Source organism: Arvicanthis niloticus, unplaced genomic scaffold, assembly GCF_011762505.2.
Source record: "Arvicanthis niloticus isolate mArvNil1 unplaced genomic scaffold, mArvNil1.pat.X pat_scaffold_653_arrow_ctg1, whole genome shotgun sequence".
In the NCBI taxonomy this organism is placed as follows: Eukaryota; Metazoa; Chordata; class Mammalia; order Rodentia; family Muridae; genus Arvicanthis; species Arvicanthis niloticus.
This window is the reverse complement of record NW_023046267.1, coordinates 1-62,966: the sequence shown is the minus strand read 5'-3', so window position 1 is coordinate 62,966 and position 62,966 is coordinate 1. Positions and strand designations below refer to the sequence as shown.

Genomic DNA, 62,966 nt, shown 5'->3' with positions numbered 1-62,966 from the left:
ATCACATGCCCCTTTCCAGGCAGCTTCCAGAAAAAACCAAATGTTCTGCTTCAGCAAACATCCTCTATAAGACAGTTTTCAGAAAAACATCACATAACACAACTGAGTCTCCAAAGAAACCAGAAATTTCCACTTCGACCTGGTTCTTCTAGATTAGGTCATCAGATCATCTGGCTGCATTGCCAAAGTGCTTCTTGTATGCCCCCCATGTCTGTTTTTAACATAGAGTCTGTAATTCCATCTGTATCCCAAATCTTTATTTAATATGAGCCTTTGAAATAACAGAAAGCCGTTTTCTCCTGACTGGTTTTCAAACATTGGGAATGTGACACACTGACTAGAGTTCTTATATACCACATGCCACAGGTTTGATTTCTCAATACCTCCAAAAACAGGGTGGTGGCACCCAGTCTGGGACAGTGAGGTGACTCAGGTAGAGGTGCTTGCCACTAAGTCTGACCACCTGAGTTCAGGCCCCCAGAACCCACAGGGAAAGAGAGAACTGCCCCCCCCCCCCAAGGTTGTCTTCTGACTCCTCTGCCTCCAACACACACACCACTGCTGGGAAGTGCCCTCATTTGCACAACATACACATAAAGCAATAGTATGAACACATAGCATGTAAAACAGTTTAAAATTCCTGTGATTATCCTTGCATGGGTTGTCCTTTAATCTGCCTGGCAGCTTCTCACCACAATGTGGGTTTTAGACACAGGAAAATTCTCCCACTAGAAAGTCTGGAGGCAAACTGGACACAACTTATACTTACGTGTCCTTATACAGATTTACATCTTCAACATGAAACGGTCATGGTTCCTTTTTCATTTTTATTGCACTGATTTAATAATTATGTGTTGGGATGTGCATGTCATGATGCCCATGTGAAGCTCAGAGGGTAACTTACAGGAGTCAGGTCTCTCCATTCACCATTTGGCTTCAGTGGATCAAACTCAGGGAGCCAAGCTTGATGGCAAGAACCTTTACACTCTGAGCCATCTCGATGGCCTCTTGGAGACCACTGGGTTCGAATGTTTCCTTTCAAAAGTTTCTTCATTCCTGGACTTGGCACATGCAAGAGGTGCCCACCATGACATTAGAAAAGGTATTTCCTGACAGATAGTTAACATTATTGCCTTAGGTGACTCTGGAGAACCAGGCCTTCTTGTCCAGGTCCACTTGTGGCAGTGTCAGCCAGCTGCCATCTGTGAGAGGCCAAATCTTTTAAATTCAGGCTCCATTTTACAGAACTTGAACTCAGACAAACTAACAGGCTGGCACCCACCATTAGTTTCCAAGGTACCTTCTAACAAAACCTGAGCCTAGCTCCAGTCTCTAGGCTAACCCCCAACAAGAACAGCATCTCCTGGTTACTACCCCAACAAGACCTGTGTCTCCAGGTTATTCCCACAATAATCCTGCACCCCCAGGTTACAAGCCAAGGTGACCCTGACTAATGGTCACCAATGAAGAGGGAAGCAGAAATTAACTTTATGATATGACTCCAGCACCAGCCAATTATGTTAAGTTTTGAGGCCCACACTGCCTGGCTTGGGGGCCACTGTGTCCAATCCAATCTGCTGCTGTAGTCTGCGGGTCAGGATCTAGCAAGAGAGAGAGTGGGGATGGAGGGGAAGAGAGAAAAAGAATGGAGACAAGACATGAGTGTGTGACCAGATCCCCTCTTGAGTAAAGAGTGTCCTTTGTTGAAAGGAAATCCTGTGTATTTATAAGCACAAGCAGGGGAACACAGCTGAAGACACTTTACCATGTGCACCTTGCAGCTGGGGTCACTAAACAACAAAACAAGATATGTGGGATAAACAAGATGTTTATCAGAGTGTGCTCAGCTGTTGTGGGCTGTTGAAAAACAAGTCTCTTGTCAGGGTATATGGCCTGAGATGGCTGCAAAGATGATAGCTGCTTTCTGCTAGGAGTCGGCCCCCAACAGTTAAGGCCATAGTAACTTCCCAATTAGATGCTTGCACACTCACCCCTCCCTTGCTGCTTACCATAAAGCCTTGCCCTGATAGATATTCGGGGCTCCTCAATACCAAAACTGTCCTGCAGGACCCGGTGCACTGGCCTGAGCTAGCTCAAATAAAAAGGCCCTACTGTGATTACATCAGATTTACTCCTGTATGGTTTTTGGGGATCACTAACATTTCCCTGGTACCACACCTGGAAGATCCCATATTTGCATTGAGAGCTTGGGTGTCACTGTCTGTGTTAGTTACTGTGGTTCTTCGAATAAGATGACCCCCATATTCTTGGTCATTTGAATACTTGGTTCCCAGTTGGTGCTGTTTGGGGAAGCTTAGGAGGTGTGGCCTTGCTGGAGGAAGTATGTCACTGGGAGGCATGGTTGGAGGTGTGAGCTCTCAGCTGTTCCTGCTGCCATGCCTGGTGTTTGCTGTCATGATGTTGATGGACTCTAAACTCTTTGGGACTCTAATCCCCAGATAAACCTTCTATAAGTTTCCTTGGACATGATGTTTTATCACAGCAACAGAAAAGTAACCAACACAGTTCCCTTTTCCATCACTGTGGCTTAATATCTGACAAGACACAGTTGAGGGAGAAAGGGTTTATTCTGGCTTATTGTAGTCCCTAACACTAAACCTGTCAAAGTAGCGGCAGGACCTTCCTTTCTGCTCCAGCCTGCAAATCACCTCAGTAAAATGTCCCACAGGAGCTGTCCAACATGGGGGCTCCTGTTAAAATGGCGGCTCCACTACATCTCCTCAGCCTGCAGCTGTCACAGGAGCTGTCCACGGTGGTAAAACCGTCTTTCCTGCTTCAGTCTTCTTCAGTCTTGATGAAACAACACAGGAGCTGTCCACAGTGGCAACACCTCTCCAGTCCCCTCCTGTCCCCAGCAGCCCCACAGAAATGACAGCTCAACAAAAGCCAGCTGTATCTGAGAAGGACTTCCCACGCTAACCCATGAGCCCAATGCCAGGGAAAGGGGGTGAAAAAAAAAGCTAGCAATCCCTGAGTAGGAAAATCCCAGACCAGTAAAGTGTTTCAGCCGCCAAAGTGTATTGAAGGAGCTATACTTATTTTATAAGCAACTGTATCGTTGACAGAGCTCTTCTCTCTCTCTCTCTCTCTCTTCTCTCTCTCTCTCTCTTCTCTCTCTCTCTCTCTCTCTCTCTCTCTCTCTCTCTCTTTCTCTCTCTCTCTCTCCCCCTCTCTCTCTTTCTCTCTCTCTCTCTCTTTCTCTCTCTCTCTCTCCTCTCTCTCTCTCTTTCTCTCTCTCAGGGGGCGGTCCCAAGTTACAGAGAGAGAAGCATCCTTGTTGTTGAAGTGGACACTTAGTTTCCTCAGGAAGTCAGTTATGTCAAATGATGTTTTGCTGAAGTAGACACATGAAAGAACACATGACGTTTAGAAGAAATATAAATAAAACACAACAGACAGTAGACGAGGCTGCATGGTATTGGTAAACCTTACCATTGTTTATTGGTCATCATTTCTTGTGACTCTGTTAGTGAGAAACGCACCAAAAAACTTCTGGTGATGTTCTGGCTGTTTCTTGCTGCTTCTGCAGACTTGGGATGATTGGCAAAGTGAAGTGGAAGTTTCTGGATGTGTCAGCTGATACAGACTCAAGTGGAATTTTGAGACAGACTCACATGGTGCTTTGCTGAAGCAAGACTCATGTGAGGACATGTGATGTTTGGAGGGAGTATAACAGGACACAGTGGACAGTGATGGCGGGCTTGCATAGCTGGCTTTGCAATGTTTCATTGGTCTCATGTCTTCATCTCTGCGGATCTTGCTTCCTTGAGAGACTCACAGCAAAGAACTTCTGGTGTCCCTGCTGCTCCTGGTCATTCCTGCTGACTCATGACTGTTTGGTGGAGGCCTGACAGTTTCTGCTGTGCCACAGCTGTGCCATAGTGATGATTCACAGCTACTGACCTGGTCTGCTGGTGTCCTGACAATTCAAGATTGAAATCACCCCAAGGCACTACTTCTAAACAGCAAACAGCTGAACCTCCTGGCTTCCTCTGTATCGAGCTGCCCTTGCTGATTCTTGTGACCTGAACTCCTGATATCCTGACAACAGAGATGGATTTGCTCCAAAGAACCATTTCTAAACAGGTCCCCTTCCCCATCCTAATAACCTCGCTTTCCCACTACTTCCGGTAGCTGGTGAACTAGAAGCGAGGTTAAGCATTTAAGAAGCCTTATTAAAAATGGTTTTGAAAAATGTAAGACAATTATCTCAGCTGTGGATATGCTCCTGAGAGTCAAACAGAAAATCACATCCTATACCTGAGAACCCTTGAAAAGACACTAGAAAGAAGAAGCAGAAACCACAAGAATAGCTTGGCACAGGGAGCGCCCAGGGCAGCTTCAAGACTGCATTATTAGTAGCTTAAACAAATGGGGGTGGGGAGAAGAAATGTAGTGTGACTTATCTTGTGCACCCGGCACATTGAAGGATCCCCATCTGAGTCTTTGATCCTTAGCCCTGGAGACTCAGAATCCTGGGGACAGGACAAGGCTCTGGCCATCTCTCTATCCTTGTGATCACAGACTCTCAGCATGTCCTTCATAGTGATGGAGACAGACAGCAGAGCCCAGAGATGACACAGCTGAGGAATGACCCCTTCAGAGATAATAACACACTGACCCCACCTGGGCACAGCCCTGTTCAAACTCGGTTCCCACAGCCTCATCCTGTCCAAAGAGATACACACAGCATAGTGACACAGATTCTGGAAGATTCTCCATCTGCCAATTTTTTCATCAACAAAACTTTAAGCATTCTTGATCCATTAAATTAGCAAGCAATCAACCCTCAGGTCAAGATGTTAACAATCAAGTTCACATTCAGATTCTTATTCTCAGTGTAGAAGGGAGGAGCTGCAGCTCAGGGCAGCATGGAGCTGACAGGATGCAGATGTCCCCAGTGTTTGGCTGGACCAGGAAGGTTGGCTGTGGAAGGGAACAAAGAGAGTGCAGGGACAGGGTCCTGGTGTGCAGGAAAGACTGGCCTTCACAGTTCTTCACATGAGCCCATAGGATCACAGGGAGCCTCAGACACTGGTGTCAAAAAAAAAAAAAAAAAAAAACAAACCCTGAGGGCCCTGGATATCACAGGAGAGACTGAACACACTCTCTGTCACTCAGTCCACTCCAGGCTGCTGTCTTCAGGCTAGAGAATGAGAGTCATGAACCATCACTATGAAGACAACATCCCAACACCCCACCACTCACAGGGGATTCTGGGAGTCCCTGAACCCAATCATGTTCACATTGCCCCTCCCCAAGCAGGCCCCCAGAGTGTCACCTTTACAATCTGGGAGAGACATATCAGAGCTCTGGGAGCTGTCCCTGCCTAGTGTAAAACAGAACATATGTATATGTACATGTATATGTTTGTATTCATATCAAGGTACAAATGAGACCTACAGAAGGTTTCTCTGGAGGAGCTATTATGGATTCCCAGAGCTCCCACCAGTCACAGTGACATAGAAACACACAGATACTCACAGACCAACACAAACAGACACACAGAGACAGACACACAGACAGACAGACAGACAGACAGACAGACACACACACACACACACACACACACACACACACACACACACTGAAGAGGTCACCTCAGGACATTTGGAAAATTCCACCAGGCTGCCTCCTTACCTAGAAGAGAGAGGTCATGAAGCATGCAGGCACCTCTCCCCTCTGGAAGGGAGAGGCTAATTACATTCCTCAGGAAGAGCACAGGAGGGGACTGACCGTTGCCACCCTAGCCCCCTGCAGATAAGAGAAGCCCTTGCTACCTCATTTCCCAAGGACCAATCAGTTTATAGTCATACTCTTCTGCTAATCACGCTGTGCCTAATGGCTGTTCCTCTACTCTACCCCTGAAAACTGTAATAAAAGTGTCCGAACTGGCTGCCCGGAGTCGTCGCCTCTCCTTTGGATGCAGGAAGACCCCAGTGCATTGGAACAATAAACTCCTCTTGCTTTTGCATTGATGTCCATCTCCATGTGATTCACTTGGGGTGGAGGTGGGGTCTCCGGTATCGAAGGCTCATCAGTCTTACATTTGGTGCATTGGGTGGAAATTGACCCCCTGTGGGGACACACCTGAGAGAGGAGAATTGGAGGGCAGGCTGGAGCAGGTACCTCGGGTTTTGTCTGACTCCCTGTGTGTTGTAGTCTCTGTAAGCCTGTCCTGAACTTTCAGTTTGTTTGCAAGCATCTGGGCATCAGACTGGCAGGAAGACATGCCTAACTTCACAACCACGGGGAGCCTGGAGGACGCTCCAGGTCCCCTGTAGAGAGTCAGGAAGACTCCCCTCCATTAGACCCAGCCCTGGCCATAGCCAGCCGGTCACCTGGTTACTGGAAACAGCAAGACAGAATTGACAAGAGCTGAGTCTTGCTATAACCTGGTTTCTGTACCCGTGGAAGGGGCTAACTGTGTGTTGATGTCTTTCTCTGTGTTATTGGACTTGGACTGTCTATGCCAGTGGCAGGGGCAAACTGTTCCTTTGTTGATTGTCTTTCTCCGTGTTTGTGGTGTTGGTTATCTTGTTCTGTGTTCTTGGACTGATGACACTTTTGGACATTGGAAAGACTGAATCTAAGAAGGGCAGGTTAGTTACTGTTTGCTTCCCCAAATGGCCCACCTTCAGAGCAGGGTTGCCACCCGTAGGGACCTTCGACTTGAAGGTGGTCAAAGCAGTAGAGGAAAGAGTCTTCAGGCCAGGATCCCTCAGGCACCCAGACTATGGGCCCTATATAGTTACCTGGAAGAATCTAGTGAAGGAAACCCCTGCCTTCCCAGGAATAAAAGCCTTTCTTTCCCCAAGACCCACCTCACAGGTTCTGGCCTTCAGGAAAAAGGAAGCACAGGATCTGGACCTGAGAAGAAGTTGATCCTCCAAGACCCTTCAACAGCAGACCTGTTGCTCCAAGACCCTCCTCCTGCACATTCCCCTACCCTTGCCTTCATGGCCTTGCCAGTGCCAGCACCGACCCCCGGGGTCCTCAGGCCATATTGGGAACTGGGCCATTGTACCCCCCTTTATTGGAGGGAAGAGTAGGAGGAGACCCCCCAAGTTTCCAGTCCCTCCATGGGGACCCAAAGTCTGAGAGCCACCTCCCCTGATACCACGATGCTCTTTTGCTGAGGGCATGTGGGCCTCTGGATAAGGGCAATCAGGCCATGCAAAAACTAGTCCTTCTCTTCAGCCAACTTGTACAAGTAGAAGGTGTAGAAGGCCCACCCCACCCCCCTTTCCGATAAGGACAAGGGGCTGATTGATCTCTTTGAGACTGTTTATTTACTCATCAGCCCACCTGGGATGATATCCAACAACTTGTGAGAGTGTTCTTCATGACTGAAGAGCGAGAAAGGATAACACAGGAAGCCAGAAAGGATGCGCCCTCAGACATGGGGGGGGGGCCCGCACCATCAATTGACCAGGCAGCCGTCAACAGTGGGTTTCCCCCTCACTAGACCTGACTGGGACTTTAATACAGCAGAAGGTAAGGGGCATCTGAAAGTCTACAGTCAGGCTCCATTGGAAGGTCTCAAGGGGGCTGCACGATGACCCATCAATTTGACCAGGGTACAGGTGGTTAAGCAGTGACCAGACAAGTTGCCCGAAGCCTTTCCAGAGAGACTCATGGAGTCATTCCACCAATATATACACCCTATAACCGCAGCAGCCAGGGGCACAACGCTACTGTGACTGTGGCTTTTATAGACCAGGCTAGTAGAGATATCAGGAAAAAGCTTCAGAGGCCAGAGGGACCACAGGATGAGTTGTTAAGGGATTTAGTGCAGGTTGCTGAGGAAGTCTGCCATAACAGGGAGACAGAGGAGGAGGAGGGGCAGAGAAAGAGAAAGGAAGAAGATGAAAGGGAGATGAAAAAGAAAGGCTGCAGGAAAGGAATTTACAGAGAATTCTTTGGCTACAGTAGTTAGGGAAAGCAGAGAAGAGAGACTCCAATCAAACAGAGACAGAAAACCCCTTGAGAAGGACCAGTGTGCACATTGCAAGGAGAGGGACCATTGTACCTAAGAGTGCCCTAACAAACAGAAGCTGGGGGGTGGGAAATCGCAGGCCTTGGGAAAAACAACCCCAAATGGAGAAGGTATTAGCCTGTGTGAAGACAGTGATTGGGGTAGACGGGGCTCAGACCCTCTCCCTGAGCCCAGGGTAACTCAGAATGTAGGGTAACCCACTCAATCCTTGGTGGACACAGGGGTTCAACACTTGGTCCTCCTCCAAGCAGATGGTCCCATTTCCAAGAAAAAATCTTGTGGCCAAGGAGCCACTGGCACAAAATGTATTCATGGACTACCCAAAGAGCAGTGGACCTAGGGATGGGCCAGCTATCCCATTCATTTATGGTCATTCCAGACTGTCCTTACCCTCTGTTGGGGCCAGACGCTCCAAGTGGGGGCCCAGATACACTTCCTGCCAGACAAGTCACAACTAACTGGCTCAAAGGAGAGCCTGTGGGTAGAAGAAAGACTTCTCCTACTGACACCTGCTGAGAGCTGAGGTTACCTTACAGCTTTACACATAGGAGCAGTTTTCTTCATGAAGGTCAGAGAGGAACAGGTGCTGCGTTGGCGGGCAGCACAAATGTCAAGAGAGAGGACTGCTCACATCAGAGGAAATCTTGGATCTTTAGGATGCCCTGATGAAGCTGGCAACCGTGAGTACTATTCATTGCCCAGGACACCAGAGGGAGGAGACTCAATGGCCTGGGGCAATAACCAGGCAGATCAAGTGGCTGGAGAAGTGGCAATGCAGGAGCCTATCCTGGTTGTGGGCCTGCAAGAGTCACCTGCTGGGGAATGGGACTGGACTAAGGGATGGCCTCACTTCAAATATATGGAAGAAGAAAGAACTCAGATTGCTAGCCACCCTACCAACTATTACCTAGAGAAGGAAGGGCAATGGCACACACAAGAAGGAAACATTCCACTCCACAGAAACAAGCTGAGGACTCACTTGACCAAAGGCATAGATGGACTCACTTAGGGGATGAGAAGCTCATCCAGGCAGTCAAGAAAATTTTTTTGATGTTTGGAGTGCCCAAGGTAATTAGATCAGACAATGGCCCTGCTTTTGTCTCTAAGGTAAGTCGTGGGACTGATTGGAAGCTCCATTGTGCGTACTGTCCCCAGAGATGAGGGCAGGTAGAGAGAAAGAGATCTGAACTAAATTATTCTGGAGACTGGCACTGACTGGGTGGGGCTCTTTCCCCTGACCCTGTAGCAGGCCCAGAACACCCCCTACCATATTAACCTGACACCTTTTGAGATCCTGTTTGGTACCCCAACTCTCTTGGTGTCCACTGCTTGGCCCTCCCTGGAGGTATCCCAACTCACTGATAGGAACATTTTTTTGAGGCTCCAAGCCCTCCAGTCAATACAACATGAGATTTGGCCCAAGCTGTCTGCCTTAAATGCTCCAGAGATGCCAGAGACCCCTCACCGCTTCCAGACTGGTGACTGGGTCTATGTATGTAAGGAGGCATCGGGCACAGTCACTAGAACCCTGGGGGGAGGGACCCTTCCTGGTACTGCTGACCACTCCCACAGTCCTCAAGGTGGATGGTATTGCGGCCTGGGTGCACACTTCCCATGTGAAACCTGCAGACACCCTGCTCCCCAGGGACCCCCGCTGGACAGTACAGAAGATGGACAATCCACTCAAGCTCATGGTCACTGGACCTTGATCATGACTGCCTGGTGGCACCTTTGGATTCTGGTTCCCTCCCCCGTCCTATGTGCCCGGGGCTGTTTTTCTTCCGGAGTGTCGTCATGTCGTCCCTCTCCTTAGGAAGGTGTAGGCTGGGTTCAGAAGGCTTGGAGCTGTCCTGCTACGGGTGATGGTGACCAAGCCTTCATAGGAACCAAAGTGGCAGAAACCCAAGTCCCAGGGACAGTGTCAGCTTCCTGTTCACGTTTTTAGTAGAAATAAGAACATAGTGTAAAAGATTAACAAAGTGGCCTCTGAAACCTGATTGCCTGAGGCCCACTTCCAGCCCCACCTCTTGCTGTGTTTTCGGTGCCAACGCTTCTCACACCTATAAAGTGGAGACGCTGTTAGGACCTTCCTTGTAGGTGGTCGTTAGGATTAGCCAAATGAGTATGTTTGAGGTGCACCTGACACATGGGTAAACACTGTGTAAGCTGACAACTTTAGCCTCTGGAACTCCCTCAGGTAGATCACCTGGGATAGCAGGAGACTGAGGTCCTAAACTCAAAGGCAAGTTTGACTAATCCTAGTTTTTTCTCATTTGAACAACTCTAGCAACTCCATTCTGATATTCATCCTGATATTCTCAGTAGCCCAAAACTGTAGATTTGATGTGCACGAGAATCATTTACCCACTCACTACGGCAACCTCCCAAACGCACCACTGGCACACTTGCAGGATTAGAGATATGCTGTTGTATTTTGTTTCCAACGTCTCTTTTTGTATCCCACATTCATTAACCTGTCCCTCTCCAGGGGGGTGTTTCTGGACTCCAAGAGCCCCTACAACTTGGGGAGCTGGATATCACCTCTGATGAATTCATCTTGGATGAAGTGGATGGTAAGTGGTGACATGGGGTGTGGGCACAGCAGACCCTTTATTCTTTAGGAATATATACATGACCCCAGTAGATGACCCGCTATGTTTTTTTAATGTACCTATAAAGTGTAATCTATGAAATGAGAAGGTTTAACTTCTAATTTAGGCTTAGTAAGACATGAATAGTAAGAATCGAATAGTTATAACAATACACTATAATAAAATTGCTGCATCACTTTTTGCTCTTTGGGACTATTATTATGTAAAAATGAAGCTGTTTGAACGTAAATGTGCAGACAGCTAAGACCCAATAACTGAGAGGCAGGCACTGCACACACCATAGATTAACGGAGCAAAGAATGTTTTCATATCCAAGGCCAGGTGAGAGGTTCTTCAGCTTCTCAGAATGCCACACGTTTTAGATCTTACAAGTCACACTTTGGGAATTCCCACTTAATATTTGTGATCTGTGGTTGATTAGACCATGAGGAGCTGAAACAGCAGAAAGTCCCACTGGGCAAAGCAGCTGTGCCTATAACTGGAGAGGATGGGGCTGGAAGGGAAGGGGAGATGGGTGCGGTGTGCATGTGCCCAGTGTGGGCAGAGGGAGGTGTGGCAGGGGACCCTAAATATAAACTTGTTTCCAGTTCACATCCAGGCAAATCTGGAGGACGAGTTAGTGAAGGAAGCTCTCAGAACGGTGAGGCTCTCCACTGCGCTGATCTCCCCCGCCTTCCCTAACTCTTGTCTTGGTGTCACCTCACCTTGGTGGCTCCCCTCTAGCCAGTCACCAGTCTGTTCTGGTTGTCCTTTCACTGTGGCTTTTTCCCAACTTTGTCATTTCCCCAGGGTGTGGATCTTCGACACTATTCAAAGCAGGTGGAGCAGGAACTGCAGCAGATTGAGCAGAAATCAATCTGGGACTGTATCCTCCAGCAGAGGGAAAGATGGGTGTTACTGACATGGGGTTTTGGGCGTGTGTGATGCAGGTAGCCCCCACAGGGATGGTGTCTCTCTCAGGTTTCTGTCACTTTCGGGAGAACCTGGGGGCAGGTACTGCAGATCTGCAGAGCTCTGTGTTCGGTGAAGCCCTTGACTTTTGTGGGTCAGATATCCAAGAGAGTGAAAACATAGTGTCTCTGCACAATCAGATCACAGCCTGTGACGCTGTCCTGGAGGTAGGTGGCCCTCACCTCTTGCCACAAATCTGAAGTAATTGTCTTCTGCTCTTCCCCCACCCCCAGTATTTTTTTGTCTCCCTTGGACAAATGAAAATCTCCCACCCTCCTGGGTTGCTGGATACTGGGGTTTTCACTCAGAGTCTTGGGTGGCACACTTGTCCCCGTTCTCTGTCAACCAAGAGTCATGCCCACAATGCTTTCTGCTGTCCCCACAGCACATGGAGCAGATGTTGGGAGATTTTCAGAGCGACCTCAGCTCCATCAGCTCTGAGATCCGGACCCTGCAGGAGCAGTCAGGGGCCATGAACATCAGACTTCGTAACCGACAGGCAGTTCGGGAAAAACTTGGGGAACTCATTGATGGGCTGGTGGTCCCCTCTGCTCTTGTCACGTGAATCACTGGTTTGAAGGGTTGTAATGTCCAGAGCAGATAGTTGGGTTGGGTTACCTACGCAGTTAACAACATAGGTCTTCAGGCTGGAGTTGTCAGGTACCGTGTAGAAACCAGGTGTGTCTGCTCATGCCTGTAACCACATGCTTTTAGAAGGGGGATAACATTTGACATGTAAATAAATAAAATAACCAATTTAAAAAATTCCTAACTGGTTGTGGTTTAGCCACCATAGGATAGGACACAGGTTAGGAGTGATCCATGGCCACGTGAGGAGGTGTGGCTCAGAGATGAATCCTTTGTACATATTATGTGGAAGGCATGAGACCACAGAGAGAGGCCGAAATGACACGTGAGGTGTGAGGGGCCTGTTTCAGGGTAGCTGAGTACCTCCCCTCTAGTCTAACACTCCCATCCTCCCCTGCTCCTCAGAGCAACTCTGGAAGCTCCAGTGACAGAGCCCAGGTTCCTGGAGCAGCTACAGGAGCTGGATGCCAAGGCAGCTGCGGTCAGAGAGCAGGAGGCGAGAGGCACCGCTGCCTGTGCAGATGTCAGAGGCGTGCTCGACCGGCTCCAGGTCAAGGTGGGGAGTGGACAGCTTAGAGTCAGCTTCCCAAGGGCTTCACACTGCTTCCTGTAGTGCAGATGGCCCTCCAGCTCCCTGGAAAATCTGAAGAGGCTGGAGACGTGGCTCAGTTGGTAGAGCGCTTGCTTAGCATGCAGGAAGCCCCGGGTTCCGTCCCCAGTGCTGACTATGTTGGCATGACGGCACAAGTGTGTTGTCCTAGAACACAGGAGGTGGAAGAAGAAATGGAGTTTGGGGTCAGCTCCAGATACATGAGACCCTGCCTCAAAAACAAGCAGTGCTTGTTTTGGTATCCTAGATACTAAAATTAGAACAATACAGAGAAGATTAACATGGCCCCAGTGTAAGTAAGGGATGACAGGCAAATTATAAAGCCTTCCATATTTACAAAATGAAACAACCCGGACGAATAAGGCCAAGCGTGGTGGTGCATGATTACACCCCAGCACTCAGGAGGCAGAGGCAGGCAGACCTCTGTGAGTCCCAGGCCAGCAAGGGCTGCACAGAGAGACTGTGTTTCCATAATCAGAACATAACTGAAGGATTCTTTTCCTTTCCTTTATCTTCACCCTGTTCCTGCCGTACAGTAAAAGCCACCCCCTCACCATCTGTCTGTTTTCCACGTCTAGGCAGTGACAAAGATCTGAGAGTTCATTCTCCAGAAGATTTACTCCTTCAAAAAGCTGATGACCAACTATCAGATCCCCCAGACAACCCTGCTGAAGTACAGGTGGCCACCCCAGGATGGGCACAGGGTGTCCTGTGAGCCTCTCAACAGTCCAGTGTGGGCATCCAGGGTGTCTAACTTGCCCTGGTCCTTTCTATCAGCCAAGGAGATCAGGGATGAGTATGTAGAGACACTGAGCAAGATCTACCTGTCATACTACCGCTCTTACAAGGGGCGGCTCATGAAAGTGCATGTGAGCCAGGCTGGAGATGAAGGGAGAGGAGGGGGAGAGGGGAGGGCAGAGCTCCACACCTGGTGGTGGAGAGTGATGGTTCTCTCTGTTATTTTCTTTAGTACAAGGAAGTTGCTGAGAAGTGTAGAAAACATGGGTGTAGAAAACATGGGTGATCTAATGGGTATAGAAAGATATCCTGGAGAGGGGAGCCACACATGCAGGGCTCATGGTGGGGACGTCCAGCCTGTAGGGCTGTGTTTCCCTCTCTTTCTCTCTTTCTCTCTTTCTTCTCTCCTTTCTTTCTTTCTTTCTTTCTTTCTTTCTTTCTTTCTTTCTTTCTTTCTTTCTTTCTTTCTGTAGGGCTGTGTTTCCCTCTCTTTCTCTCTTTCTCTCTTTCTTTCTTTCTTTCTTTCTTTCTTTCTTTCTTTCTGTAGGGCTGTGTTTCTCTCTCTTTCTCTCTTTCTCTCTTTTTTCTCTCCTTTCTTTCTTTCTTTCTTTCTTTGTTTTGTTTTGTTTTGTTTTGTTTTTTGAGACAGGGTTTCTCTGTGTAGCTCTGGCTGTCCTGGAACTCACTCTGTAGACCAGGCTGGCCTCGAACTCAGAAATCTGCCTGTCTCTGCCTCTCAAGTGCTGGGATTAAAGGCGTGCGCCACCACTGCCCAGTTTTTCTTTTCTTTTTAAAGTATACTGTAGCTGTCTTCAGACACACCAGAAGAGGGCATGGAATACCATTACAGATGGCTGTGAGCCACCATGTGGTTGCTGGGATTTGAACTCAGGACCTCTGGAAGAGCAGTCAGTGCTCTTAACCACTGTGCCATCTCTCCAGTCCAGGGCTGTGTTTCTCACCCATTCTGTGGTTCTCGACCTGTGAGGACATGAAAGCAAGAGCTTCCTCTCCAAGAAGCTGACAGTTTTTCACATTTATTTCAGAGGGTTTGTAAAAACTTGACAGCCACTATGGGTGTCAGGAGAAACAAGGCTCTGGTCTGGAAAGGGCTGTCCGGCCATATTTAGCTTCCGGGGACCCTCAGGCCTTGGCTTGTTGGGCCTGGTGCGGTCGGTCTCATTGTTTTCCCTGACTCCGATGCTGCTCACGATTCTTCTCGAAGCCGTCCCTCCGCAGCAGGAACACCATCTTTACCCTGGGCACCCGTGGTGCTGTCATCTCACTGGCCAAGCTCGAGGCCCCCATCCTGGTGCCCCATACTGCCCAGCATGGAGAGCAGAGGGTATGTCGAGGCTACCCCTACATGGCCAAGGATCAGTTCCCTAAGTGTTAGTATGAGGGTCCCTGGCCTGCTGTGATGCAGGAGGTTAGGAGCCATGGACTTAGAGGCTTGCAGAGGCTGGGGGCGTGGCTGTCAGGAGGCAGCAGTTGAAGTGGATGTGGGGGCGGCAGCAGCCAGTGGGCAGGGCTTCTCTTATGACCTGTGCCCCCTCTTCAGTGCCTGTTCAGGGAGCTCCTCCCTGCCTGGAGGTTGGGTGTGTGGTCTTGTGAGCTCTCATTACTAAGCTGTGCTGACTCTCCATATCCACGGGGTCAGTGCGAGACCCACCCGTGTCTCTCTGTCTCGGTAGTATCCGTTTGAAGCACTCTTCCTAAGCCAGCACTATGCCCTCCTCTACAATTCATGCCGTGAATATCTTCATCTGTGAATTTTTCGTTGTGTCTGGCCCGGCTGCACATGACCTGTTCCACGCTGTCATTGGCCACATGCTCTCCATGACGCTGGTGAGGTTCTGACTTCCGTGCCTTTCCACAGGCAGACAGCAACTCCTGGAGAATGAGTGTTCTCTAAGCCCTGGCCCTGGAGCTCCCATCCCAAGTCAGCCCCGGCTTCTGCTGTGGGAACTTACAGAAGTGTGGTTAGTGAGGAAGTCAGGCCGCTCAGGTGCCTGTGGACAGGGAAGGAGCTGGTCTCCCTGTCCAGTGCCTTGTCCCCAAAGAAATGTACATCTGTTTGCCTACAGCCACTCGAACAACAGGCTAACATTCAGTTCTCTACCACAGAAACACCTGGAGTCCTACCTTGCCGACTGCTACGACGCCATTGCTGTTTTCCTCTGGATCCACGTTGTTCTCCGGTTCCGCAACATTGCAGCAAAGAGGGACGTCCCTGCCCTGGACAGGTCACTGAGCTCTGGTCCTTGTGCCTGGAGGCTGTCAGCTTTTTATCTTATGCAAACAACTCTGTCCTGACTCCGGGCTCCTTCTCACCTGATGTCCTTCACCCTTCTTCCCATCTGTGTGTCCCAGGAGCAGCACTGGTGTGTGCACACCTACTCACCTGAAGGGTGCTGTGCTCCCCTGAGCAGCCAGCACCCCTAGCCAGCTGACCTTTGATTCTGATTGAGCCTGCAGGTACTGGGAGCAGGTGCTTGCCTTGCTGTGGCCTCGGTTTGAGCTGATCCTGGAGATGAATGTCCAGAGTGTCCGCAGCACTGACCCCTAGCGCCTTGGAGGACTGGACACTCGGCCCCACTATGTAAGGGCTGGTGAGGGTAACATGGGGGTCTTGTGGTTCCCCTTAGTGGTGGGTTGGGTACTGCTGAAGGAGTCAACTTAGGCAGACAACTCCTGTCCCCAGCAGAGGCAGCTGGGGCTTGTGTCTGCCAGCCAGGCAGGTGTGAGCCTTCCCTTCTTGCTCCAAGATCACGTGTCGCTATGCTGAGTTCTCCTCTGCATTTGTCAGCATCAACCAGACCATCCCCAATGAAAGCACACTGCAGCTGCTGGGTCAGCTACAGGTGGGGCTGGACAGGACAGACTTGCCAGCAGGGGGAGGGGCCCTGTCACCTAGCTTTAACCTGATGCTTTTGTTTGGCTTTTTCAGGTGGAGGTGGAGAATTTTGTCCTCTGAGTGGCTGCAGAGTTCTCTTCCAGGAAGGAGCAGCTTGTGTTTCTGATCAACAACTATGACATGATGCTGGGTGTGCTGATGGTAACGCTGCTCCTCCCACGGGGAGTCCCTACAGCTTGTGAGCTCAGCAGGAGCTCAGTGCTTCACCCCTGGATCCTGGCAGTGTCTGCAGTGTGGAATGAGGGGAAGTGCTGGCGACAGTAAAGGGGGTCCCAAGCTCCTGACTTGTCTTGTCTTCCTCAGGAGCTGGCTGCAGATGACAGCAAAGAGGTGGAGAGTTTCCAGCAGCTTCTCAATGCTCGGACACAGGTAGGGCCTGGGTGTGGTAGGAAGACTGCAATGGTGATGGACTGACCTCCGTGTGCAGTCAGGATAACAACCCACTGTCTCATTGCTAGTCTGTTTCATTTAATTTGTTCACGGTACTAATAGATTAGAAGCAAAATAAAACTATAGCTATGTGGGTGTGTGTGTGGGTGTGTGTGTGCACTATAGGTGTGCATGTGTGTGCATGCACTATAGCCCTGTGTGTATGTGTGTGCATGCACTATAGCCCCATGTGTATGTGTGCATGCACTATAGCCCTGTGTGTATGTGTGTGCATGCACTATAGCCCCGTGTGTATGTGCGTGCATGCACTATAGCCTTGTGTGTATGTGTGTGCATGCACTATAGCCCTGTGTGTATGTGCGTGCATGCACTATAGCCCTGTGTGTATGTGTGTGCATGTACTATAGTCCTGTGTGTATGTGTGTGCATGTACTATAGTCCTGTGTGTATGTGTGTACATGCACTATAGCCCTGTGTGTGTATGTGTGTGCATGTGCACGCCAAAACAAGCACTTCTGCTTTGCAGTGAACTGTTTGTGTGTGTGTGTGTGTGTGTGTGTGTGTGCATGCAAGCTCTCACAGGCACATCTGAAGCACATGGAGGTCAGAGGTCAAAACTTCTAGGAGTGGGCTCCTTTCTTTCTTCTTCCACTGTGTGTCCTGGGGACCAGTGGCAAGCACTGTTCCCTGATGAGCCAGCTTCTTGGTTCCTGGTTCTGGAAGGAAATCCTTGGGGATGTCCCCTGCACCTGTGACATCACCACCTAAGGTGGAAGGCTCACAGAGGCTGCTGTCTGGGTGTCATTAGTCGTCACTGTCCAGAGTATGGGTCCTTTGTTCCCCAGAGTCTGACCCTGCGTGGGCTTGCACTTCTCTCCAGGAGTTCATTGAAGAGTTGCTGTCTCCTCCCTTTGGGGGTCTGGTGGCGTTTGTGAAGGAGGCTGAAGCCTTGATTGAGCGTGGGCAGGCTGAGCGGCTCCAAGGGGAGAAAGGTATGAGGTGTTGTCATGGTGTTGTGAACAGCGGGACTTAGGGACAGCAGGAGTTAGGGACAGCTGAGCTGTGTGGGTCACCGTGTCAGGTGACAGCGCAGCAGGGAAGACTTGGCTGAAAGCCAGGCTTGATGGTGAGCACAGCTGTTCCCTGGGCAGGCCTTGCAGGGCACCAGGCCTAGTTTTTCTGTGCTGGGTGGACGGTCACCAGCCCTGGTTGCTCTCTGACACGCCCTTTCCTCTGCCATCAGCCCGAGTCACTCAGCTGATCTGTGGCTTTGGTAGTTCCTGGAAGGCATCTGTGGAGTCCCTGAGTCAGGATGTAATGAGGAGTTTTACCAACTTCTGAAATGGAACCAGCATCATCCAGGTGACTGGCCACTCCCAGCCCTTTGCCTGTGTCTTGTAGGAAGCCGTGGTCAGTGGTTATACATTCGCCATTCCAAGATGGCGCTGGCATTGTGTCTTCCCACTAGTAAACAATTAACTGCGCAGCTGCAAAGGCAGAAAGCCCGCCAAAGTCACTGGCCAATCCCGAGGCATAATATTGGGTGATGAGTGAACAGCCAATCAGAAGTGAACACGTCATTCTAGGGTGTATTTAAGCGGTGCCTCTTCCTGTGTTTGGCCCTTCCGCGTCTTTTCATGTCTGTGATACAGAGTAAAGCCTCGCTGTGGTGATACCCGAATTCTGCCTCTCGTGTTTCTCTTCCACGGGCGTAAGGGGACACGGGAGGTGCGCGGAACAGTGTCCCATGGTTGTCTGTTTCCTTGCTCTTTCCTCTGGGTTCTGCATCACACAACCTCAAGGCCAACAAGCACTGTGCCTGAGACTCTGGTGAAGCTCTGACAGGTCCTGTCACCATGAGTCTGACCCCGAGTCCCCTCTGTGCAGGGGGCACTAACCCAGCTGATCCAGCTGTACCACCGCTTCCACCGGGTGCTGTCCCAGCCCCAGCTCTGCGCGCTCCCTGCCAGGGCCGAGCTCATCAACATCCATCACCTCATGGTGGAGCTGAAGAAACACAAGCCCAACTTCTGACTCAGACCCACAAGGTCCTAAGCTCCCATGGACCTTGTAGGTCACACACTGTCACCTGGGACCCCCTTTCCTGTTCCTGTTGTCTCCAAGGCTTCCACACACCTCACTCCCTCACTCAGCCTCCATTGCCAGGCCTCTGCCTCAACAGAGTGTGCCCAAGGCCACTCCCTGGGCTTCTGAGGTGACCTTCATTTCCCAGTCAGCTCCTCTGTGTTCATTCACAGCCTGTGAGCTCCCACCGCCCCAGTCTCTGACTGACCTCAGCTCTTAGGGCAGAGCGGTGCAGCCCACCCTGTAGCTGATCTGTGGGCTCCGCTGGAACAGTGACATCACCTCCTGGCGGGGCTCACTCTGTCTGTGGCAATAATAAGTACTTACTGTGCTGGGACTGTGTCCTCTCCTTTGTCTCTGGGCCTTTGAATTCTCCAGCATTTCTTTATTGTAGACCTGGTCAGTTCCTGGTGGGCATCAGGAAGAGGGTGTGGTAGTAGCCCGAGGTCTGTTGCTGCTTCTGGCCCAGGGGTTGCATAGTTGCTCAGGAGGAAACTGTTTGTAGCTCTCCAGGAGGGTGGCACATGCCACAAGTCCTGGGAACATGGTAGCTTTGTGCATTGTCCCGAGGGCTACCATAGGAAAAATCCACACAGATTCTGAGATTGTCAGCCTCTAAGTGGCTGTCACAGCTCCTTTGAGGGTAGAAGGCCTGTAACACCTGTACCTATGCATTGAGGCAGGAGTGGACCTGGCTCCAAAACAGATCTTGTCATTTACATGTGACTCAGACCCTTCCTGCTGCCCACTGCCCATCTCTGTACGAGTTTGCAGACTCCAGAGCAGTGGTTCTCAACCTTCCTAATACTGTGACCCTTCAATACAGTACCTCGTGGTGACCCCAGCCATAAAGTTATTTTCATTGTTACTTTATACTATAATTTTGCTCCTGTTAAGAAGAGTAATATAAATATCTGTGTGTTCTGGTGGCCTTAAACAACCCCTGTGAAAGGGTTCCTTAACCCCCAAAGGGGTCATGACCCACAGGTTCTAGAGTGAAGGACCATCCTTGACCACATTGTTTGGTTTTTAAGACAGGGTTTCTCTGTGTAGCTCTGGCTTTCCTGGTCCTGGAACTCACTCTGTAGACCAGGCTAGTCCCAAGCTTAGAGATCCACCTGCCTCTGCCTCCCAAGTGTTGGGACTAAAGGTGTGTGTCATCATAGCCTGATAACCTTGACCAGGTCTTAAACAAAAGCTAGGCTGGTTTGTAGACCTGTAATCCTGGGTGATTGGAAAGGCTGCTTCAGTTACAGAATAAGTTCAAGGGCAGCCTGGACCATGTCTTAAAAGTAAAGGCTGGGATACAGCTCAGTGGCAGGAAGCTGTCCCCAGGTCCCATCTACAACGTGAGGGGAAATTTCAGGTGAAAGACGCTGTCAAGGAAAAATGAAGTAATTTGAGGTTGTTTCCTTTACCCCATTCACTTCCCAGGGCCTTGGCTGTACTAGGCTGGGGCCTAAGCTCACCCCGACCCAGCCCTGGGGATCCATGCTCCTTTCTCACTTGTTACAACTGTCTCACCTACTCCACCACCCCCTTCTAGGTGTCAGTCCTGGGGATCAAGGTCTTTAGTCCTGGGTGTTCTGGAACTTGCTATGTGGTTGAAGAATGCAGAGATTCACCCTCCTGAGGGCTGGGATTAAAGGTATTCCCAAAGAAACCCGGGAGCCTTTCTTTTTTTAGATGGGCCTTATTAAACTCAGCTGGTGTGTATTTAAGACACGGTCTACAGGTAGGAAGCTCTGGGATAAATCCCAGGCAACAGCAACCACAAAAGAAAAACTAATGCTCTGATGTGGGGGCTGTGCAGAGGATACCTGGTTCCTCAGTGTGGCCCTTCTTCAGTGTGACCTGGACAGCTTCGGGGCTGGAGAAGTCGACTCGAAGAAGTCCAGTTAGTTCCTGGACTCTTTAGTCTGCAGTCTGGAGGGACATTTGACATAACCTAGTCTGTCCCCAGGACCCTTGGGAGCTGCATTGCCGCTCACGGCCGTCAGGGGGCGGCAGGACACAGGAGTAGGAGCCGGTCCAGGTCCTGATCACGTAAGCAGCTGTGAGCTTTGAATGCTCAGGAAGGCAGGGAGTTGTCATCGCCTCTGCCTCTGCCTCTTAATACTGAAGCAGCCAGAGATTTTCCCTTCAGCCCCAAACCTTCTGATTTGCGGTTTTCACGGGTCCTTATGATCTTCGGTCTGAAACACAACTTCTGAGTGAGATTACACCTCCGGCTCCTCCCCCAGATTGTTACTCAGCCACACACACACGCACACGCACACACAAAACGTGTGATACGGGCACTTGGCATTCTGAGATGAGGCAGGAGGATCAAGAATTCAAGATTCAAGGTCGGGACTGGAGAGATGACTCTGAGCTTGAGAGCATTAACTGCTCTTCCACAGGTCCCGAGTTGAATTCTCAGAAATCACGTGGTTGCTCACAACCTGCTAAGGGATATCTGGCGCCCTCTTCTGGCGAACAGGCACATTTGCAGGCAGAACATTAGCTAATAAATAACTGTTAGCATTACCTAAAAAAATCTTTTTAAGGAAAAAAAAAAAAAAAGGATTCAGTGTCAACCTGAACTACAAGAAGCCACAACAACACAAACAGCATAAATGAACGAACACACAGGCTTCATAGACCAGCAGCATCAGGGGCCACTGTAGGTGGAGTTGTGTAGATTTCTCCCTTCCCTTGCTGAATCCCTAAGACCAGTGTGTGCATCTAGTGCAGGGGACCCTAGAGTCCTGCACTAGGGTTTGGAGGTGTTCCTACGTGGTGTAGTGACCCCCAATACTGTTCTGAGATCTTCACAGAACTCTATTTTCTCTCCATTTCTTTTTTGTTCTTTAAAAAATATTTTTATGTATATGCGTCTTTTGCCTCCATATATGTCTGTGCACCATATGCATGGAGTCCCCCAAGCGGCCATAAGAGGGAGCCCTATCCCCTCTGAGACTGGAGTTACAAGTGGGTGAGAGCTGGGAACTGAACCCAGGTCCTCTGGAACAGCAGTAGCATTCTTCACCTCTGAACAATCTCTCCAGCTCCATAATTTTACTCAGAAATGACGCCATCTTTATTTTTATGCCTTGGCTCTCTGTGATTCTTTTCTCTGCAGCCACAGGGCCTCACTCAGGCCTGAGCCACCTAACTACCCTGCAGAGAAGGTTTGAATAGGAGAAGCCCTGGTGCCTCAGGGTCACAGAGTCCAAGAGAAGGAGCTTCCCAATCTGTCCTCACAGTGCTCAGTCTACCCAAACACCTGATGTCCCCCAGCACCAATGCAGCATTGGTAACATAACCCACACATGGAACGTTCCAGATGCCCTGTGTAGGCTTATATTGTCCAAAACCTACTCTAATAAGCTTACTCAAATGTTTCAACCTCTCTTCTAGCTCACTACTCACCTGAGGTAGTAGAAAGGAAAGGTTAACAGGGTAAAGGAGGGTGTGGACCTGTTTAGAAATAGTTCCTTGGGGTGAGTCCAGTCTGTGTTGTCAGGATATCAGCAGTTGAGTTCACACGAGTCAGCAATGGCAGTTCAGTCCAGAAGAGACTCTGAGGTTCTACCAATTGGCCTCAGTCTACAGAAGCAGGAGGAAGCTGCTGGAACACCAACAGAAGTTGTTCATTTCTCTCTACAAAGTTATGACAAATGATCAGCAAAGAAGGCAAGGCTAACCAATGCCACAGCATCATCCATGGTCTGCTATATTATATTTACACCCTTTCCAAACATCACATGTTCTCCCAAGAGGACACCTCTCAAGCTCTATCAGAACATCACATGCCCCTTTCCAGGCAGCTTCCAGAAAAACACCACGTGTCTGCTTCAGCAAAAAACATCCTCACATAAGACAGTATTCAGAAAAACATCACAGAACACAACTGAGTCTCTAAAGAAACCAAAAGCTTCCTCCTCAGGCCTGGTTCTCCTAGATTTATGTCCTTAGATCAGGGGGCTGTGTTGCCAATGTGCTTCTTGTACAGCACCCTTGTCTGTTTTTAACAGATAGTCTCTAATTCCATCTTTATCTCAAAGCTTCATTTAGTACAGTCCTTGGAAATAACAGGAAGCTCTTGTCTGCTAATTTCAAACATTGGGAATGTGGCTCAGTTAATAAATAGAGTGCCCACCTTGTACACCACAGACCCCAGGTTTGATTTCTCAACAACTCCAAAAACAGGGTGGTGGCACCCAGGCCTGGATGGTGAGGTGACTCAAGTAGAGGTGCTTGCCACCAAGTCTGAGCACCTGAGTTCAGTCCCCAGAACCCACATGAAAAGATAGAACTTCTAGGCCACAGACCCGACTCAGCTGGTCAAGATGGTGCCGGCTTCTGGTACAACATATTGGTAAACAAGTGCACTGTGCATGCGATCACCCCCTCCCGAGCGGGGTATGCTAATGAGGCACCACAATCCTGACCAATCACCCCCTCCCGATCGGGGTATGCAACTGGGGTATGCCAATGAGGCACTGCAATTCTGACCAATCGAGCACCTCCACGTGCTTTCCCTGCCCAGGGCTGAGGGTATATAAGCAGCTCGCCCTGGGCACTCGGGGTCCCCTGCAAGAATGATGAAGCGCTTCTGCAATAAAGGCTGTTGAGAAGGATCCGGTTGTTCTTCCTTGCTGGACGAGTGGGGCTCGACAAGAACTGGCTCACCAAAGTTTTCTTCTGACTCTTCCTCTCCCAGCACACACACCTCAGCTGAAGAGTGCCCTCATTTGCACACCATACACATATAGCAAGAGTAAATACATAACACGTAAAATACTTTAAAATTCCTGTGACTATCCTTCCATGGGTTGTCCTTCAATCCTCTTGGCAGCTTCTCAACACAATGTAGATTTTGGACACAGGAAAATTTGCCCACTGGAAACTCTGGAGGCAAACTGGACACGACTTATACATATGTTTCTTTATACATACATGTCCTTATATATACATGTTCTTATACATATGTGTTTACATGTCCCTCAACATAAAACAATCATGATTTCTTTTTTCATTTTTATTTCCACTGATTTAATAATTATGTGTAGGGATGTGCATGTCATGATTCCCATGTGAATCTCAGAGGATAACTTACAGGAGTCAGGTCTCTCCATCCACCGTGTGGCTTCCATAGACCAAACTCAGGGAGCCAAGCTTGGTGGCAAAAACTTTTACACTCTGAGCCATCTCGATGGCCCCTTGGAGTCCATTGGGTTTGAATATTTCCTTTGGAAAGTTCCTTCATCCCTGGACTTGGCACATACAAGAAGTGCCCACCATGATATTAGAAAACGTGTTTCCTGGGCAGATAGGTACTAGCATTGCCTTGGGTGACTCTGGAGAAGGAAGTCTTCTTGCCCAGGTCCCACCTGTGGCAGTGTCAGCCAGCTGCCACCTGTGAGAGGCCAAATCTTTTAAATTCAGACTACATTTTAGAGAACTTGAACTCAGGCAAACTAACAGGCTGGTACCTAGCATTAGTTTCCAAGTTACCTCCCAACAAAATCAGAGCCTAGCTCCAGTCTCTAGGCTAGCCCCCAGCAGGACCTGCATCTCCAGGTTATACCCCCAACAAACCTGCACCCCCAGGTTACAACCCTGTCTAGCGACCACCAATGCAGAGGGATGCAGAAATTAACTTTATGATATGACTCCCAGCACCAGCCAATTATGTTAAAGCCACAGTAACTTCCCAATTAGATGCATGGACACTCACCCCTCACTTGCTGCTTACCATAAAGTCTTGCCCTGATAGATATTCAGGGCTCCTCATCACCAAAACTGAACTGCAAGGCATGGTGCGCTGGCCTGAGCTAGCTCAAATAAAAAGCCCTACAGTGATTACATCAGATCGGCTCCTGTCTAGTTTTGAAGGAATCCCTAACATTTCCCTGGCACTACACCTGGAAGATCCCATATTTGCACTGAGAGCTTGGGTGTCACTGTCTGTGTTAGTTACTGTGGTCCTTTGAATAATATGACCCCCATATTCTTGGTCATTTGAATACTTAGTTACCAGTTGGTGCTGTTTGGGGAAGCTCAGGAGGTGTGGCCTTGCTGGAGGAAGTATGTCACTGGGAGGCATGGTTGGAGGTGTGAGCTCTCAGCTGTTCCTGCTGCCATGCCTGGTGTTTGCTGTCATGATGTTGATGGACTCTAAACTCTTTGGGGCCCTAGTCCCCAGATAAGCCTTCTGTAAGTTTCCTTGGACATGATGTTTTATCACAGCAACAGAAAAGTAACCAACACAGTTCCCTTTTCCATCACTGTGGCTTAATATCTGACAAGACACAGTTGAGGGAGAAAGGGTTTATTCTGCCTTATTGTAGTCCCTAACACTAAATCTGTCAAAGTGGCCACAGGCCCTTCCTTCCTGTTCCAGCCTACAGGCCACCTCAGTAAAATGTCCCACAGAAGCTGTCCAACATGGGGGCTCCTGTTATGAATGGTGGCTCCACTACATCTCCTCAGCCTGCAGGCATCACAGGAGCTGTCCACGGTGGCGACACCTTCTGTCCTGCTTCAGTCTGCAGCCTTGGTGAAACACTCAGGAGCTGTCCACGATGACATCACCTCTCCAGTCCCCTCCTGTCCGCAGCAGCCTCACAGAAATAGCAGCTCAGCAAAAGCCAGCTGCATCTGAGAAGGACTTCCCATGCTAACCCATGAGCCCGATGCCAGGGAAAAGGGTGAAAAAAAAAGCTAGCAATTCCTGAGCAAGAAAATCTCATGACAGTGATGTGATTCATTGACAGCGCTCTCTCTCTCTCTCTCTCTCTCTCTCTCTCTCTCTCTCTCTCTCTCTCTCTCCATATATATATATATATATATATCCATCCACTTGAAAGAGCCTCTCTGGAAGGATCACCAGGTAAGTGATGGGGATTTCCTCTTTGGGCTTGCAGGAACAACAGAGAAGCATCTGGCAGGATCCAGATGAAACAGAAATCTAGGAAAGAGAGCTAAGGAGCCCTCTTGGGTTTAGAGGAGCTCAAGAGAAATGCAGACTAGCGTGATAGAATGACACAGATAGAAAGAGATTTCAGAGAGCGGACAGCTTAGTTGTAGAATCAAGCTTGTAAAAAAAAAAGATATCTCATATAAGTTTAAAAAAATAATGTTTCCTTGCTGAGCTGGCAGATTTTACCTCAGATTATGCTCCAGTATCTTTAGTGCTAGAGATATTAGTTAATTTAAATGGTTACAGGCCTATGAACAGGACTTTTGTCTCCTGCAATACAGAGCCATCCACAATGCAGAGCAACAACAGGCTTATGAACAGGACTTTAAGGCAGACTATGCTGAATACCGCATCCTGCATGCCCAAGTCAGGGCTGCAAGCCACAGGTTCAGTGAGCTGGGAAGAGAGATTAAGAGACTTCAGAGAATTAACTCAAGAACACAAGCTGCTAAAAGATAAGATAGTCCAGGAGTATAAAGGGTTCAGGGGACAATACCCAAGTTACAGGAGAGAGATGCATCCCTGTTCTGAAAGTGGAAACTTCTGGTTCCTTCAGAAAGTCAGTTATGTCAAATGATGTTTTATAAGCAGACACAGGTGAAAAAAACTGTTTTGCTAAAGCAGACACATGAAAGGACACATGGTGTTTAGAAGGAATATAAATAAAACCCAGCAGACAGTAGACGAGGCTGCATGGTATTGGTCAACCTTACCATTGTTTATTGGTCATTGTTTCTCCTGACTCCATAAAGAGAAACGCACCAAAACTCTTCTGGTGATGTTCTGGCTGTTTCTTGCTGCTTGTGCAGACTTGGGCTGATTGGCAGAGTGAAGTGGAAGTTTCTGGATGTGTCATCTGATACAGGCTCAAGTGGAGTTTTGCTCAGACAAACTCATGTGGTGTTTTATTGAGGCAAGACTTATGTGAGGACATGTGATGTTTGGAGGGAGTATAATAGGACACAATGGACAGTGATGGCGGGCTTGCACAGCTGACTTTGCAATGCTACGTTGGTTTCCTGTCTTCATCTTCACTGATCTTCACTTTGTTGAGAGAGTCACGGCAGAGAACTTCTCCTGGTGTCCCTGCTGGTCCTGGTCATTCCTGCTGACTCATGCCAATTTGATGGATGCCTGGCTGTTCCTGCTGGGCTGTTCTCCAGCTGATGATTCCTGTTTGCTATCCAGACACTACTGACCTGGTCTGCTGGTATCCTGTCAGTTGGAGATTGAAATCACCCCAAGGCACTACTTCTAAACAGCAAACAGCTGAGCCTCCTGGCTTCTTCTGGATCGAGCTGCCATTGCTGATTCTTGTGAACTGAACTGCTGATATCCTGACAACACAAACTGTATTTGCTGCAAAGAACCATTTCTAAACAGGTCTGCTTCCCCCATCCCAATAACCTTTCTTTTCCACTTTCCTGTGGGTAGTGAACTAGAACAGAGGTTAAACATTTAAGATCCCCTATTAAAAATAGGTTTTGAAAATCGAAGCCAATAATCTCAGCTGTGGATTTGCTCCTGAGAGTTCAACAGAAAATCACATCCTATACCTAGGAACCCTGGAAAGAAGGAGAAGCAGAAACCACAACAGTAGCATGGCTACAGGGAGCGCCCAGGGCAGCTTCAAGACTGCATCATTAGTAGCTAAAACAAAAGGATGGGAGGAAATGTAGTGACTTATCTTGTGTACCCAGGACATTGAAGGATCCCCACTGGGGTCTCTGATCTTTAGACCTAGTGACTCATAATCCTGGAAACAGGAATCAGGGTCTCAGATATAGGATGTGATCTGTCTGTTCATCTCTCATCCCTGTGTCCTTGTGATCACAGACTCTCAGCATGTGCTTCATAGTGATGGAGAGAGCAGAGACCGGAGGTGACACAGCCCAGGAGTGACCCCATCAAAGACAACAATGGACTGAGCCCACCTGGGCACAGCCTCATCCTGTCCCAAGAGATACACACAGCATAGTGACACAGATTCTGGAAGGTTCTCCATCTGCCAATTTCTTTCTTCAAAAATCTCTTAAGTATTCTCAATTCATGAAATTAACTAGCAGCCAACCCTCAGGTCAAGATGTTAACAATCAAATTCACATTCAGATTCTTATTCTCAGTGTGGAAGTGAGGAGCTGCAGCTCAGGGCAGCATGGTGTTCTGCGCCCCTTTTTGAGTCCCCTTTGCCCTCGAAAGAGACACGTGAGGCAGTGTTCGGGTGGTTACTACAGCGAGGCTTTATTCTTGTATCAGCAGAAGCGGAAAAGACCCCAAGCCCGGAAAAGGCACTGCTATATGTACCCTAGAGTGGCGTGTTCACTTCTGATTGGCTGTTCACTCATTACCCATAATACGCCCCAGGATGGGCACTGACTTTGGCGAGCTTTTTGCCTTTTGCACCTGCGTAGTTAGTTGTTTACTAGTGGGAGGACAGGATGCCCGCACCATCTTGTAATGGCGAATGCTGTCACGGTCACGCGGCTCCTAACAACATGGAGCTGACAGGAAGCAGATGTCTCCCAGTGTTTGGCTGGATCAGGAAGGTTGGCTGTGGAAGGGAACACAGGCAGTGCAGGGACAGGGTCCTGGTGTGCAGGGGCAGGCTGGGCTCCACAGTTCTTCACATTGAGCCCATAGGATCACAGGGAACATCAGACACTGTTTTCTAAAGAGAATTGAGGGCTCTGGATGTCACAGGAGAGACCTGAACACACTGTCTGTCACTCAGTCCACTCCAGCTGCTGTCTTCAGGCTAGAGAATGAGAGTCATGAACCATCACTGTGAAGACAACATTCCAACAACCCACCACTCACAGGGGATTCTGGGAGTCCCTGAAACCCAATCATGTCCACATTGCCCCTCCCCAATTAGGCCCCAGAGTGTCACCTTTACAATCTGGAAGAGACATATCAGAGCTCTGGGAGCTGTCCCTGCCTAGGGTAAAACAAAACAAATGTATATATATTTGTGTGTGTGTGTGTGTGTTTGTATGTGTGTGTGTATTTATATCAAGGTAAAAATGACACCTACAGAAGATTTCTCTGGAGGAGCTATTATGGATTCCCAGAGCTCCCATCATCCCCAGCTTCACTCCAATGGCCTCAGGGATAATTCTGTCCCCCACACTAACCTGGAGCTGGAACATAGTCTCCTCCTTTTCCACCTGTGAGAAGAAAAGCTGTGAGAGTTCAAGGCAGATCTTGACACTAGGAAGTTCCCAGAACTGACAGCAGACCCAGTTGGAGACAGCAGCAAAGTGGGGTGTGGCCCTGTTTCCCATTAATGAGCAGAGCACACTTCTAAAGGAGGCTAAGAGAAAACTCAAACCCTGCCCTTTCCTACCTGTGTTTCTCCTCCTCTTCATCACAAAAGCCACCACAGCTCCAATGATGGCCACAGCTCCAAGGACAACCAGAACAGCAATGATCTCCATGTTAGAGTCAGAGGATGGAGGAGGCTCTGGGAAGGACAGGCACAGGAAATGAAGGTGAGGGTCATGACCCCAGCTCTCAGCCCTGACCAGCTCAGGGTCTGCAGAAGGCTCCAGCTTTCCCTGACCCCAGCTCTGCACCCACACCCTCCTTACCCCATCTCCGGGTGAGGGGCTCAGGCAGCCCCTCATGTTCCACATAGCATGTGTAACTCTGCTCCTTCCCAAGAGGCACCACCACAGATGCCCACTTCTGGAAGGTTCCATCCCCTGAAGGCCTGGTCTCCACAAGCCCCATATCCTGGGTCAGGTCCTCCCCATTCAACTGCCAGGACAGGGTGATGTCAGCAGGGTAGAAGCCCAGGGCCCAGCACTTCAGGGTGACATCGCCTTCAGATCTGGGGTGTTGGATCACATGTACCTTTGGGGGATCTGTGTGGAAGATTCATGAAATCCCACAATTAAGAAGACAAACTGAAATCTACACAAGACTCAGCTAAACCAATGATGACACTGAACTATGTGTCTGACATGTCAACTGTCATCACACTAGTGACCAGCAGGTAGAGCTGGTTCCCTCAGCACAGAACTAACTGCACATGACCCTGGGGGACTCAGAGGCTAAGAAGAAATCCACATGAGCCAGTGGGTCAGCATGGTCATTCTTATGTGATGTTCTAGAGCGTGAGATAGGAAGTCATAGAATGGAAGATTGAATGGAAAATATATAATTTATATATGTGTTTGAGTCCATATCAAACTTAGAAACTAGGGTCATGTGCTCCTGGAAGGGAGCCCGCCCTGAGACTCAACCTCTGTGGTCATCTTGCTGACCAGCATAACTGTCAGTCCACATGAACAGCCATCACACAGTGTGTAGCAGAAATGTGGTGAACCTCTGACACTCAGCCAGAGAAAATAACTCCAGCCCCTGCCTCTGGGGTGAGAGGTACAGGTGTGTTACACAGGATCCCTGGAGTGTGCTGTGGACCCAGTGCAGCACTCACTGGAACACAGCAGGCTCACAGGGTGTGTGGATCTTCCCTCTCACTCCAGCCCTGGATTGCAGAAGACCCTATCTCTCAGAGAGTCCAGTTCCTGATCCACTAGGGGGAGCACTGTAACTTGTGGGGGCAGAGGAAGAGCAGGAGGCTTCTGGATGTTTAGTTCTGACAGGAAACAGTCTAAGATCACAAGAACCTCTCCTTTAGCGGGAACCCTGAATTAAGTTGTGTAATCATCCAGTCTGTGGAAACTGATACAAATGAAATACAAGGGCCTGGAGAAACAGGATCACTCCAGTGTAGACAAAAACTGACTGGAAGTAAAATAATGCCTTAAAAAGAAGAAGAAGCCAGGCAGTGGTGGTGCACGCCTTTAATCCCAGCACTTAGGAGGCAGAGTCTGGCGGATTTCTGAGTTCGAGGCCAGCCTGGTCTACAGAGTGAGTTCCAGGACAGCCAGGGCTACACAGAGAAACCCTGTCTCAAAACAAAACAAACAAACAAAAAAAAAAAAAAAAAAAAAAAAAAAAAAAAAAAAAAAAAGGAGGAAGAGGAGGTAAGAAACAAGAAAAAGAAAAGAGATTCCCCCTCCAGGTTACCCCATAAAGGCTCCTGTGACCATTCACCACTGTAGAAATAGCTAGAATTGTGTTGTCAAAGAGACGAAAACTCTACAGACAGAGAGGGATCTGTGAGAATGTGTTCATATGGAAAGTTCTAGAAACTGGGGGAACCAGCCTAGTGTAGGGGAGTCCATGTCTCCCATCAGGTAAAGGAGACTTCCGGTCCTGAGGTGTAGACTTCCGGTCCTGAGGTGTAAGGGCTGACACACTCAGCATGACAGGAGTCAGTGTCCACAGTGGGTGTGGGCAGAGAACCTGGCCTGGGAGAGGCCATGGCTGACAGCAGGGAGAAGCTGCTGTTCTGTCAGGAAATTCCCTCCTTCCCTCCTGAGACAGACTGGGAACTGTGCAGGGAGAAGGCTGAGCCCTGGGAGAGTCAGTGCAGTCACTGTGATGAGGATCAGGAGACCCAGGGACACTCTCCCCTCTGAGACAGGGGCATCACCCCAGCTGAGGGTTTCTTCTTCCCCAGGACTGAGCCCCAGCCCGAGGGCAGAGGGAGGAGCTGCCCGCGGCCCTGCACCTGTGCGCAGCAGCGTCTCCTTCCCGAGCTCCAGGTATCTGAGGAGCGACTCCACGCATCTGCCCTCCAGGTAGGCCCTGTGTCTCTCTGCAACACCACCCTGCTCCCACTTGCGTCGGGTGATCTGCGCCGCCATATCCGCCGCCGTCCACGTTTTCAGGTCATCGTTCAGGGCGATGTAATCGCGGCCGTCGTAGGCGTACTGCTCATACCCGCGGAGGAGGCTCCCGTCCTACCCCACGTCACAGCCATACATGCGCTGGAACGTGTGAGAACCTGTGGGACCCCGCGGTCAGCCCCGCCCACCCGCCCCGGCCCCGCCCACCCGCCCCGGCCCCGCCCACCCGCGGAATTCTCCAAACTGAAAGGGAAACCGGTCCCGGGTCGGTTCTACCCACGAACCCCGTACTTGGGACCCCGGGCGTCTCCGGCCCCTGTGTCGGGACGTGGAGGGGTCGTGACCTCCGACCCGGGGTCACTCACCGCCCTCGCTCTGGTTGTAGTAGCGGAGAATGTTCCTCAGGCTATCTCGGTTCCACTGCTCCTGTCTCTTGGCGATCTGTGTGTTCAGCTCCCAATACTCCCGCCCCTCCTGCTCCATCCACCGCGCGCGCGGCTCGTATCTCGGATTCTCCGCGTCGCTGTCGAAGCGCACGAACTCCGTGTCGTCCACGTAGCCGACGATAATGAACCGGGGCTCCCCGAGGCCGGGCCGGGACACGGCGGTCTCGAAATACCGCAGCGAGTGTGAGCCTGGGGGCGGCGCGCGGTGAGACCCCGACCTCCTCCCGGGACCCCGGGCGGGTGCGCGGGCCGGAAGGGGAGCAGGGCGCGGGGCTCGGGACGCGGGTGGAGAAGGGGCGGAGGGTCCGGTGGGCGACGCGGGGACGCGGCTTCCCCGGTGCCGCCCCCGCCCCTCCCCGCAGAGCCCGTTTCCCTCCCGACCCCGCACTCACCCGCGCGGGTCTGGGTCGGGGCCACGGCGGCCGCCAGCAGCAGGAGCAGCGTGCGCGGCGCCATGGTCCCCGTCTGGGATCCGGGGCGTCTGAGTCCCGCGGGCTGCGTGGACTTTATAACCAGTGCCCGCGGCGACGCTGATTGGTTCCTCCGGGATCGCGTCATCCAATGGGGGTGAGACCTGACAGCGCGTCATCAGTGTCCGGGCGGAAGAACCTGACTCAGGAGCAGAAGTGAAACTGGGGAGATGGGGAATCCCCAGCCCTGGGCGTCCCCACCCCTGACCTCACCGCCTGGAGACTAAGACTTTGAACCCTGTGCTGCGGACAGAGCGCTGTTTGTCATGGTGTCTCCAAGTTCCGACCCAGGAGCTGTCTGGACACCAGGAGAGACCTGCAGGCCAGACTTTCTGTGTCCTCTCCTCCACCCTTCCTCTTCCTTCTTCTCTTCAGAAATCAGACCCTGGAGTCTTCTAGAAGAAAAGCCACTTCCTGGAATACAATGTCAGTACAAGCAGTTGGGGATACAGTGGAGAGATGCTTCTCCTTAAAGCAGAGGTGCTGGCCTGCAAGCTCTACACAGACCCCACAGAGATCAGACTCTGTGTTCACCTGCAATGGGAGGCTCACACTTTAAAGCTAGAGTGTAGGACTCTCATCTGTAAAGAGGAGACTTTGCCTCTTTCCTCAGGATCTATTTTCTCAGCCCTGTGCTTAGACACAGATTCCTTGTGTTATTTCCTAGATGAAGAGTCTCTGGCTCCAGGTCGGTATTTAAAAAAAAAAAACAACAAAAAAAAAAACAACAACAAAAAAAAAAAAACAAGGATCTTTAGTCTGTGTCCTGAGTTTGTCTGTGTGGACCTGGGTCATTGTCTCAGCACAGGAGGCCCCCTTGTCCAGAGGGAAGAGACCCCCATGAAGACCACAGATAGCAGGGCCCTGATCCCTGTCTACACTGCACTTGCCCTGTGTCTGCACTTGCATGGTACAGTTGTTTTAGTGACCCAATCACAGTAAGAGAGCAACTGTCATCAAATACAATACAGAATAATGATGACAGTGTGGTAGAAGTTATGTGATCTCTGACCCTCTCTCTGTCTGACCTTCACTCACACTATGAGCTGATGAGGTGAGGGACATGAATGTCACAGGTGTGGGGGACACCGGATGTGATCATCCTCAGGCTTGTGCAGTGTGGACACTGGAAGAAAGACGATTCTCATGCCAGAGAGTACACACTGGTGATGTGAGGTTTTATCCCTGATCAGTAGTGTGGGGAAAGATTAAATTTGTACATTTCTTGATTTTGTGGATGTCTTCAAAACACACCCACAGAACTGAAGTGGAAAAAAAAAAAAAGAGCAGAGATGGGCGGGGACTCCTGAGGAAAGTCACTCATCACACAGAGTGACAAATGTGAGTGACCACAGGTGTGAACTCCAGTCACCTCCCCATGCAGGTCTCCACAGCCGCCCAGCAGCCTCACCAGGATTCAGCATAACCTGTTTCTGGGAACCACTCTTATTAGGTGCTGTGAGAAGTTTCCATGGGAACTTGAAGCTCTTAGGTTTCATCCTGACTAACCCAAGGATGTTGCTGGCCTTAGGCAGCTGCACAGAGAGGATCTTCTCAGTTTCTTTTCTTTTTTAATTCTGTTTTTCGAGACAAGGTGTCTCTTCAGAGCTCTGGCTATCATACAACTTACTGTGTAGACCAGGCCAGCCTTGAAATAAATTTTAACAATGTAGCTTCCATTGATCAAACTCAGGTAGCCACACTTGGTGGCAAGTGCATTTACCCCTTGAGCAATCTCTGATCCTCGCAGGGTTCAGTGGGTTTGATCTTTCCAAGGTTCCCTTCATTCCTGCACTTGCCACACAGGAGAGCTGGCCACCATGACATTAGAAAAGCTGTTTCCTGGCCTGATAGGTACCAGCATTGCCTTGAGTGACTCTGGAGAACAAAGCCTTCTGGCCCAGGTCCCACCTGTGGCAGTGTCAGTCAGCTGCTGCCTGGAAGATCCCATGTTTGCACTGAGAGTTTGGGTGTCACTGTCTGTGTTAGTTACTATGGTCCTTTGAATAAGATGACCCCCATATTCTTGGTCATTTGAATACTTAGTTCCCAGTTGTTGCTGTTTGGGGAAGCTCAGGAGGTGTGGCCTTGCTGGAGGAAGTATGTCACTGGGGCAATTGTTGGAGGTGTGAGCTTGTAGCCAGGCCTGCTGTCATGCCTGGTGTTTGCTGTCATGATGTTGATGGACTCTTAACTCTTTGGGGCCCTAGTCCCCAGATAAACCTTCTGTACATTGCCTTGGACATGATGTTTTATCAGAGCAACAGAAAGTAACCAATATAGTTACTTTCCCCATCACTGTGACTTAATATGCGACAAGAGACACCTTAGGAAGGAAGGGTGTATCCTGGCTTATGGTTTGAAGGGATACAGTCCACCGCGTTGGGCAGGCTCAGTGCAGGAGCTGGAGGTGGCTTGTTCCGTTGAGTCTACTGTCTGGGGATGTTAGTGCTCAGTCTGCTTTCTCCTTCTTGTTCTGTACAAGACCCTTGCTGTGGATGGTGCCACGCACATCCAGAGTGGGTCTTCTCTCAGTTAAACCTTTCAGGAAATGCATTCTAGATGTGCCCAGAGCTGTTTCCACAAAGACTCTAAATCCTTTCCAGCTGACAATGAAGATTACCTATCACACAGCCTGTGGCACCTCCACATGTGGTCATTCATCACTTAACATCTGGATATGTTCCAGAAACCATTATGTGAACATACAGTGTACTTACATGAACCTACATGTTATGTCCTGTGTTACACGTGTGGTTATGTGATGTATAGAATCTGTGTGTAGTGTATGTCATATGTCCATCAGGAGGCACAGTAGTATGGGTGTGTAAGGGTGTTCTGGTATAACACAGCACATGTTTATAGCACATTTATGTGTGTACTTGTGATTTGTGCGGTAGGTTCTCTCTATGCTGCAGTCTAACCTGGTACTCACTATGTGGCAACAGCTTGTCTGGGACTTGTGATTTTTCTGCCTCAGCCTCTGGGTTTCTAGGATTATACTCAGACACTGTCATACAGCTGAGGTAGCTACTCTTCAGAAAATACCATACTATGAAATAATAAAGAATGACATATGTGCATAAATTACTAACAGCTTTTGTCTCTCTCCAGGATTATATACTCTGCATAATTACAGGTGCTTTTAACATTCTTAGTTTATTATTCCATATGTATGAATGTTGTGTCTGCATGTATGTGTGTGCATATATGCATGCAGTACCTGTAGAGTCCAGGACAGGGAGTTAAGTTCCCCGGAACTAGAGTTGTGAGCCTCTACAAGGGGGCTGTGAATTGAACCCAGATCCTGTGGAAGGGCAGCCGGGGTGCTTAACCTCTGAGCTGTCTCTCCATCCCGTCCATGTTCTGAACTCTGATTTCATTTTCATTTACTTCCGTTTGCTGTACTTGAGAGAAGAAGAAAAAATAAAAAAACAGGGTCTTGTCTGTTTTGCCGGAGAGCATAATGTGTTGCTGACAGAGGCCAGAAGAGGGCGCTGGATCCCTCAGAACTGTAGGGCCCTCTGTAAGAGTAGAAAGTGGTCTTCGCTGTGGAGCCATCTCTCCACACTGGTGGGCTCAAGGCACTAGGATCAAACCTGAGTAATCTCCATCGCCAACACAGACACAGACACACACACACACACAGAGTAATACACTAATTCTTACTTTGAGATGAAGTCTCACTGATTTGCACAGACTGGCCTTGGATTCACTCTGTAGCTCAGACAGGCTTTGAACTTGCCATCCTCCTGCCTGCTCCCTAGGAGAATGGAAAGTGTGGCAGCAGACAGCTCCAGCCACAGGAGCTTGAGGCTTGACTCTCCCACCACACCTCACACCTCAGAGAAGCAGGAAGCCGAGCAGCCGTGTGTTTCATAGCATCCATCACAGAAACTGTGTGAAACACAGCCTGTTCTCCACCAATGTCCTTTAACAGCAAACACATGAGCTGTGTCTTCCTGCCCTCCCACCTACTGCCTCCCGACACTGCCTCTGGACCTTCTGTCTCCATTGAGTCTGGCCTTGTCCCTCCCTAACCTGCCCTCCTGCCCTCTGATGAGTGCAGCCCCTCACTGCCCTCACCAGTCTAAAAAGTCAGCTTCCCCTGCTCCCCCAGCTCCCCCGGCTCCCCCCCCCCCGCTCCCCCGGCTCCCCGGCTCCCCTGGCTCCCCTGGCTCCCCTGGCTCCCCTGGCTCTAGCAGCACAAACAGAATGGAGGAACATGTTTCTTGATGATCGGTTGAAGCTGTTGAGAATGTCCCATAACATAAAACTGTCACCTCAGGACACAGAGGGGAAGTGTACACTCTATGCTTTTGGAAAACCATCGCATTTCTAAGAGTCATGGAGGTCAAAGGGTGACCTTTGACCTGTCCATCCCATCTGAAATCCTGGAACATCTAGATCCTCCTGCCCCAGACCCTGGCACGCACACACTTATGCAAACAATGTTTGTGGAGAATCCACTGCTGGGCTCAGGGGAAGGCAGAGCTGAGGGCCTACATCCACGGCCATGACCTTCAGGGATCTATGTCCTCCAGGGACAGACACCACCAAATAGTCACCTACATGTGCAGAGGCCTGACTCTGCCAGTGCCTCGTGCGTGGAAGCTATGCCTTGACGTGAGGCTCCTGAAGAGGAGATTCCTAGAAGGAAGATTTCAGACCTTCCCTGAAGAAGCTGAGGTCTGAGTGTAACATGGAGCTAACTAGGGGAGACCCAGAGGCAGGAGCTTTCAGGTCAGGGCTCAGAAAACCCCAAGGCTGTGTGCAGGTGGGAGCAGGCAGGGCTGGCATTGGAGGCCATGCAGTCAATTGGGGAGTAAGCAGGTGGGGCCACCACCCACAGGGCTTTGGGGAGCAGGTTAAGGTCATGGCCTCAACTCAAGTCAGTGTGACAACCTTGAATGGGTTTCAGCAGGGAATGAATCAGGTTTGTTTCTCATGGTGACCTTTAATCTATTTAATCACACACTTGGGAGGCACAGACAGGTGTATGCCTATGAGCTTGAGGCTAGCCTGGTCTACACAGAGTTCCAGGCATCAATAAGAATTCCTACAAAGAAGCTGTGTCTGCAAAGACTGATTAGAACTGCAGTGATGTGGAGGGGTGGGAATTTTGCAAATCCAGAGGCTACTCCTCTCATCTTGGGGCTAGCATGAGACCTGCGAAGAACCATTTTTTTTCTCCAACTCTGGGTGGGAGCTGTAGGCATGTTTTTGTATGTTCTGTGTAAAGTTTACCCTTGCATTATTCAAATACTTAAAGATACCATGTAAAGTTCTGGTCCTTTTGAAAGCTGCTATTATAAACTGTTAGGACTGGATTGTAGTGGATAGCCCTAGCCTCTTGTTGTCATGGTAACTCCACTCCTGGGAGGGGCTGCGAAGGAGGAGTGAATCTTGTAAACCTTCTGTCCAATCAAATTTGTTAAATAAAGGCTACAGCCAGTGATTGGGCAGTAGAAGAGGAGTGGGAGGAGCCAGAGGCAGGAAAAGAGGAGAAGACGAGGAGAGCCGGGGAGGAGAGAGGGAAGTGGCGGAGTTGGCAGTTGGTCGAAGCTAGAGGGCAGTTGGTGGAGAGAGAGAAGACGAAGAAGACCTTGACCTAGGAAACCGCAAGTTGTTAAGAGCTCTCATAGCCCGGGAATAGTGTAGTTTAATGGTAAATCTGCCCAATCTAGGCATGCAGCATTCATTTGATACTTAGTGACTTGTGTCGTTATTCTATGGACTCCCTATGGGCAAAAGATTTACTGCAACACTGGATAAGAAATACAAGTTAATATTCAGACAGTCAAAGTCATGGTCATGTTAGATACTAGTATAGTTAATCTCAGCAAGGTGTTTTCAAAGTTATTCAGATAGTAAATAGCTACAAATAATGTTTGACAATTCAGCAATATGACAGATAGATAGATAGATGATAGATAGATAGATAGATAGATAGATAGATAGATAGATAGATGTTCTTCAAAACCCTCAGAGATCTACAATGGCATTTAACATTGTTTCATTATTAAAAATTGTTTTTTGACAATGGGACGGGTCTGCTCCTGACAGTACCCCCATCCCACTTCACAGATGATGATGAGCATTGAATAACCTCCACATGGAGTTGCTTCAATTATGGCAAGCTAGACACTGGGGAAAATGCCCTAACCTCATCTACAGACAAACTGCTGTGCAGAAAGGACACATGGATGCAAGGAAGTCAACTGCCGAGCTCTGCCAAGACAGGGTGAGCAAGTCCTTCATAATTCCTGCTTAACCAAGGGTCTGTCAGATACACTGGATCAGAAGGCTAAAGATGGATGCTGCAACAGTACAGAGACAATTCTGGGTGACTGTCTAGACAGCCTGCTTCTCTGTCATTTCTATAGTTTTTGGATATTGCTTGTCTACACAGCCTGCTTCTCTGTCATTTCTATAGTTTTTGGATATTGCTTGTCTACACAGCCTGCTTCTCTGTCATTTCTATAGTTTTTGGATATTGCTTGTCTACACAGCCTGCTTCTCTGTCATTTCTATAGTTTTGGATATTGCTTGTCTACACTTCTACTTACTCAGATAATACTTATTCCTTCTCAGGTCACTGATGTGGTTGAAGACTGTCTCACAGTTATGGTTAACTTGTTTAGAATTTAAGTAGATATTTTTAGGTCTAAGATGTTTTTAGGATGGAAATACAAGTGAGAATAAAAAATGATTTAGATCCAAACCTCCAACTCACCAGCGTAGGATAGATAATAGAATACTTTCTCCAAATTGTCAAATACTTATGGACTAGACATTGTAAAGTAAGCCATGACTGATAATCTTCATAATTGTTACTATTGTATATGGTATACTATTATGAAAAAAGAGCATTTTAGCCGGGCAGTGGTGGCACACGCCTTTAATCCCAGCACTTGGGAGGCAGAAGCAGGTGGATTTCTGAATTCGAGGCCAGCCTGGTCTTCAGAGTGAGTTCTAGGACAGCCAGGGCTACACAGAGTATAGTCCTGGCTGTCCTAGAACAACAACAACAAAAAAGACCATTTTAACAAACAAAAAATGGGAAATGTAGGCATAATGTTTTAGTATCTTTTTGTAGAGTTTACCCTTGTGTTATTCAAATGCTGATTTCTTTGACCTCATATTCATGTTTCACTCTGGACATGGCATTGTAATGTTTCTACCAAGAATCTGCTGTCTCAGGTTTGTGTAAACAATTCTTACCACTTATTCTCTGCCTTGTCAATACATGCTGATCATGCAATGGCTGGGCAGAGAGAAAGGCAGGACTTCTGCCAACCTGAGGGAGGAGACAGGGGTGGGGGTGGGATGAAATTGAGGTGGGCACAAGGACGAGGGGGTCTGAGAAGACACCACAAGAAGAAACGTCTGAAGCCCAAAGATCCACATCAATAATAATATGTAAGTATCATGGAATTGGGCTGGGGGACTCAGATTAGCACAGGGGTTATAATTATAGATTATGTAACTGCTCAGTTTTTGAGGGACAGCTTGAAATAAATCTTGGTCTCTCTGTGTGGTTATTGGGGACTAGCAAAGGTTAAATAGATACAGCTGCCAGATTAATTCACTAATTACATCTATATTAATATTAATTTATTTTACAGGGAACTAACATTAATGACTAATAGAATTTTTAAAAAGACCTTTGGAATCTATTAACTTAGTAGACCATTAGCGTCCACTAACCCAAAAGCTAAGAATGTCAGCAAATAGCATCTGAGGCCTGTGGGAGGTTCTCCACCATTTTGCTATAACCATCTCTCTTGTGCCTGTCAATGTATTTGAAAAGTGTCTTGATTTATGGCTATCTTTGATCTGCTCCTGTGAAAACTTCATAAAACTGTTTCTGTTTTGGAAGAGGGAATTTGGGGGTGACCTAAATCAGTAGTCATTCAAATTTGCCTCTATAATAAACTATCTCCTATTCTCCCTTGAAGTGAGAGATTTGGTTTTTGTGTGGCACAAGCTGGCCAGGGCTGCCCATGAGACTCTGTGGAAAGAGAACACATGGGTGAACCTGGAGTGACCTGTCCATCGCCTCTGTCCTCTAAAAGTGTTGAATCCTCTTTAGATCTGTCAATCATCACCCTCTAATGAATCATGGGGAAATGTTGCCAGGCTTCAAAGAGTTAACTGTGGGGCAAGTTGACACAAGGACTCAGGCCCTATGTGGCAACTGTTGCTTAAGCCAGTGACTTCCCTAAGGGAACCAACTCCTTTCCAGGGTGAAAGCAGCAGCTCCCTCCTCAGTGCCAGGCCAGGTGGAGGGTATTGCTGGGCGAGTTTGCCCAGGGCCAGCCTCCAAACCTGCAGAAGGTTCTTCTAGAGAAGCATGGATTCCTGGACCAAGAGTGCTGGGTGTGGTAACTGTTTCTTTTTGGTTGATACAGGGTTTTCACTATGTATCTCTGACTGGAATTCACTCTGTAGACTAGGCTGGCCTCAGCTAACAGAGATCTGCTTGCCTCTGCCTCCAGAGTACTGGGATTAAAAGTCTGAGCCACCATCTCTGGCAGAAACACTTTCTTAGCCAAACTACATCTTAGATGTAAGTGGAGAAAAAGTGGGCAAACCCCACCTACCATGCTTCTTCATAAGGTATTTGTGTTTTGTTTTTGTTTATAATACTGAGAATTTTCTTTTTGACACAGGGTTTCATGTACCTGGAACTCAGTGTGTGGCCAAGGATGACCTTGAGCTTGATCCTCCTGCACCCACCTCTGGAGTGCTAGGATTGCAGGATGGAGCTCCATGCCTACTGTAGTGAGCCTTCCTCAGCCCCCCTTTCTCTTCTCCTCTTTCTCCACCACACTCTTACCTTCTTCCATCTCTGCCCCTGCCCCACCCCCACCCCCTTTCCTGGGACACCTTCTCTGCTCTTCTTTCCACTTAGAAGCCTCTAGAACAGTTGGAGGTGCTGCCCTCTGGGCTCCAATCCTAGTGGAGCACAGCAGGGTTTTAGAAAGTCCAGGGCAAGGTGAGGCAGGCTGGAAGGGCACTGGCAATGGGATTGCTAGGTGTAGATGCTGGTGTGCAACTCACTTCTGAGCAAAGTCGTTGGGTGGGTCAGTAGAGAACTAGTGTCGGTAGGCAGTGGTGGCGCACGCCTTTAATCCCAGCACTTGGGAGGCAGAGGCAGGCGGATTTCTGAGTTCGAGGCCAGCTTGGTCTACAGAGCGAGTTCCAGGACAGCCAGGGCTACACAGAGAAACCCTGTCAAAAACAAACAAACAAACAAACAAACAAACCATGATTAAAGAGAACTAGTGTCCAAACATGGTCAGAGAATGGGGTCCTGTCTGAGTGCTTGTGAGAAAACTGCAAGAAAACAAATTCTATTTCCTTAAAGCGTGGAATTGTTCTTGGAGTGTTTTTGAAGCCCATCCCAGGCATAGAGGATAGGAGTGAGTTTACTTCAGATTATGCATTACAGCTGGCTATTGTTATTTGCTTATATGCCTCTACGGAAAAACACGTTTTTGCTGCATGCAGCTTATCCATGTGGTTGGACACTTTACTCGTGTGACTCTTCTTAACCCTCAGAGTATAAAGTGTCTGATGCTCTGAATAACGTTGGCTGTTGCAGGAGACTTCAGTCCACCTCATTTTAAAGCTCCGTTCTCTCAGGTTTTGTTGCCTCTAGAGTGGTAAATAGATTAGGACTTGATTAAAGTGGTTGCCATGGAGATATGGAGACAGTTATCTCTTTAAAATGACCTTGTTGGGAAAAATCCCAGAAAATCTGATTCATTCACAACACAAATCTAAAGAAGTGTTACATTCCTCAGAAAGAGGATGGGGTGGAGGGTTGGAGGGGGGAACACTGCTCAGGAACCAATTATTTGCTCATTTAAGCTGAAAAGTGTGTTTTCCCTTTCTGTTTCTTCTGCTGCTCCATTGGTCCAGTAATCTAGGGAAGAAGATGTTACCCTTGGACATATAATGACCATTCCAAGGTGACATGGAGAAGTCAAAGCCTGGTCTTGTACTAGATCTGACCTCCCTGACTGTTGGGGACTGCACTAGCCCCAAGTTGTGGCGGCCAAAATAAATGTCTCGGCCTGAGCAAAATATTGAGGCCCGGGCCGACCCACGTTTGGGCGGCCACTGTATCCCGGCCCAAGCTGCCGCTCCGGTCTTCAGGTTGGGGGTTCAGCAAGAGCGAGGGTGACAGCAGATTCTACCTAATGTCTGAGATTCGTCTCTGACGATCCCTCTATAGTCTCTGATCTCCGTCTATATTCTCTGATCTCTGGTTCTGTCTTCTATCGTCTCCCTAATGTCTTCTCTCTGCTGTGTCTCCCAAATGTCTGAATGCTACTGTCTGTCTCTGCATTTTATATGTCTTACTTCTAAGCCACGCCTCTAAGTTACACCTTTAATCATGCCCTTAGGTCTTGTCTCTAACTCTGATCTCTATACTTCTAAGTCATACTCTTAAGTCACACACCTTTAATCTCACACACCTTTAATCTCACACACCCAAGGTATCTAAACCAAGATTATCAGAGTGTTCTCAGCTGTTGTAGGCTATTGTAATTTAAATCTCATGTCAGGGTATATGGCTCAAGATGGCTGCAAAGCTGATAGCCGCTTTCTGCTAAAAGTCGGCCCCCAACACCTGACTCTAACTCCTGGTCACTCACTGCCACACACGCATTTGGTTCCTCAACAGAAGGAATAACCCCATGGTTTCTGCAGGCTCTGCTTAGGTGACCCATGACTAGCATGATGACCACCAAGGCCCCTGAGAGCTGCACTGTGGCAAAGACCACCTTGCCCTCCTCTCTTTTAGACAAAACATCTTAGTTTCTTTCCCCACAAATACAATGTAAAGGGGGGCAGGGCGAGCTTATTCTGGTTCAAAGTGCAAGGCCACTGTGGTTCTCAGAGTCAAAGTGGCCGGTGCCTGAAGCAGCTGGTCACATCACATGTGCAGTCAGGAGGCAAAGAGCAAATGCCCACAATCATCTCACTTCTCCACTTTGAACCGTCCAGGATCCCCTGCCAAGGAATGGTCCTACCACTAAGATGGCCTCCACATCAGTTAACATAGAGATGATCCCTCAGCCTCCACATCAGTTAACATAGAGATGACCCCTCAGTTAAGATGGGCCTCCACATCAGTTAACATAGAGATGACCCCTCAGTTAAGATGGCCTCCACATCAGTTAACATAGGGATGATCCCTCAGTTAAGATGGCCTCCACATCAGTTAACATAGAGATGACCCCTCAGTTAAGATGGCCTCCACATCAGTTAACACAGAGATGATCCCTCAGCCTCCACATCAGTTAACATAGAGATGACCCCTCAGTTGAGATGGCCTCCACATCAGTTAACATAGAGATGATCCCTCAGTTGAGATGGCCTCCACATCAGTTAACATAGAGATGATCCCTCAGTTGAGATGGCCTCCACGTCAGTTAACACACAGATGACCCCTCAGTTGAGATGGCCTCCACATCAGTTAACATAGAGATGACCCCTCAGCTGAGATGGCCTCCACGTCAGTTAACAGAGAGATGACCCCTCAGTTGAGATGGCCTCCACGTCAGTTAACATAGAGATGATCCCTCAGTTGAGATGGCCTCCACATCAGTTAACACAGAGATGACCCCTCAGTTGAGATGGCCTCCACATCAGTTAACATAGAGATGACCCCTCAGTTGAGATGGCCTCCACATCAGTTAACATAGAGATGATCCCTCAGTTAAGATGGCCTCCACATCAGTTAACACAGAGATGACCCCTCAGTTGAGATGGCCTCCACGTCAGTTAACACAGAGATGACCCCTCAGTTGAGATGGCCTCCACGTCAGTTAACAGAGAGATGACCCCTCAGTTGAGATGGCCTCCACGTCAGTTAACACAGAGATGACCCCTCAGTTGAGATGGCCTCCACATCAGTTAACATAGAGATGATCCCTCAGCCTCCACATCAGTTAACATAGAGATGACCCCTCAGTTGAGATGGCCTCCACGTCAGTTAACACAGAGATGACCCCTCAGTTGAGATGGCCTCCTCATCAGTTAACATAGAGATGACCCCTCAGTTAAGATGGCCTCCACGTCAGTTAACACAGAGATGACCCCTCAGTTAAGATGGCCTCCACGTCAGTTAACACAGAGATGACCCCTCAGTTGAGATGGCCTCCACGTCAGTTAACACAGAGATGACCCCTCAGTTAAGATGGCCTCCACGTCAGTTAACACAGAGATGACCCCTCAGTTGAGATGGCCTCCACATCAGTTAACATAGAGATGATCCCTCAGCCTCCACATCAGTTAACATAGAGATGACCCCTCAGTTGAGATGGCCTCCACATCAGTTAACATAGAGATGATCCCTCAGCCTCCTCATCAGTTAACATAGAGATGATCCCTCAGTTGAGATGGCCTCCACATCAGTTAACATAGAGATGACCCCTCAGTTGAGATGGCCTCCACGTCAGTTAACACAGAGATGACCCCTCAGTTGAGATGGCCTCCACGTCAGTTAACACAGAGATGACCCCTCAGTTGAGATGGCCTCCACATCAGTTAACATAGAGATGATCCCTCAGTTGAGATGGCCTCCACATCAGTTAACATAGAGATGACCCCTCAGTTGAGATGGCCTCCACGTCAGTTAACACAGAGATGACCCCTCAGTTGAGATGGCCTCCACGTCAGTTAACAGAGAGATGACCCCTCAGTTGAGATGGCCTCCACGTCAGTTAACATAGAGATGATCCCTCAGCCTCCACATCAGTTAACATAGAGATGACCCCTCAGTTAAGATGGCCTCCACGTCAGTTAACATAGAGATGATCCCTCAGTTGAGATGGCCTCCACGTCAGTTAACACAGAGATGACCCCTCAGTTGAGATGGCCTCCACGTCAGTTAACAGAGAGATGACCCCTCAGTTGAGATGGCCTCCACATCAGTTAACATAGAGATGATCCCTCAGTTGAGATGGCCTCCACATCAGTTAACATAGAGATGACCCCTCAGTTGAGATGGCCTCCACGTCAGTTAACACAGAGATGACCCCTCAGTTGAGATGGCCTCCACGTCAGTTAACAGAGAGATGACCCCTCAGTTGAGATGGCCTCCACATCAGTTAACATAGAGATGATCCCTCAGCCTCCACATCAGTTAACATAGAGATGACCCCTCAGTTGAGATGGCCTCCTCATCAGTTAACATAGAGATGACCCCTCAGTTGAGATGGCCTCCACGTCAGTTAACACAGAGATGACCCCTCAGTTGAGATGGCCTCCATGTCAGTTAACACAGAGATGATCCCTCAGTTGAGATGGCCTCCACATCAGTTAACATAGAGATGATCCCTCAGCCTCCACATCAGTTAACATAGAGATTATCCCTCAGTTAAGATGGCCTCCACATCAGTTAACACAGAGATGACCCCTCAGTTAAGATGGCCTCCATGTCAGTTAACACAGAGATGATCCCTCAGTTGAGATGGCCTCCACATCAGTTAACATAGAGATGACCCCTCAGTTAAGATGGCCTCCATGTCAGTTAACACAGAGATGATCCCTCAGTTGAGATGGCCTCCACATCAGTTAACATAGAGATGATCCCTCAGCCTCCACATCAGTTAACATAGAGGTGACCCCTCAGTTAAGATGGCCTCCATGTCAGTTAACATAGAGATGACCCCTCAGTTAAGATGGCCTCCATGTCAGTTAACACAGAGATGACCCCTCAGTTGAGATGGCCTCCACATCAGTTAACACAGAGATGACCCCTCAGTTGAGATGGCCTCCACGTCAGTTAACATAGAGATGACCCCTCAGTTGAGATGGCCTCCACATCAGTTAACATAGAGATGATCCCTCAGCCTCGACATCAGTTAACACAGAGATGACCCCTCAGTTGAGATGGCCTCCACGTCAGTTAACATAGAGATGACCCCTCAGCCTCCACATCAGTTAACACAGAGATGATCCCTCAGTTGAGATGGCCTCCACGTCAGTTAACATAGAGATGACCCCTCAGCTGAGATGGCCTCCACGTCAGTTAATACAGAGATGACCCCTCAGTTGAGATGGCCTCCACGTCAGTTAACATAGAGATGACCCCTCAGCTGAGATGGCCTCCACGTCAGTTAATACAGAGATGACCCCTCAGTTGAGATGGCCTCCACGTCAGTTAACATAGAGATGACCCCTCAGTTGAGATGGCCTCCACATCAGTTAACATAGAGATGATCCCTCAGCCTCCACGTCAGTTAACACAGAGATGACCCCTCAGCTGAGATGGCCTCCACGTCAGTTAACATAGAGATGACCCCTCAGTTGAGATGGCCTCCACATCAGTTAACATAGAGATGATCCCTCAGCCTCCACGTCAGTTAACAGAGAGATGACCCCTCAGTTAAGATGGCCTCCACGACAGTTAACACAGAGATGACCCCTCAGTTAAGATGGCCTCCACGTCAGTTAACACAGAGATGACCCCTCAGTTGAGATGGCCTCCACATCAGTTAACATAGAGATGACCCCTCAGTTAAGATGGCCTCCATGTCAGTTAACATAGAGATGACCCCTCAGTTGAGATGGCCTCCACATCAGTTAACATAGAGATGACCCCTCAGTTGAGATGGCCTCCACGTCAGTTAACATAGAGATGACCCCTCAGTTGAGATGGCCTCCACATCAGTTAACATAGGGATGATACCTCAGTTAAGATGGCCTCCACATCAGTTAACATAGAGATGACCCCTCAGTTAAGATGGCCTCCACATCAGTTAACACACAGATGACCCCTCAGTTGAGATGGCCTCCACATCAGTTAACATAGAGATGATCCCTCAGTTAAGATGGCCTCCACGTCAGTTAACATAGAGATGATCCCTCAGTTGAGATGGCCTCCACATCAGTTAACATAGGGATGATACCTCAGTTAAGATGGCCTCCACATCAGTTAACATAGAGATGACCCCTCAGTTAAGATGGCCTCCACATCAGTTAACACACAGATGACCCCTCAGTTGAGATGGCCTCCACATCAGTTAACATAGAGATGATCCCTCAGCCTCCACATCAGTTAACATAGAGATGACCCCTCAGTTAAGATGGCCTCCACATCAGTTAACATAGGGATGATACCTCAGTTAAGATGGCCTCCACATCAGTTAACATAGAGATGACCCCTCAGTTAAGATGGCCTCCACATCAGTTAACACACAGATGACCCCTCAGTTGAGATGGCCTCCACATCAGTTAACACAGAGATGATCCCTCAGCCTCCACATCAGTTAACATAGAGATGATCCCTCAGTTAAGATGGCCTCCACGTCAGTTAACACAGAGATGACCCCTCAGTTGAGATGGCCTCCACGTCAGTTAACATAGAGATGATCCCTCAGCCTCCACATCAGTTAACATAGAGATGACCCCTCAGTTAAGATGGCCTCCACATCAGTTAACATAGAGATGATCCCTCAGCCTCCACATCAGTTAACATAGAGATGACCCCTCAGTTAAGATGGCCTCCACGTCAGTTAACATAGAGATGATCCCTCAGTTGAGATGGCCTCCACGTCAGTTAACACAGAGATGACCCCTCAGTTGAGATGGCCTCCACGTCAGTTAACACAGAGATGATCCCTCAGTTGAGATGGCCTCCACATCAGTTAACATAGAGATGACCCCTCAGTTGAGATGGCCTCCACGTCAGTTAACACAGAGATGACCCCTCAGTTGAGATGGCCTCCACGTCAGTTAACAGAGAGATGACCCCTCAGTTGAGATGGCCTCCACGTCAGTTAACACAGAGATGACCCCTCAGTTGAGATGGCCTCCACATCAGTTAACATAGAGATGATCCCTCAGCCTCCACATCAGTTAACAGAGAGATGACCCCTCAGTTGAGATGGCCTCCACGTCAGTTAACATAGAGATGATCCCTCAGCCTCCACATCAGTTAACATAGAGGTGACCCCTCAGTTAAGATGGCCTCCACATCAGTTAACATAGAGATGACCCCTCAGTTAAGATGGCCTCCACGTCAGTTAACACAGAGATGACCCCTCAGTTGAGATGGCCTCCACATCAGTTAACATAGAGATGACCCCTCAGCTGAGATGGCCTCCACGTCAGTTAATACAGAGATGACCCCTCAGTTGAGATGGCCTCCACGTCAGTTAACATAGAGATGACCCCTCAGCTGAGATGGCCTCCACGTCAGTTAATACAGAGATGACCCCTCAGTTGAGATGGCCTCCACGTCAGTTAACATAGAGATGACCCCTCAGTTGAGATGGCCTCCACATCAGTTAACATAGAGATGATCCCTCAGCCTCCACGTCAGTTAACACAGAGATGACCCCTCAGCTGAGATGGCCTCCACGTCAGTTAACATAGAGATGACCCCTCAGTTGAGATGGCCTCCACATCAGTTAACATAGAGATGATCCCTCAGCCTCCACGTCAGTTAACAGAGAGATGACCCCTCAGTTAAGATGGCCTCCACGTCAGTTAACACAGAGATGACCCCTCAGTTAAGATGGCCTCCACGTCAGTTAACACAGAGATGACCCCCCAGCTGAGATGGCCTCCACGTCAGTTAACATAGAGATGACCCCTCAGTTGAGATGGCCTCCACATCAGTTAACATAGAGATGATCCCTCAGCCTCCACATCAGTTAACATAGAGATGACCCCTCAGTTAAGATGGCCTCCACGTCAGGTAACACAGAGATGACCCCTAAGTTGAGATGGCCTCCACGTCAGTTAATACAGAGATGACCCCTCAGTTGAGATGGCCTCCACGTCAGTTAATACAGAGATGACCCCTCAGTTGAGATGGCCTCCACGTCAGTTAACACAGAGATGACCCCTCAGTTGAGATGGCCTCCACGTCAGTTAACAGAGAGATGACCCCTCAGTTGAGATGGCCTCCACATCAGTTAACACAGAGATGATCCCTCAGTTAAGATGGCCTCCACATCAGTTAACATAGAGATGATCCCTCAGCCTCCACATCAGTTAACATAGAGGTGACCCCTCAGTTAAGATGGCCTCCATGTCAGTTAACATAGAGATGACCCCTCAGTTAAGATGGCCTCCACGTCAGTTAACACAGAGATGACCCCTCAGTTGAGATGGCCTCCACATCAGTTAACATAGAGATGATCCCTCAGCCTCCACATCAGTTAACATAGAGGTGACCCCTCAGTTAAGATGGCCTCCATGTCAGTTAACATAGAGATGACCCCTCAGTTAAGATGGCCTCCACGTCAGTTAACACAGAGATGACCCCTCAGTTGAGATGGCCTCCACGTCAGTTAACACAGAGATGATCCCTCAGCCTCCACATCAGTTAACATAGAGATGACCCCTCAGTTGAGATGGCCTCCACGTCAGTTAACACAGAGATGACCCCCCAGCTGAGATGGCCTCCACGTCAGTTAACACAGAGATGATCCCTCAGTTAAGATGGCCTCCACGTCAGTTAACACAGAGATGACCCCTCAGTTGAGATGGCCTCCACGTCAGTTAACACAGAGATGATCCCTCAGCCTCCACGTCAGTTAACATAGAGATGACCCCTCAGTTGAGATGGCCTCCACATCAGTTAACATAGAGATGATCCCTCAGCCTCCACGTCAGTTAACACAGAGATGACCCCTCAGCTGAGATGGCCTCCACGTCAGTTAACATAGAGATGACCCCTCAGTTGAGATGGCCTCCACATCAGTTAACATAGAGATGATCCCTCAGCCTCCACATCAGTTAACATAGAGATGACCCCTCAGTTAAGATGGCCTCCACGTCAGGTAACACAGAGATGACCCCTCAGTTGAGATGGCCTCCACGTCAGTTAATACAGAGATGACCCCTCAGTTGAGATGGCCTCCACGTCAGTTAATACAGAGATGACCCCTCAGTTGAGATGGCCTCCACGTCAGTTAACACAGAGATGACCCCTCAGTTGAGATGGCCTCCACGTCAGTTAACACAGAGATGACCCCTCAGTTGAGATGGCCTCCACGTCAGTTAACACAGAGATGACCCCTCAGTTGAGATGGCCTCCACATCAGTTAACATAGAGATGATCCCTCAGCCTCCACATCAGTTAACATAGAGATGACCCCTCAGTTAAGATGGCCTCCACGTCAGGTAACACAGAGATGACCCCTCAGTTGAGATGGCCTCCACATCAGTTAACATAGAGATGATCCCTCAGCCTCCACATCAGTTAACATAGAGATGACCCCTCAGTTAAGATGGCCTCCACGTCAGTTAACACAGAGATGACCCCTCAGTTGAGATGGCCTCCACGTCAGTTAACACAGAGATGACCCCTCAGTTGAGATGGCCTCCACATCAGTTAACACAGAGATGACCCCTCAGTTGAGATGGCCTCCACATCAGTTAACATAGAGATGATCCCTCAGTCTCCACATCAGTTAACATAGAGATGATCCCTCAGTTGAGATGGCCTCCACATCAGTTAACATAGAGATGATCCCTCAGTTAAGATGGCCTCCACATCAGTTAACATAGAGATGATCCCTCAGTTGAGATGGCCTCCACATCAGTTAACATAGAGATGATCCCTCAGTTGAGATGGCCTCCACATCAGTTAACATAGAGATGATCCTTTACAGACATTCTCAAACCTTTGAGACAGGCTCTTTTTGCATAACCCTGCAGTCCTGGAGCTCACTGTGTAGAACTGCCCTTGAACTCACAGGATTCACTTGCCTCCGCCTCCTGAGTGCCAGGATTAATAGGTGTGTGTCACCACAACATACTAGTACACACAATATCTGCCAAGAACCACCAAGGCACTTGGTGATTCTAGAAATATTAACACAGCCTCACGAAGTCTGACCTTGAACTTGTTATGTGAACAGGCTGGTTAGGAACTCCTGGTCCCTCTCTGTCTGCTTCCAAGAGCTGGGATCATGGGATGCTCTGTCTCACCTAATCTCCTGTTTTACAGGCCAGGACACCATAGAAAGGCCGGAGGCTTGTGCTTGCAGACCCGGACCTGGTCCGAGGTTGCCTCTTCCTTCATCCTCCCCACCTCTGCCTTCCAGGGAAGTCAAGCTGTCCTTTTTTATACTTTGTATCTCTCAGCCTGCTGACTCCTAATGCTACCTTAACAGAAGAGGATGTCGGGAGAAAATACCCTAACTGGGGTTAATGAGTGAACAACTAGTGCCCCTCTCAAATCCCTCCTCTCTCCAGCACTGAGGAAGGCCTGGTTGGCAGAAGTGGGAGACACTTAGCCAGGGAGACTTGGGCCAGACCCACACATTTGTCTCCAAAGTAAGTAGCCATGTCTGTGAAGTTCATAGTTACACAGGGGCAGGGAGGAGGAGATGGGGAAAACCCGAGAAGTATTAGGTGAGAAAGGAAGCCAGGCACCCATCCGGACAGAAGTTGCTGAGCGGGAGCGCTCATTCCCTGCTTAAAGGGGGCTTTCCTCCTCTACCTCACATCTCCTGGGGCAAAGTCCACTGGGCTGCTCAACCTGTGCATTGCAGGCTCCAAATTAAGGGAATGCCTCCAGGCATGGGTGCACTCAGGGGCAGAGCACTGAGAGTTCAAAGCCAGCCTGGTCTACATAGTGGATTCTAGGCAGCCAGAGTGACACAGTGCAACCCTACCTAAAACACAAAACAAGGGGGCTGGAGAGATGGCTCAGCAGTTAAGAGCACTGACAGCTCTTTCAGAGGTCTTGAGTTCAACTCCATCACAACTACACAGTAGCTCACAACCACCTGTATTGGGATCTGATGCCCTCTTCTGGTGTGTCTGAAGACAGCCATAGTATACTCACATAAAATAATTTTTTTTAAAGGGGTGTGTGTGTGTCTGGGATGGATGCTGCAGACTGGGGCTGCACAGAGGAGTGAGACAGCATCTTGACCTCTGTGGGACCATGGTGGCACTTTGCCAGGTCAGGTCTGCCATATTCATGGGGACTGTGGGTGGGCTGTAATTGACAGTACCAGGGGGATCACACAACAAAACCCAAGAGAGGTCATCTGACCGAAGCATCTTGAGGCCCTGGCACTACAGAATGTAAGGAGGTAGGGAGGCTGGGGCAGGATGGGTGGGCAGTGGGAGGGAGGGGCTTATTCATTTTGCGGAAGGTCTGTCCAGGCAACCTTAGACTTGTCTGGGACTCCAGATGGAGCTCAAGACTGGTTCTCACAGCCTCATTCCCTGTCATTTCTGACACCAGCAGCAGTGAGAACCTTCCCCTTCGAGCTTCCTGGCTCTGTCCTCTCAGTGGCCAGACTGACTTTCCTGTGGAGACATTGCCCTGCCCATTCCACAGGCTGGCTGGATCTAACTGGACCATTGGCTTTGAGCAGAATCAGCTTTGGACTCCCCCTGCCCTCCACCCCCTTACCCTCTCTCCTACGAGTTCCTTTTTCTTCAGGTGTTTGCAGATCCGGTGCAACTAGTCCAGGCTAGCTTGGAATTCATCTCATAGACCAGGCTAATTTCAGTGTGTGGATCCTTCTGGCTCTGCCAATCAGAGCCTGGGATTACAGGACTTTGCCACAATGGCTGGCTCCTCCCTCTCTTCGTTTGTATTTTTGAAGAGGGGGCGGGAGTTTCAGGGGAGTTAACCTCTGGTATCACCTTCCTCTTTACAGCCCGATTTCCTGTGAGTTTTAAGCTTTCCTTCCTAATTAAAAGTGTTTTTTGTTTGTTTGATTTTGATTGTTGTTGTTTTTAACGACAGGGTCTCACTATGTATTCTTGCCTGGTCTGGAACTCACTCTGTAGACCAGGCTGCCCTCAGACTTAGAGATCCACCTGCCTCTGCCTCCCCAGCGCCAGGACTAACGGTGTGTGTGCACACACCCAGCTTATTATTTTAAATTCTATATGTTTGGTTGTTTCGCTTGCACCAGTCAGTGTGTACGTGTGTTCCTGGTGACTGCAGAGGTCAGAAAAGGGCATCCTACGCCCTGGCACTGGAGTTACAGATGGTGGTAAGCTATCGTGTGGATGCTAGGAAAGAAACTCAGGTCCTCTGCAGGAGAGGCCAGTGCTCTTAGCTGCCGAGCCATCTCTCCAGCCCCCTCCCCCTGAGAGACACACACAGAGAACTGCAGGTTTCAAAGAAGAAATAAGCAAATTTGTTGTTGGGAGGAGGGCAGGGAGGGAGCCTTGTTCCCCCTCCCCGCCACCGTCAGGGTGGGCAGTGAGGGTCCATAGAAAAGGCAGTAGTGGGCACAGGTCCCGTGCTATACAGTATAGGCTAATTCAATATAGATACTTTCTATAAAAGCCGTTTGTCCTTGTTTGTCCTCTTGCTGTCTGGCTGAGGGGCTTTGGGAGATGAAGCTGGTAGGCTGAGGTGGGACAGAGACACCCCGTGGTCCCCATCTTCCGGCTGTCCCCTTGTGACGTCATTTTGGGTCCTTCGTGGGGGCATAGCAGAGTTCTAAGGGCCTGGACACCTTCCAGAATTTCTCGTTCACAAGCTCCAAGGTCAGTGAGCCATTCAGCGTCTAGGAAAGGGGAGAGAGATTCGGGAGGGAGGTTAGAGGAAACAGACAAGAGGAAGGCCTGAAAACCAGAGGGGGTGTGGCCCAACAGGAGCCCAGGGAGAGGGACAGAGCGGGGGCTGAGATGGTGGTCACAGCCCTGCTTTCTCAGCTAACATCAGCAGATGCTCACCGTGAATGCTCCGCCCCCAGGAGCTATGTAGATGGTGTACTCTTTTTCACTGACACCTTCCAGGCTGGGCAGGGCAGGCTCCTCAGGACCTTCGCCTCCTCCGGCAACCCCTCTCTCCCCACCACCCCCGTCAGGTCCGCCTGTGTCCGAGGCACCCCCACCAGGCCCTCCGGGCTCTATGGTTTCCTGCTGCTGCCTCCTCTCCAGGGCTATGCGCAGGGCCAGGTACTTGGAGAGGTGGTCCACTGTGGCATTCCCAGTAGTCTTCACGTACCTGGGGGGAGGGCATGAGTCCTTGAATGCAGAACTTTCTCCAAAAGGTCTGGCTGGGGATTCAGGTACCCCAGGCTAGCCTCTACCTCGATATGTAGCTGAAGATGACCTTCAACTTCTCATCCCCCTACCTCTGGGATTACAGGTGTACACTACCACCCTTGGTTTATATGTCGATGGGGAGCAAACTCAGGGTCTCAGGCATGCTTGACACTCTACTGACTGAACTACACTCCCAGGCCTGAGGCCCCCTTCTGATGCACATTTCTGAACTTGAGTTTCCAAGTGCTCTAGCTACAAAAGGCCAGGCTCCTCACCTAGTCTGGCAGTATTCTCCTTTCTCCACCAGCAGGGGATGGGGCCGGAACACAAGCTCGATCTCTCCGCCTGGCTCTGGAGGACTGGGAGCCCCAGGAGGGCTTGGGGGGCCTAGGGTTCCCCCTCCCAGGGTGCCGCCCCGGTCACCAGAGTCTTCAGAACCAGCGCCCCCGCAAACCCCAACAGCAGCACCACCCACTGTCCCTACACTGCTGCCCCCTGCACCCCCTCCACGGGGTCGCTTGGGAGCAGGGCCTGGGGCAGAGTCTGGGGCGGAGTCAGAGCTGGCATCTTCATCCCCTTCTCCCTCCCCAGGTTCTCCTTCCCCCCCACTCATTGTGGCAGTCTGATCAGATCCAGGCATTGGCCGCCTCACACGCTGGGCCCTGTAGAAACAAACACTCCAGGTTACAAAGAGCAGGATTCAAGCTTGCCCTTAGTGTTAAACTTCAGAGGACCCAGAGGCCGTGGAGGCCCTACTAGTGACGCTCTGATGGTTGAAGAAACCGGCTTAAAGAGGACTGTACTCCAGACAAGACCCACGGGTAATCTGTTCTCTGGGTCTCCACACCTGTGCATGGCCTGCATCCGAAGCCCCTCCTCGATGCTGGAGCTCAGGGCCTGCTGGTTGTGCAGGCGGCTAAGGCGGATGAGCACGCGGTCTTGATGGGCCTCGTATTCCTCCCGGCTAGGATAGATTTTGGAGATCAAGGCGTCAAAGTTGGGGTCCGGCCGTAGGGACCGCTTGGATACCAGTTTTTTCCGGCAGGTAGGGCACTCCTTGTTCCTGGGGTGGGAGGAAGGAAGCTCTGTAGGGTCAGCTCCCATCCCTGCCGCCCAGGCTGGCCCGCCTGGCCCACGGCAGACTTGTCCCTCCAGTTACCCGCTCCGCAGGGCAGTGACGATGCAGTCCGAGCAGAACCTGTGCAGGCACTCCTTGGTGGTCATTGTGTTCTTCAACATGTCCAGGCAGATGGGACACATGAGCTCCGAATGCAGTGACCGAGGCGAAACTGCAATCTCTGTACCATCCATGATGGCTTCCTGGGTCATCAGCAGGTGGCAGTGGGTTGGGGAAAAAGGACTTTAGAGACAAGCTTTGAGAAAGGTAAGTGCCTGGACAGCCATGCTGACCAAACTGATGGGAAGTGACCAATGACTTGGGAATTACCGGAAATGAAGGGATGAGGGCTCATTTACTGGTAGTTTTGAAACAGAAGACCCAGAGGTTTGCTGAGAAGACTAGGGTTGGGGATGGCACAGGTCTATGGATTAGAGGATATTTATGCAACAGACTTGTTTATTTTTTGTTTGCTGTTTTCAAGACAGGGTCTCTATATGTGTGTAATCCTGGCAGGCCTTCAACTAGACTGACCTCAAACTTAGAGATCCACCTGTCTCTGCTTCAGGAGTGCTGGGGTTAAAGGACTGCCCCGTCACATCCGGCCTCAACAGGCTTCTTAAAACTCTAAAGAGCAAGACTACCTAGACTAGAAGTTCAGGATGCCTGTTAAAAGATTCCAACGTCGTCCCAGCGCACGTGAGTCAGAACACTGGAGAGGGAATTCTATTTAAGCTCGCGGGATGAATATATGTGTACACTGACATGTGGCTGTTGAGATGGGGCAGAGAAGGTAACTTCTGGCGTCTGTTTACCGTGCTTCAATTAAGACAGTAATATCTGCTGTACCCCTCTGTCATGGCCGCTTTGAGGGGTTAAACCGGATTAAACGAGGTAAGTGTAGAAGTGCTTTGAGAAGATAAAAGGTGATTCAAAGACAGAGTCGGGCAAAGAATAGTGTGGCGGGGGAGGGGAGGGCTGGCGGGAGGGCGTAAGCTGGGACTGGAAGATCCCTGTCACCTGCGGGGTCCGGTGCAGCTCATAGAGACTCAGTTCCCACGTTTTGCTGGCATTCTGTGCATTCGCCGGCGTCGTCATGGTGACGGGGCACAGACCCCCTCCAAGCGGAGCTCGGCGGAGAGCGGTCTGCGGAGGGGGTGGGGGAGGGAGACGCTGTCGGGGCCGCCCCTCTGCAGACCCCGCCCCCTGACCCCGGGCGCGCGCCCCGCGGCCCCTCACCCGGCTCCGGCCTCCGCGCTGTCCTGCTGCGGGACTCTCCCCGGGGACCCCGGGGCTCCGCCGCCCTGGTCCGCTCGGTCCGCAGCTGCCACTCACGCTGCAACCCTTGCTGCCGCCACCGCCGCCGCCGTGGCCCGGGCGCCGAGGCCCGACGTCACTTCCGCCCTCCCTGTATCCCACCCCGCGACGGAGACGTCACCGCCCTCACGCGCCACGCGCGCCGTGGAACCGGGCTCCCCCTCCCCCGCGGGGCGCGCGCTGAGCCGGCCCGGTGGACGCCGGTGCGTGCGGAGAGCCCGCGGGCGGAGCTCCCCTCCGTGGCGCTGGTCCCCAACTTCTCTCAAGCCGGGCCTGGGAACCCCGGAAAGCCAGCCGCAGCCGCACCTCTGCTGCGGGGCGCGCGCCCTGAGGTCCCAGGGCTGCGGCGGGGTCCCGGGTGTCCCGGGGAACCGTCCCGCGCTCCACCCGGCCTCTCCCCCTCGAGGTTTTGGGGCGGCGGCTCGGGACGTCCAGACGCAACTCTCGGCCGGAGCCAGAGACTCGAGAATTGCGTTTGGACAATCAGGAGCCGCGGCCCGGGACGGGGAGAGAAGCGCACCGGAGGCACCGGGGATGGAGACGCCACGCGGAAGCGGGGACACCAGATGGGGCGGGCCCCTGGGGGGAGTCGGGGAACACACGGGTGAATGTCTGGCGTGGGAAAGTAGGCAGAGCCATTCCGGGACTCGGAGTGAAGGAAGCAGACGAGGAGGAGAGAGAAGGAAGGAAGGAGCAGGGCCATACCGGTTGAGAGTCGGGAATAAGGGGCACGGAGGAAGAGACCGTGACGGGTGTTCGTCCCCCCGCCAGCCTGCTCAGCGGCTGCCAGGGGGTGGCCTGTCTCTGGGACAAGTTAGCAGTGGGTCCCCTCGCCCCCCAACCCAGTTACCCCCTACTTCCCTGTTCTCTCCTTCAGTCCGTGGCCAGTCCTTATGTGGGCACCAGAGTCGATTAGCAAGGGCCCCCTCCCCGTCCTCCTCCTCCTCCCAGCCCCCTCCCTTCTGCTCTCCTCCAGCCCCTTTCATCAGCTAGTCCATTCCCCTAATCCTGGCCCCCTCCCCTAATCCCCCCCATCCGACCCCAGGCCGGCTGCAGCTATTGTAAAGTGGAGAGAAGGGAGGGGAAAAGAGAAAGGAGGGGTGGGGGAGAGCCACCTGTTCCAAGACCCCCTTCCAAGGCCAGACTGGACACCAGGATGGGGCCAAGAACAGATCACCCTTGGGGGCCATAAGGAACCCAGAGAATGGGGGGAGGAGGCAATAACTGGTGCTGCAGAACCAATGAAAGGGGGTGGGGACAGAATCCCCTCCCTCTGAAAGGACCCAGAGTGTCACGCATACACAGTGACATACACTCTTTCCTCTCACACCCGGCGGCGGGGGTTGCCCTGGGAGACCAGGCAGTGAAAGGGAACAATCCTTCCGAAAGGGGAGAGAGGGGGAGGTGGGAAGGGTCTGAGGACTTGGACACAAGAAGAACCGGAGGTGGCAGGGAAGAGGATTTGGAATTTATTAGGGTCACAAGCACCCCTGCCTTCCATATTCAGCACGCCTGAGCCACACACTGCCATCTCTTTTGTAGCCTGGGAACTTAGCGTCCTCATCAGCAGGAGGCCAGGCAGCGGTGGGGGAGTGAGCAGTGAGCAGAGTCCGGCTTCCATCAGGCAGTTACATGAAAAGACCTCCTGAGAGGGACAGAAGCATCGGGACAGGTGCATGGGTGGGGATGAAGGCACCCACTTCCGTCCCTGGTCTAAAGAAGGGATCTCTGCCCTTCAGGCTGCACAGTCCCTCACTTTCTCATACAACCTGGGTTCTGTTTTCCTGTCCTCCCCATGAAGGTCTCGTACCACTGACTTCCACGGAGGCCCCTGTGATGTATCCACTGTCTTCAGATGCCAAGAACGCAACCACATCTGCCACATCTATAGGGATGGTGGGGGAAGGGCAGTCTCACTTCCTTAGATCCAGACTGGCTATCCCCTCTACCCTCTCCACCCCCACAAAAAAAAAAAAAAAACCCTGAATCTACACAAGTCATTAATCCCTGTGCGACCTTTTCAAGACTATTACACATTTATTTAAGGCTCTGTTCAAGCCCCCTCAGACCCTTCTCCCAATCCATGCTCACCCTCGGGGTCCCCCATGTGTCCCAACGGAATCATTGCAGTTACCTGTAAGGAAACACTCACGTGGGTAGAAGTTTCTTTTATGGACTTTTTCATTTCTCATTGTGTACATATCTGGAATACTTACTGTTTGCACCGTGCCCAGCAATCTCCCTCAGAGACCTCCTCTGACAGACTGCCCTCCACCCACAGCCTACCTTGTCCTTCACTTTCTCTGGCATTTTCTGGGTCATGGGCGTTGCAATGAACCCTGGGAGGACTGAGTTACATCGGATTCCATGTCTGTGAGAGGAAGCATGGATGCTGATCCAGGGAAGGACACTGACCCTTCCCCTAGCAAGATCCCCAAGGTGTCCCCAGTCTGACCCACCGTCCAAGCTCCCGGGCTGCAGTCTGGGTGAGCCCAATCACTCCTGCTTTGGAGGACGCATAATTTGTTTGTCCGATATTCCCCACCTACAGTGAGTCAGAGACCCAGGCTGAGTCAGGCAGGAGTCGTCTACAGGGGAGCCGCTTCCCAGCGCCCACGTGGCTAGATGGCCTGACCCAACTCATCCTGACCTTTCCAACGATGCTACTAATGTTGATGATGGAGCCACGACCGCCACTGGACACCAAAGCCTGGGCTGCAGCCTGAGTGACTAGGAAGGTGCCCTGGCACGAGAGGGTAACAAGGCTGGCAAGATCAGCTGGGGTGGCAGCCTTCCTCCAAGTACTTTCCCAGGCTAGGGGCGGGGACAAGTCACAGGTTTAGAGATCACCACCTTGAGGTTGACAGCTATGACTCTGTCCCAGTCTTCTTCTGACATGTGGAGCAGAAACTCATCGCGTGTGATGCCCGCACAGGACACAACGACAGATGGCGGGCGAGAAAAGCAGGCCTATGGGAGGGAGGGGGAGGCTAACACCAAAGACCACAAAGGGCCGGGCAGAGGGGTGTGCGGCGCGGGGCGGCGCCCGGTTCACCTGCACTTGCTCCAGCAGGCGTCGGGCTGCGGGGCCCTGAGACACGTCCGCCTGGAAGGCAGCGTGCTTCCCGCGCGGCGCCCCGTCCTCGCTCCCCGGGCTTCCCAGCAGCCGCACCGTGTCCTGCGCTGCGGCCCCGTCCAGGTCGCAGGCGGCCACCGCGGCGCCCTCTGCCGCTAGCCGCACGCTGATCGCACGGCCGAGGCCGCTGCCCGCACCTGAGATGGGAGAGTCCGCGGCAGCGGGAGAAGACGGGCCGAGGTCAGCGGTCACGGGGCGCAAAGTTACTGAAACTCAGACAACAGGGCCAGGGACTCCGGGGGCGGCTCTCGCTGACACGGCCCGGGCACCCAACCCTCCCTGAGAGGAACCCCCTGAACCTGTAACCAGGGCCAGCGCTGAGCGGAGCCGGAGCTGAGACGCCATGGCGGCTGTGGGCGGGCCTGCCCTGAGCCCAGGCCAATCCGAGCACGCCGGGGCGTGGCCAGGCCCGGCCAGAGTCCAATGGAAACCCCACCAGCCGTAGGCCTTTGGCAGCCACCGGCGCGACCTCCCACCACGGGGGCGTGACCATCCACTACCACTCGGGGACCTAGGGAGTCCTGGAGACATGGGGCCTCGTTCCCCCCAAAAGACAAGGCTGCATGTGGCGCGGAAGATCCAAGTACTTTTATTTCTGGTCACCGTTCCTCCCCACCCATCCAAACAGTGGTATAAAATGAGTAGAAACAAGGCTGTGGCATTTTCCCAAAGAACACCCCCGCCCCCGTTTTCAAATCAGGACACACGATTGATGTCTACCCACTCCTTCTGCCAGGTCTTCTCTGAAGCCATCACTAACCAGTTCAGAGGGAGACGAACCTTGGAGGACCCTTGCTGGTGCTGGGAAAATGTAGTCTAGAGACCACCAGGTAGACTACTGTCTTTCCAGTCTTCTTCATGGTCCCATTTATTTCTCCAAACCAACAACGCTGCTGGGCAGTCTCCCACACCGTGGTCCCTCTGGCCTCTCATGCTCTGTATGACTCTCATACCGCTAAGGCCTCAAATACCAAAGATGCCATTCTCCAAGGCCAAAACTCCTCTGGCAATAGCCTGGCCAGGGCTCCCAACTGCCTTACTTAGGAGTGAGGGGCAGGACAGGTCACCCTACCCCTCACTCAAGATGGGCAATCAGTACCATCATGGCAACACCCCCCAGCAGACCCAGCACCTCCAAAAGTGACTGTAATGGAGACGCCTCTCTCAGTAGCTCAGGTAGCACAGACACTGTTGCTACATAGATAAACCCACCTGCAGTGAAGGGCAGAACCCAGCCGGGACCTGCACCACCTGCCACTTCACTGCCCACTGCCCCTCCCTCAGTGAGAAGGGCACAGGCTGTGCCTGCCAGTGCTCCAATTGCAGTCAGGAGTTGCAGACGCATCGCCTGGTGGACAGAAAAGAGAAAAACACAATCATCAACAGCTAAAGATTAGGGGGGACCAGTGGGGTACGGCTGCACAGGTGTCCATGTTAAGGAAAGGAGAAGCCAGCTGAGGGCTGGGGAGATGGAGCCCCTGCTAGTATTTGCTTCACAAACATAAGGACAGGAATCTGGATCCCAGGCCCCAGCATCAGGAAGCAGAGGCAAGCAGCCGCCTGGGCCCCTCGCTAACGTGCCATCAGTGAGACCCTGCCTCAAGGCCACATCCAACCCCCCACCCCCCCGTCCCCCAAACAGCCAGGTAAACACTAGAGCAGACATCTCCTGAAAACTCTGAAGCCATCAGAGGCCTTTGCAGGCTGCCCATGTGTGAGGACTGAGGTACAGCAGAGCCGGAGGTAAACAGACAACTTTCCCTGACTCTCATGACTCACTCGATGGTAGTGTAGCTTGTTAGGAGCTAATGACAGGCAGTTGGCACCAACCTGTTTCTTGCTGCAGCCAGACTGGACCAAGATGGCAAAGTCCCCGACCTCATGAGGCACTTCATGTAGCAGGACTGTCATTGTGGTCAGGATGCCTAGCCCTCGGCCCCCACGAAAGGAAGCACCAATGGCCAGCCCGTCTGTGAAGTTGTGTGCCAAGTCAGCAGCCAGATTCAGGTACCCAGACACACGCAGATCTTTTTGCAAAGAGACAAAAACAAACAAACAAACAAACAAACAAACCCCGGTTAAAGGCATCCATCAGGTTGTTTCATAATATACCTCTTCCCATTTCCTGGCTCCCCACCGTCATGAACAGAATACATTCTGAGAAACTCACAGTGAACCCATCAACTCATCCCTTACCTGAGCCTGCTTTTTCTTCTTCAGGGTTTCTGAGGTTTCACCGGGCCATCTCTGGACCCCGTGTTTCCTCCTCTCCTTTTCCGCAATGGCCCCTGCTTCCTTTTCCTCCTCTGAGCTGCGCTTTTCCTTTGAAGAACACTCTGAGGGAGAGCAGGAGTTGATTCAGAGTGGAGAACAGGGCTTTCTCATGAGTCCTGCTCCAAGGAGGAACCTGAGTGTGTTTGTGTAGCAGGCAATGCAGGCTCACCCTGTCTCTCTCCACGTGCGTGGCTGTGTCCATGTGCGTGACTGTCGCCATGCGCGTGGCTGTCACCATGTCCGTGGCTGTGGCCATGTCCTCCTTTCACGGTCTCACAAATTTCTCCACCACAAGGAAGGCAACAATCCACTGAGAACCCACAGCCCCACAGAGAGAATGGGGCCCTGGCCTGAGAACGGAGGCAGTGAAGCATGAAGGGAGGAGATGCAGACTCAGTGTTAAGAGGTGGAGAACTGGAAGAGGCAGACCTTTCCCAGCATCCCAGTCCCTGTCTCTATCTCACCACTGTGGGAGTGTCCGTGTCCAGGCTGCTCCGGAGTGTGGTGAGAATGAGGCTCTGCGGGAAGCAGGAAAGAAAAAAAGGCTAGGTGAGGGAGTACTTGGCTCAAGGGAAGGGTGTTTGGGGACTACTGGAATACCTGGGATCATTAAAA

General features: G+C 50.4%; 2 protein-coding genes, 1 non-coding gene and 3 pseudogenes across 7 annotated transcripts; 2 read left to right on the top strand and 4 right to left on the bottom strand.

Annotated features, from left to right (window-relative positions):
- Positions 1-10,505: 10,505 nt before the first annotated feature.
- Positions 10,506-19,172, top strand: LOC117702286 (vacuolar protein sorting-associated protein 52 homolog; annotated as a pseudogene). The gene is made up of 14 exons (XR_013070368.1): positions 10,506-10,593; positions 11,220-11,272; positions 11,422-11,497; positions 11,683-11,750; positions 11,969-12,144; positions 12,577-12,727; positions 13,393-13,492; positions 13,559-13,650; positions 16,288-16,383; positions 16,470-16,577; positions 16,740-16,805; positions 17,707-17,818; positions 18,070-18,188; positions 18,714-19,172. The product of XR_013070368.1 is annotated as a vacuolar protein sorting-associated protein 52 homolog (transcript).
- Positions 13,012-13,118, top strand: LOC117702289 (U6 spliceosomal RNA). Its single transcript, XR_004605995.1, has one exon. It is a non-coding gene; the product is annotated as a U6 spliceosomal RNA (small nuclear RNA).
- Positions 19,173-27,868: 8,696 nt separating the features above from the next.
- Positions 27,869-32,623, bottom strand: LOC117702287 (class I histocompatibility antigen, Non-RT1.A alpha-1 chain-like; annotated as a pseudogene). Its single transcript, XR_004605994.3, has 7 exons — positions 32,422-32,623; positions 31,949-32,218; positions 31,466-31,741; positions 29,472-29,747; positions 29,228-29,344; positions 29,016-29,048; positions 27,869-28,636 (listed from the first exon to the last, which is right to left on the bottom strand). The product of XR_004605994.3 is annotated as a class I histocompatibility antigen, Non-RT1.A alpha-1 chain-like (transcript).
- A 21,002-nt stretch (positions 32,624-53,625) lies between these two features.
- On the bottom strand, positions 53,626-57,023 carry LOC117702288 (E3 ubiquitin-protein ligase RING1). Its single transcript, XM_034493520.2, has 7 exons — positions 56,864-57,023; positions 56,645-56,770; positions 55,667-55,827; positions 55,355-55,570; positions 54,783-55,169; positions 54,193-54,466; positions 53,626-54,023 (listed from the first exon to the last, which is right to left on the bottom strand). The coding sequence occupies exons 2-7, from the start codon at positions 56,720-56,722 to the stop codon at positions 53,922-53,924; spliced, it is 1,218 nt and encodes a 405-aa protein (XP_034349411.1). The 5' UTR covers positions 56,723-56,770; positions 56,864-57,023; the 3' UTR covers positions 53,626-53,921.
- A 1,364-nt stretch (positions 57,024-58,387) lies between these two features.
- LOC117702284 ((3R)-3-hydroxyacyl-CoA dehydrogenase) lies at positions 58,388-60,476 on the bottom strand. Of its 2 annotated transcripts, XM_034493519.2 has the most exons (9): positions 60,377-60,475; positions 59,997-60,214; positions 59,795-59,911; positions 59,592-59,684; positions 59,401-59,486; positions 59,228-59,312; positions 59,033-59,075; positions 58,752-58,826; positions 58,388-58,586 (listed from the first exon to the last, which is right to left on the bottom strand). In XM_034493519.2, exons 1-9 carry the CDS (start codon positions 60,420-60,422, stop codon positions 58,570-58,572), a joined length of 780 nt encoding a protein of 259 aa, XP_034349410.1. In that variant the 5' UTR covers positions 60,423-60,475; the 3' UTR covers positions 58,388-58,569. The 2 variants fall into 2 exon arrangements, with proteins under 2 accessions (XP_034349410.1, XP_034349409.1); XM_034493518.2 differs by having other exon boundaries at positions 58,513-58,826; positions 60,377-60,476.
- Positions 60,477-60,650: 174 nt separating this feature from the next.
- Positions 60,651-62,939, bottom strand: LOC117702285 (zinc transporter SLC39A7-like; annotated as a pseudogene). The gene is made up of 5 exons (XR_004605992.2): positions 62,816-62,939; positions 62,521-62,701; positions 62,274-62,413; positions 61,908-62,104; positions 60,651-61,425 (listed from the first exon to the last, which is right to left on the bottom strand). The product of XR_004605992.2 is annotated as a zinc transporter SLC39A7-like (transcript).
- Positions 62,940-62,966: the final 27 nt, after the last annotated feature.

Bases quoted from the DNA above. Each gene is read 5' to 3' on its own strand.
- LOC117702288 (XM_034493520.2), bottom strand. From the start codon at position 56,722: ATGACGACGCCGGCGAATGCACAGAATGCCAGCAAAACGTGGGAACTG. The intron at 54,467-54,782 runs GTGAGGAGCCTG...CCCTCCCCCCAG, and splicing joins GGAGAATACTGCCAGACTAG to GTACGTGAAGACTACTGGGA. The intron at 54,024-54,192 runs GTGAGCATCTGC...CCCCTTTCCTAG, and splicing joins CTGGGGGCGGAGCATTCACG to ACGCTGAATGGCTCACTGAC.
- LOC117702284 (XM_034493518.2), bottom strand. From the start codon at position 60,422: ATGGCGTCTCAGCTCCGGCTCCGCTCAGCGCTGGCCCTGGTTACAG. The intron at 59,685-59,794 runs GTGGTGATCTCT...CTCTCGTGCCAG, and splicing joins TCATAGCTGTCAACCTCAAG to GGCACCTTCCTAGTCACTCA. The intron at 59,487-59,591 runs GTCAGGATGAGT...GACTCACTGTAG, and splicing joins TTAGTAGCATCGTTGGAAAG to GTGGGGAATATCGGACAAAC.